Genomic DNA, 57,072 nt, shown 5'->3' on the forward strand with positions numbered 1-57,072 from the left:
GGGAAACTAAATGCAGGGAATGTAGGAGCATTCTGAATCAGCATTATACATGACACAGGGCAAGCAGTTTGCTTCAGGACCTACCAGCATCGATGGCTAAACTTGTGGGTGCCACTGAGTATTTTTCAGCTCCATCCCATTCGCATTTCAGCTCATGATGTCTAGGTAGTAAAGGCAAGGGATGCTGGAATTTGAGTTTGATTTGTTCTCTAAATACATCACTATGGACAGATAGTTTACTGAACAAAAGAAGAGTTTTCCTCATAAAATGGAGGAATAGATGTGCAGCTTGGTTTTGCTTGGAAGTGACTTAATTTGAGACTAGAATGGGAAGTGTGAGTAAGCAAAGGAAGGAAACACGGCTTTTGGATGGGCATCTCTTTTAACCCTAGTAAATTACGTTGTAGGTGGACAATCCTTGAAATTGTCAAATAGATTTAAGCATGGTAGTTTTCATTATCAGGTTCTTAGCATAATTAATGTAATTTTGCTACTTAGTTTGCTGACTGAACAACTTTATTATTACATGATTTTTAGGCATTCAAGAGAAACAAGCTGAAGACAGATTTGGACGTGTTTCCTGTGAATCTTTAGAAAGCTAGCTCACCTTTGACATATTTTGCTTTTTTTACTTGTTTTTGTTTGCTTGTGGTCTGTTCCTACATAGGATTGTGTGTATTAGCTATTGTTTTATCATCCCATTTATTTTCTCTTGGCTTTAGCGTGTTTGATTTTTGTATTCCTTTTATCAATAGCCTTTCTTCCTGCTGGTTAACATCTGCAGCACCCATGCAGATGTCATTCATGATGTTGCCACAATTTGACTGTTATTTCCTTAGTGTATTTCAATTTTAAGTGTAGCATCCAGAATCTGCAAAGTGGAAGTAGTACGTGTCATCATCCAGATTGGTCTGTTTCAATGCAATCAGTATGACCCTATTTTTCTGCTAGAAATATCACATACTGTGTAATTATTGAAAACACTGAAACAGTGTTGCAGTGTTTTAATTTTTAAAAAGCTTTTGCTTTGTGTTTTCTATGTTACATTATGTGTTATATGTGTATAATTTATTTGCATGTACATTTAATCAGTTTCCAAAATGTCAATTACCTAGCAACTTCACTGTTCCTCTAGCACTGCTCTTGGAGAGTTCAGCCCATAGTAACCATTTTATTCTATTAAATATCTACACTAATGTGAATGCTTGCAAAAAATACATTTTGGCCCTAACCTTAACATGAATTTACAACTCCTGAAAGAGTTCACAATTTACAGTCCCTGAAAAGAAGGGAAACTATTGCAGCCTGATACAGCATATACAAAAGTACAGTAAAGTTTGTGATCAGTAAGAGTGCTCACTGATACACATGCATCAAACCTGTGATGGCAAAGTTAAACTTCTGGTGTCATGCAGAATGCTCTGTTCTGCCATAAAGCTGATACACTGAAGATAAACAATACACAAAGTTTACTGCTGTGTATTTGTTTCAAGAATTATAGAATCACTTGTAACTGTGTATCTCTAAACCTTTTTATTTAAGAAATAATGCATGCAAAAACCACATGAATGTTTCACTTAACGTTTATTTCAGCATGCAAAATATTCCAAAGATGTACCTCTTTTGAAAAGATCTCTTAAAAAGATTTCATTCATGGAATGTTATCTGTTACAGTAGAAGGCATGTTCTTTTTCCACCACCATGTCCTACTGCTCACATTAGGCAACCATCACTAGGAAGAAATGTGGACAAACCAGGTTTTCATGATACTCTCCATGAACTTGCCACCCACAGTGACTTGTGGCATGTGTCATTTTTTTTCAGTAGTTTCTTGCCTGAAGAATGAGATGAGGATCAGGAATCAAACTCTTGCATCTTCTGTAGGAGTTCACAGGGTTGCTATTAAAATGTCAGATGGCAGAACCTGTGCGCAGGGAACTGAAGAGATGCTTTCTCTATACTTTCTGAGGTTAACAAAGCTTTTGGATAAGCTCTCTGGGCTTGCTCTCTGGCTGCTTTTTGTTGGGTCTTTTTGTGTGTGGATTTTTTTTTTGTTGTTGGCTGTTTGTTTTTCAGATGTTGAAAGCCTTATTTGTGCAAGGACTCATGGCCATGCTCTGATGTATTTGTGAGCCTTTGGAGAATTAGAGCTTGAGTGAGGTTTTTTTTTTTTTTCCTTTCAGCAAACAGCTCTTTCTTTCTCCGTGACTTGGCAATATACAGAGTATTTGTACATTTCTGTACAATATATACCCAATAATATAACAGGGTTGAAAAGATTTACACACTTGGGTTGGAACCATAATTTGTCATAACATCTGCACACCTGCACTTTTTCTAGTCATTGTGGTTTATTTATTTTTTTTTTCTTCTAGAATGGTTGCCTGGGGAAAACAGCACTGCTGTGTTGGCAGAATACAGGACATTTTCTTGAGATTCAGGATTGTTCTAGCAGTCCTTTTATTTCATTTGTTCCTGGCTACAGCAGGCAAAGGTAAGAAAATTTTTTCCTGATTTATCTAGTGTTGGCATTCCAAATAAATAGCATTAGTCTTGATGAATAGGACTTTGGTATATATTCAGAACAGGCAAGTTTCTGCCCTCTTGAAATCAAGAGGAAAATCTCATTAGTAGGAAATGGAACTGTGGGTGCCTAATGCTTTGGATATATAAACCCTATGTTTACAGTATTTGTTTTCATAAAAATCATCTGTGGTAACTTCTGTTCGGCTATGGATGAGGAAAGAAGGTAAACACAATATGTAATAACAAGACAAATTACTTTCCTGCTAATTTTTTGAACTGGAAGTGTTACTATTTTCAGAACATGTTGTTAAACCTTTTACACTGCTCTTACACAAACACCACAAGATCCTCTGGGCTTCACACGGTGCACGTATGAGCATAGAACATCTCCTGCATAGCTCTTGGTTGTGGATGTGAATGTGCCTAAAGAAAAGGTAGTAAGGTCCAAAACATGTAACAGAAATGATGTTTTTGAATTTGACAGTCTATGCTCTTTATGTAACAGTAAATGAAAAATAAATTCATAAGGTTCTTGTACAAATTGGGTAACTGACGTCGTGATGCTTTTGTACAAGGTACAGTAGAATCAGCAATTTGTGTTTTATTCATGGCTGTTCCGTAAGCTAACAGGTACAAGTCTGTTACTACTCTGGACCTCAACTGATAGAAATAACAGTGCTTGTCATTTGTAAAACTTCCTTATATCAATAGTGTGTAATACATTTATCATGTTAGTAATGTGCATAGAATATTAAAAAATTGGAAGTGTTTTTTGCCATGTACTTAATGGCTAGTTTTCGAAAGTGCTTCCTGTGTCATGGCATGTTATTTTACTCCAGAAGGTCAGGGTTTCTTGCAGTTCAAATGTACTTAGTAAATAAGCCTGCTTAATGACCTTGTATCAGCAATGACATTTCATAGGTTTACAGACTAGACTAATTATGATTCTAATTCTCCAAATGTAGTAATTTTCATAAAATGAAGCTTTTATTGAGACAGAATTTGAGATTCAGGTGATAAAACTGTTACTAAGATGGTGAGGTTTTAGCCTCATGTACTTTGAATAGTAAAAAGGACAGGGCTGCTCAGCAGATGGGCAGATGTCATACAAGAATTTTTCCAGGGAAAATTCAACTGCATCTGGAGTTCTGAGGAGACAAGCAAAGAGGGATTTCGTCTTTCACCTATGTATCACTTGCAAGTGTCAGTAATGCTTTAAGGAAAGTTAAACTGACACAAGGGTTTATTTATGGTTCCACCCCATTTTTTTAGTTTTGTTTTTTAGGCTGTTAGCACTGTCAGCAGCATCTCTACTCAGTTCTCTCCTCATCTAAGGTGCCAAAGTACGTTTGTGTTCTTCAGGAAATATGAAGAGAGAACAACTGCCTGTGTTCTTTCCGATGTCTAGGACACTCTGGATAATGTGGTGTAGTTTATCTCCAGATATCCAAATACAACTGTGAATGAAAAGGAGGGATGAAATTAATTTTGAGGAAACAGTTCTTAGCTTCAGATTTCCAAAACATTCAGCAGAATCAAGTGACCCACATGTAGAAAGTTTAGAGTTTTAAACTTTTTATAAAGAACAGTTATTAGCTCTAGGCAGAATACATTAGGAATCAAGATTCTTATGATGTCATTTTAAGGGACTGTAGCAAGCCAAATGTGTTACAGGTGGCAAACACTTGCATAGAAATTAATGACTATTGTTGTTACTGGTGAAAGCCAGATTGTGCAGACACATAAACTTGTGAATATTTTTATTCAAGAGAATACTCAACTGTATTAATGCTCAACTGTATTGATACAGTAGCTATTAGTAATGTAAGGAAAATAACACTGGTGCTTATGTACTGAGAGGATCTGCTCCTGTATGTCTAATTCTTACTACCTATGGTTGGCTATCTCCTAAAGATATCAATTACTACTATGTGAAAATGTTTGAAAAAAGAGAGATTACATTTTTGGTTTATGTTTGCATCACCTTGTCATTCTCAGAAAGTTATTTTAAATATTTGGAATGTGTGCATACGTTACAGGATTTCTTTTAGGACTAAAGAGAACACGCTTATTAAGTGGATGCTCTTAGTTTTCATGAGGGTAAAAACCTCAGTCCTTGTATCTATTAGAGATAAATATATTAAGAAGAAACAATTTACATTTCTGAAAGAGGTTAAGTGCCTGAATACAGCCAATGACACTGAAAAGTCAGCCCACAATTCCTATTGTATGGAGTTTCCTTGACTCCAAATTATGATTTTTACTTACTTTTCTTACTCTGGAGATGTTTTGAGCATTCTTCCTACTATATTTTCCGTGCTGTGGTGATAAAGGTATGTTCATGGCTAGGTTTCTGAATGTGATTTGTATTGTCTGGACCCAAAGGAACTAATTGTAAGCCAGGAATGCCACTGTCAGAGCACAGCCAGTTCCAGCTCCTCGGTTCTACGGTCAAGGGTGGGCCGCAGCCTACGAGTACTATTACTAGAGAAAGTAAGTGATGGTTAACAGAACTTCTAAAAGCTTTAAAATAATGTCATCTCCTTCTTACACTGCATCCACCCACATACCAGACTTAGCCAAGATGATGTTGATAATTATTTTCTAACTAATATGACACTGTACTGTGTGTGTTCCACTTCAGTGAAGTGCATTTTCTGAGTATGGTTATGATTTCCTTTGTGCTTTTACAGCATTCTTTGGGTCGGCAAACGATATACAATTTTCCAAGCCTTTCTTGTAACAATTCAGAGAGTATTGGTATCTATGCTCTTAACTCTGGCACCCATTTGGCACCTTTTTTTTTTTTTTTTTTTGAACTGTTTAGAGCAAAGTGGGTCAGACTTTCCAGTTTCCAGAAAGGTAGAACTCTCTAAATTCCTTTCTTAGTTTACATTAATTCATCAGGCCTTGTATACTGATCAACAGAAGTCTTTTTGAATGATACAAAGCAGACTAGGAGAATCATCAGCAGGATTAATCTCATTTTGCATCATTTCTGTTGGTTACCAGCCTTAAGAGTGTTTTCAGCTGCAAGTTTATGTCCGCTCTGTCTCCCTTGACAACTTTGTAGTGTCAACTCCCCTAAAGAATGTAATAGGATTTTGCAGCCATTTAATTAATTCACTGTTGGCACATAAACACTGATTTAGTGCTTAACATGAAATCAAACATCTCTCAGAATTTGTTCATTTGCAAGATCAAGTTTGCTGATGGTACCTCAAGTTTTGATTAACATTGTTGTTCAGGAATGGACTTTCAGTCTTCCAATCTGGATAGTTAACAGTGACTTCAAGTTTTGAAGCTATGTCAGGAAACTTCCTTAACTTTGGCCATCTCTGCATGCTCAAGATTGCTTCCAGGAATATTTGAGGGTGTATGAGTCGTGCAAGTATACTTCTGACATATACTCTCATATTACTGTCATATACTCTCGTATTACCATGCCTTTCAGAATCCACCATCTGCTAGTTAGGATTTTCACCCAATTCAGCCTGTAGCCTGAGAGTTTTTTGTTTGGTCTGTAGCTTTGTATGGCACTTTCATGATGTATGTTGAGCTTCAGGAATGATTCAGGGTTGTGAAAGATGCCTACAGGTTTCTGATAATTAACATCACAAAGGGAGTCTCAAAGCTATAGTGTGCAACAAGATCAGTTATCAATGATTTTCCATGAAACTGGATTGTATATTTTGTGTTATGAACTTCTCCTGGTAGCTTTTACCGATCAAGCTGCACTTGGAAGTCAGGAACTTCCTCCTGTTTTTCATTTGTTGCTATTGAAAAGGAAATTTGAGAGCCCTGTGGTTAAGAGACAGAAAAGTTGAACACATTCCTGATTCAAAATTGGCCTGATGAAAGCTGGTGCTCTGATTGGTTGAGAAGATCAAGGAAGAGCTGGTTGTGATCCTCACACATGGACAGGACTATGAATGTAACCTACCTTGGAAAAAAAACCTGATCCGAGTTGCCTGGAAATTTGTCTTTTCACAGAGGAGCTAATGGAGAAGCTTTCTTCCATTAGAAGATTGGCTGATCTTTTCCTGCTATCCAACCCTGACCAATCATGATTAATCACATGCCTTCTCTGAAGGGTACATGAAAGCTCTGCATATATGGATACATAAATGCCTCCTTAAAGGTGTCAGGAATGGGTTCTCTTGCACTGGCTGAGCATCTACCAGGCTGTTTTATGTTTTCTGTAGCTCCATTTCATGCCCCACAGGTGTTTTTCTTAGTTTGGATTTATTGTGTTGCTGATGGGTGTACTATAAAACGAGCAATCATGATAATGACTGTGCAGTTGGAATGTGCATTTTTCCACAAAGTAAAGAGTCAGCTCCAAAGAGCTTACATCTACAGCCACAAAAACCTGTACTTTCCTGTAGTGGGACAACGGAGGAAATGAGGCACTTACAAGAACTTACCAGTTATGATCAAGTCCCAGTGTTTGGGGCATTCCCTGGCACTACTAGTTTTACCAGCATTGACAGAGTCTGACACCTTGTTTTCACCTGTAAATTTACTGTTAGCACCTAAAATTCTGTTTACTGTCACAGTTGAACTCTGGGTTGCCACTATCTCAATGCCTTGGTAGATTTGAGATACATGGACCAGATGTTTCTGCAAGTAAATGTCCTGATAGAGAACAGAGAATAGGGAATGGATGGGATTAAATTTAAAATAAACCAGTGTCTCCAAAACATATTTCCTGAAAGTTAAGTAAACTAATTGTCTTTTAGAATACAGCTATTTTTTACCTTTCTTGCCGAAACTCTGCCAGTATGCAGCAGAGGATTTAAGAATCTCAGGGTTGGAAAAAATGTCATGGAGATGCATGATCTTGTTCAGAGAAGGAGGATGCAAGGCTGGGACATGAGAAGGCAGCAAGGGCTATAGCCCCTTCTTCTAGCTCTGTTTCTGTATTTTGTCCAGTATCTATTAAATGCAAAATACCTGTGCAGTCCTGGGAGTAGGAACCAGGATCTGTGATTCTCTTTTTGCCTCCCACTTGTGGTTTGAGTGCTGCCTTAGAGAGCTACATGGTCATCCTTCATTTTGTGCATGAGTTTTACTTCAAAGCTTTCATGAGCAGCTAGGATTTGTTGACTGCCTCCAAATTTGCTGCTTCCCCACCACAAAAAAAAACCCAACAAAAGAGAAAGATACAAGGTTGTTTCTTAATGTGTTGTTTTGAAAACTCTTAGGTAAATCCCTAGGAACAGTACTATATGGAAGAATAACATTCATATAGAAGATCCTTCTAAAAATGAAATCATTTTACAAATCACCTTTTCTTTATTTAGATCAGGAGGATTTCCTAGGACAATATAAAGCCGTCTTTAAGACTGCATGCGAAGATCCTTGGATTATGTCACCAAGAATTTCTCTGCGTCCCTTGAAAGAATTCATTGTATGTGTGGACCTCAAGTTATATTCCTTGGATAGTCCCTGGACAGCGTATGTGTACAATCAAGAAACACCTCACATCAATCGCTCTGCAAATAAGTATGATCTTGGACTTACAGGAGATCATGGCAAATTGAGGATATGGTTGTTTGGAAATCAAATAAATACAACAGCAAGACTTCATGAAAACACTTGGAACCAAATATGTATCCAGTGGAAAAGTGAAGATGAGGAGATGAAGGTATTCATAAATGGAACAAAAAAAATAAACAAAAAACTAACTGGGAAAGTTAATTTCCCTGGAAAAGGGACATTCTTACTTGGCTGTTCAAAGTTGCCAGGTACAGCTACATCACCTAACCTGGGTATGACTGGGGAACTCTACATGTTCAGAATGTGGGATAAAGCAAATATAATGCAATCTCTGGACTGCAAAGATAGTGGTGTTATACGCTGGAGAAAGGAAGATTGGGACTACAATAAGACAGTAGAAGAGGATAACTCTTTGCCATGCGGTAAGTACCATTGCACACCTGTTTTTAAAATAGCATTCTTGTCAAAAGTTGGTCTGAATGTGTCTAACATTTCTCTTCCAGATTTTACAAAGTCTTTGTCTATTAATCATTTCTAGCTAAATGCTTAATGAGATCATGTGACAATCTGCAACTTTCGCCAGCTTTTATAGAAATGTGAAAAACATAGCAGCAGTTCTTTAAAGACTTTCAACTTGCTTCAACTTTTGTGTCTGTCTACTGTCCATGTAATGATAACAAGAGCAGGAGGCATCCAACCCAAACTCCTTGAAATATTAGCGCTTTCTATCAATGTTATCTTAAAATAATTAATTTATATACCTCTGTTCAGGGAAGGTCTGTCCAACAAACCAGGACTCATGGAGAATGCCTGTGACACTGGGTCACAATGAATGAAATGCCTCTGCTGGCCTGATGCTGTAGTTGGGAGCACATCTTCTCTGTTGGGTTGTGTGATTTGGGAGAGGAGCTGAAGAAAGGATGTCTTTCTTTTGCTCGTGTGTGACTGTGTTTGAAAGAACACCATCCTAGGGCTGAAAGGGAGAACATTCTGGCTACCAGACAGAAGTTCGATTCAAGAAAGTCTGCGAGAGATCTCTCTGGATAGTGGGATAAATCCTGGTCAGAGTGGAGCATCAGATTATCTTTCTCTGAGGCACAGAAAGGACAACCTTTTTGTCTTCAGTTCCAGCGCTTTCTGCCCTGAATACAGAGCATCCTTGAGCATCACAGGGCAGCTTGGTTAGGCAATGCCCAACTCCAGCCCCATCTGATTAATGATTTTAGAATTAGTGATTTAGGATCTTGTGGAATCCTTTGCATAACTCTGTAACTTTGTAACTCTTTGTATAACTTTGTAAGCTTTCTAGTGGGTGTATACGATGCATGGTTCCCAAAGCTCCGTTACTTAGCCAAGTTGCATTTTAATTATTGTGACAGAGGTTTGTTTCACTACAGAGGCCATCTCTACTGCCAAATGTAAGTTATCTCGTCTAGATAACTTGGATGAATAACAGCTTTTCAAAGAAAAGTTCACTGGATTTTTTTTAAGTTTATTTGCCTGTTTTCAGGAATAGATGCATTTTAGCTGATTGCCCTCCCTCTCCAAGTCGGCCTGTGAAAGGCATATAATTAGCAAATGTCAGTCCAACAATTAAACAAAACCAAAGCATTGACAGTAGGAGCATATAACAGTCAGTGTCAGGCAATTTTAATTGATGGTGATCCTAGTCTTACAATCTGATTTCTTTCTATAAGTTCCTCTGTACACCTGTGTAAAAATTATCTGATTTGGGGACTTCTCTGTTAAAACAGAAGGACTTTGAGTAGTAAGTCTTAAGAAATATCTGATTTTGCATCTGCAAAGAACATAATTGGCAAAGGACTAAAGCTTTGGAAAGGGCTATGCCTCCTCTGTAGGCGCAAAAGGTGAAAAGGAAGTGGTTCATTACAGTCATAATTGTGCCGGAGGACAAGTTTCAGAATTTTTTTTATGACCTGGTTGGCATTTTGTGCCTACATAAAACAACAATTTGTAAAATGTTCAGTCAGAGGTTACCATGATTTCTCCTTTGCTTAACCACTCAAAATCTTTGTGCAGTGTAAGCCATTATCTAATTGGTGTCTCAGAGGCAGTGATGCACTCCATTAATAAGTCTGGATTTACTTAACATCACATTATTAGCTTGTTTCCTTCCCTCCTTTTCCTGCCTTTTTGTTGGCTCTTCAGATGCTTTTTCTTTTGCTTTTTTAAAATGTATTTTTATAATAATTTTTCAGATTACCAAAAATGTATTTATTTTTTTCTTAACCGTGTGAGGTCTTATAAGGACCAGAATCCTGATTCTGGTAGGATTTACGCACATGCTTAGCACTTAAAGGCATGCTTAACTTTAACCAATTAGTTCGCTGCCCAGAAATGGATGGGATTACCTCTGCAGTAGCTATGTATTTTATGCATCTGAAGATTTGCAAGAAAGGACATACCTGATTGCTTCCCAGTTTGTGATGAGGGCTAATCACATTTCTTGGACTAATGGAATTTAGCAATAGCAAACTTGTAGATCTGAGTGAAAGATGCAACTCTTGCTTCTTCCAGTCACAGTCTTCTAGTTCTCCTCTGCTTGGTGTAGCCATTGCATGCTGAGCCAGTGCAAATACTGCAGGTACGGCCAAAGAGGGAAGGAGGCCCCACACATTGTGCGTCACTAACCTTCCACTTACATTCCTCAGGTTCCTTTGATAATTCTCCTTTTGCTGAGAATGAGAAGTAGCATAACAGCTGTGATACGGAGAAAGTGCCACAGATTGAATGTATCTCACTTTAAAGATCATCTCCTGGTATTTAAAAATATGTAAGTGAAGAAAGATGTGCTCACTGTTCCGAATGCCAACTCTGGAAAATTTCTTTATCTTATTCCTTGATGAATGGTTCCTATTTAGCTACACACTTTAATGTAGGCAATATGAATGTTACCACTATTGTCTCTTCATAATCCAAGAAAGAAGTGCACTAAGTAATATAAAGCTCTGCATGATTTAAGAGAATACAAAACCACAAGAAAATAGATGAGTTTAAAATGTTAAATGCTTGAAAAGAAATTTTAGTCATCTGTGAGCACCAGCTCTTCACTTGTCATTTTTACATGGGATATTTGCAAGTTGCCTTTAATAATAACTTGACAACTGGAAGAAATGTACTGTTTAAACATTAATCATTTCAGTTACACATTAAGCAGAAGCATTCTTAATCCAAATATAAATATCCAAACTGTTACGCTGTGCATTTATGCAAGGAGCACAGAGATTTATGCAAGGAGCACAGGGATATCTTTTACAAATGTCATTGAATAAATAAAATAGATGATTTATGGCATAACTGTAAATAGTATTACTGACAGTAAAGCACTGTCAACTCATTTGTGGTATCAGTGCCCTAACTTTTATCAGGAGCCCAGTGCCTGTTGCTTTTGGTTGCATTTTTTTGCATAAATACTATTCAGTGTTTACACTGTGGCATTTTAGATTTTTCTAAACTGTCCTGTCCAACCTTCAAGATGAAGATGTTGTCCCCTCTCTTCCATGTATCCTTTTCACTCCCAGTATTGCTGAGCCTGCTACTGGTGTTTTTGGAGGAGGTTTCCAGGCTTGAGGGAAGAAAGCAGTTTAATGCTGACTGGAGAAGTGGGAAGTGACTGGTGCCCTGTGTGACTATTTTGCCTTTGCATGCTCAAGGAAGAGGAAAACTTCAGTTTGGGCTGTTGTTCTAGTTTGCAGGTGTGGGCAATAGGAGGTATGATTTAGGCTCATGTGATCCATTTTAAAGATTCCCCAAGCTGTGTGCACTTCTGATGACAGGATCAGATTTCCTGGAAGGGAGGGTGGAGTCCCAAGGCTTCACCTCCTCAGGCAGAAGGTGGAAGTGTAGCTGCCACTCACCCACTCATCCAGCCTGCATCCCAGACTGTTGGGTACCAAGCTTTGGGCCATATTGTTACATTTACTGAGCAGATCATGAAAGCTGGAGGTGAAAGACTAAACTATTTGCCCCAATACCATTTTCTTTCTAAAACTGTAAGGACAGAATACTACAGAAACCTTTGGAAGCTCTTAAAGGAAGTAAATGTGACAAGTAAAAATACCTAACTTTGGAGTGCCTCTCTGATGAGTCATGTACCACTCTACTTTTTACCTATTAACAGAAGGCATGTTTGACCTTCCCTTTCTTTGCTCTTGTTGCCTCCCTCTTCTGTGATACCAAAGGAAGTCACTTTTTGGAAATCAGCCTGCCAGAGAAGAGGTGATTTGATTCACCTCAGTATCTAATGTAAAAACCTGTGTAACATCAAAGCTGAGTTAAAAATATTGCACCTACGTTTTCTGTTAATGATACTGAAATGAACTGGCTGAAGTGACAGACCCTGTTGTGAACAAGCACTTTCATAATTTTCTTACATTTGCTTCTGTCCAATAGCCAGAGATAATTCATCCTTTCTTCCATGGTGCCATTGCTGAGTCAGAGCAGATACAAGGTGTCATGAGAGCCACCAAAACATAAAATTAAGATTGCACTTAGTTTTATGCTATAAACTTATACAATGTGCCTCAGAATCTAACTTACATAAAAAGCTGATGTGGGCTAAAGCCTAGAGTGGAACAATTGGGGAGTATTTTTACGTGTTACTGTTATTAATGCCTCCTATGACAGGATGATTCATTTTGGCAGAATGTTTATCCAGCTGAAAGGTTTATCAAATGTTAAAGGGACCCAATATCTTAATAGAAATAGTTTTAATTTGAACATGAGAATTGAATGTCATTTTTTTGGTGCCTATTTCTCTAAATAGATGGATTTTAGAACAATACCGTTTTGAAATTTTGCTGTTCAGGCTACTCAGTTTTGTTCATGAGCAAGTCCTGTGAAATGTATTAATGCCAGGCACTTTCCTATAGTTCTATCCTAGTAACACTGAATACAAATGGATGGTAGTTGCTGCACAGTACTGGTGACTGATGTAATACATACTGATAACTGTTGCCTGTGAGAATATTTAGAAGAGAATTTGTATGGACTTAAAAATGCAGTGTGGAATTGACTTCTTGATGTAAAGTGGTTTTAATTAGGTTTTTTTTAAGCCAGAAAATTATATTATGTATTGATTGGGAATGAAAACTTCCACTTCAGCATTTCTGATGAGGTTTTTTAATGCAAATCAATTCCCCTGCCTGAATCAGTTGAGTTTTTGGTGAAAAAACTTCCAGCACTAAGTTTACTATCACATCTTATTTAGAAAATCTAATATTTTTTAAATTTCCTGGTATTTTTGTGTGTATTTTAAAGTTAAAACTGATATTATCAACAATCACAGTCATGTTATCTAATGCCATTCTGCGGTGTCAGCCAAGTACTGCGGCATGGAGAGACCATATTACATAGCCACCAAGGTGTCCCTTGGGATTCTTCCATTCAGATTCTGCTGTTGATCTATTTGTGAGTGCTGACATGGTTGAGGGTACCTTTAGTTTGAAAGAATAGTCCTGGGTGATAATACAAACTTCTCATTTTTGGCATGTTTTTCAATTAATATAAGTAAAATTTTAGGCACATCATTTCATAAACCTGTCATCTAGGCCACAGAACATGTAAGTCCATAAATGTATGTTTTCCTGCCAGTAATGTTGTCTGTGCTTCAACGGATTGCCAGGGCTGTTGCTGATCCTTAAGATGTCTAGTGCCTATTTCATGTCTGGACCTGACTAGAAAGCAACTGCCCCTTGCATTCTTCTACCATGTCTCCCAAGCGACAGAGGCCAGCAGGCACGACCCTTTCTCTGAACCATCCCCTGGCCCTCCACACTGCACAGACTGGGCAGGGTGGGTGTCCATGTGGAGGCTCTAGTTCACTACAGTTCAGATTCTTTTTCTGCTTCTCCTAAGAAAGTACTCTAGTTGCTGTCTCAGGCTTGCTCAAAGGATGCTTTCTGCAAAAGTTTAAAGGCGATCACAAAGTGTTAGGTAAAACAGTATTAGTCAGCAGCAATACTGTTCCCCTGAGATAGGGGAGCAAGAAGCAGCTGCCAGTAACTTAGTTCTTGCACGATGTTGTCTGCAGCCAGGTTTTAGCTGTGTCTCACTCCTCCACCCTGGAAAAACTGAACTGCTTCTGGCAGAGTGGGTTGCCTGAAGACAGGTGAATCAGAAAGGGTGTTGCCTTTCCAAAAATTTTAAGAAAGAGTGTACTGATCATAAGTTAGATTGGAGGTAGGGAGAAAAAGAGGCTATTTTTCAGTCTTCCAGTTGGAGATAGAACATTGTATGCTGTTCATGTTTTAAGGGCTTTTTCTGTATCCCGTGTCTAAGTTACTGAACAGAAGGCATGCTATGGGTGACAGTGCTTTTGGTGCAGGGACCAGAACCATCCACCCCATCTTGACAACTGTGTTACAAAGCCTCCTTCTCCCTTTCTTTCCCTTTGGCTGAACTGATTTGAATTCTGCTTTGCTTGGTGGAACAGCTCCAGCAGGACACGTATAGACCACAAGATTATTTCGTAGACAGGGCCAGGCACTGGTCTGTCTCAGAGCTACATCAGTTTGTGGACCTAGCCTTAAGTACTGTTATTAATGGATTTAGTCTTCTACCAGACTAGAGCTGTTAAAGTTACACTGGTTCCCATTGTCATACAAAGTCATTATGGGAATTGAAGGTTGTCACAATGCAAATACTGGTTCCCAGGTGAGCTTTTTGCAGCTGTGGTATGGAGCAATGGCAAGAGTTGCTAAACAGGTTTCATATCAGTGGAACAGTTTCCTCTGCCTACACTAGATGGGATTCTCAAGTCTTGGCTTAGCTAGCTAATTGTGTCAGAACAGTACAAAGTGGTATGAAGACGGTAAGGGACTTGCTGCTTTTGTTTCTAATGATGCATCTTAGTAACAGAAACTGGTGCTTGTCTCATTTAATGGAGTTGCCTTTTCCTTCAGGAAAAAAACAGTTCTTGTCGGGACCTATTCTGTCTCCCTTGCAGCAAAAGCAACAAATAATACTGAATAATGTTATTTGCCTATTTATTTGCTGTTTGGATCCTCAAGAATGTTCTCTATTAGAGAAAATGTAGAAAAGTATTACTACAATATGTAATGTCTTATTTCAGAATAGGATATTAGTTATGTTGATTTGATGATCCTAAACTAACAGTATTGCAAATAAAAATGCGTGGAGCAAATAAAATGAGGTTTCATATATGTAAGGATTTTTCTTGCTCTTGTCAATAGTGAACAACCTAAGGGAAATAAATTTTCTAGTAGCTTGTAACTAGCATACCTTGAGTTATTTTACTTCCCTTTTTACATGTCAACGTTAGGGATATTTTAGGTTGGACTTTAATCCTCCTCCAAATAAACTCTATTCACTTTCTTTTCTAGTTCTCGAACACAACAAAGGAGGAGGGTTGACAAGTGTAAGTGAAATTAAATAATGTATGAGAGCCTCTCCTTCTTCCCTCTTTCTGTATGCAGAGGTGATTCTGATGAAAGACTTGATTAATGAACTGGATCAGTGACATGTCTCATTCTCACGGATAATGTAGACATGCGAATATTGTGCTGTAATAGAAGTCATGGTTAGATTTGTGTCCAGAAAAAAGTGCCCCTCAGATTATGCATGCTACCATCGCTTCCTGCATTTGCCAGCTCCATATTCATGTGTTTAGCTTATTTTGCTCCCTGTGCTGCTGGATTTGTTATTAAAAACATTTGACATTTTTAGAATTCACTCACTTCTTACTAACCTACAGTGCTAAACATGTAAGTGGACAATTTTCTTGCCTACCTCAGGATACCACTTGTATTCTCAAAAATTCACAAAGCAGATTGAAGGAATATGGAGGATGGGAAATGCAGTTTGTCTACAGTGACTATGTCTAGACTGACTCCTCAAGAGTATGTGAGAAAGACCTTAAGGTCAGATTCCCCAGGCAGATTTTTTTTATTTTTTTAATGGGCAGAAGCAGCAGTGTGGTGGTCTTTTCTGTAAGGTGCTGCATACTTCAAGAGGTGGGTTCCTTTTGAGAATTTAATTTCCTCCAAGGCCTTTTGGTTGGAGAGGAGGGCTTTTGCGCAAGGTGCTAACCACTTTGTAAGACAGGAGAAGTGGCAGGTAAGTTTTTGGAGGTGGAATTCACTTCCTGTGGTAGGAAATCCAATTTGCCCACATGTGGAAGGATATGTTCTCTAACTGAAAAGCCACTTTATGTAGAATTGACCCAATTATTTTTATTCAGCACATTCTACCTTAAAAAAACGATACTGTTTAAACAATACAGAACAGTTTTATCTGACTACTGCTTCGGTTCTGCATTTATTTAAAATTATTTAATAATATTATTTAAAGACAGTATTGTACCTTAAGAGTCTTCCCTAAATCCACACTAGATGTTAAGAAAATAATTTTATAGGTGCCATAATACCTAATCACCGTACAATGTTAAAGTAACAACACTTCTACATAAGAGCTCTAGAACACATACCTTATAGGATCATGTATTTTAACCAGACTTACCAGATAGTGAGAAGTCCTAATTTTCCTGAAAATTGACTGTAAAAATTAAGGTTATAGCCAAATTTTCATGATCTGTGAAGTTCATACAGAGCTAGGTGTTAAAAAGACTAATTGTATTTCTCTGTAGGGAGTATCATAGTTGTCTCAAATGAGATGTTTGCTGTAACTTGGTATTGTCTTTACTGAAATTTTTCACAGAAAGAATGGTCAGACAGTGGAATAGGCTGACCAGGGAGGTGGTGGAGTCACCATCCCTGGATGTGTTTAAGGGTCGTTTAGATGAGATGTTGGGGGATATGGTGTAGGGGAGAACTTGTAGAGTAGGGCTGATGGTTGGACTCAATGATCCCAAGGGTCTTTTCCAACCTGAATGATTCTGTGATTCTGTGAAATAGTTTAAATTCAGTAGGCTAATATGTATGAAGGTGTAATTTTTTACTTACACTTTTTACTTAATGGATGTGTATTATTTTACACAGAATATTGGTTCTCCCTCCCTCCCCCTCTCTCTCTCTCCATGAGAAAATTTCTAACCGGGATACAAATCAACTAAAACTAACAGTTAATTTCAAGGAAAACTCCTAAGAAATTAAACATAGTTAATCTGATTTCCATGTATTCATCCTGCCATATTTCAGAGTTGTTGGTTTTAGCTTCATGCAGTGTATAACATTCAACAAACGTGAACTGAGATTTCTTTACATCTTATCAAGCTCTCATGTACTCTTACTCCTGATCGCTGGCCCCGGTATCCCAGCATTGGAGCAACCAGTCAGCAATCTGCTTCCCTGGCTGGCAGCTATAATCTTTGTGCAGCTCACTCAGGAATAGGGACTGGGTGGTTTCTGTCTCTTTTATGACTTCTGTCACTTCCCCCTCCTGTTCTTGTGGCTGTCCTGCTGCAGAACAGGCTGCCTCTTCTGAGTCTTCTTCCTGCACCCCCTCAAGAGGAGCTTCTCCTTCCTTCACTAACTGGGTCAACCTTCACTTCCATTGTTTCCTCTTGACTGCAGGAGTGACTAATTATGGTTAGGGTTGTGTCTCTGGTTTAGTCACAGCATCCATTTGTATGTCCTTAGATCCAGAGACCCTCTTGCTCCTTTCAGGATGTTGGACACAGGCCTGGTAGGCATAGGCCAGGTCCCAACACAGCACCAGAAGTCTCTGACTTCGGTGTAAGCAAGACATCCTTCCTTCAAGTGGTCTGCCATTTCACCAGGATTCCGTGCCTGTTCAGATGTAAACCCCCAGGCCATCACAGGTGAAAACTGCTCTAGGCACCTGCCCAAATTTTCCCACACACCTTGCTATCCAGGAGTTTGCTGCATCAGAGCACGTTTCTGTGTGTCATCCCCAACTGGTTGGTTACTGGAGGTCCCACAGAGATTTGAACTTGGATCATTGGATTCAGAGTCCAAGGATGGTCTTGTAGACAACTGATGCAAGTGGACCACCATTGATGGAAGAAGGAAGGTGTCCAACATCTGAGTAAATTAGCAGTGGTGGAGGTGGTCTACAGCAACTTAGACAACAACCAGGTCTCCAAAGATCTGGATGATGACCACTGCACATAAGCCATGTGGCAGAGGTTAGTACAGTACGCACCAGTGTAATATGCCAACACCTTGGTGAGGATGGGCTGACTGGATATCAAGTGTGGAGAAACTACCCCACCAGCCCTAGCAATTCAAAGAGAATCTCTCTTCCTCCGTGATTCTGTGGACCTGCATCTTGGCTGTGGCTAGAGTGTCCCACCAGGTTCAGTGACTTGAAGATAATATCTCTCCCTCCTTGCCCCAACAGCCAGGGTCTCAGCTATCAAGGGTGCTGGAGTAGATGACAGTGCCTTAACTGTATATTGTGTTTTGTTGCCACTTGTTTTTCAAGGCCCAGGATGATGTTTTGGATGATGGCATAGGCTGCAGGGTACGCTTCTAGCCACCTGCTAGTTGGCTCCAGCATGGGAAGCACATAGCACTTGCCTTGGTGGCATGTTTGCAGCAGTGGTCAGATGTATTCTATCTGCTAGGCCTCATCATATCGATAGTCCAGTCACCATCTTCTATTCCAGTAAGACTTTAGTCACTTGGCTCACTTGATTACAGCACGTTTCACATTCATGGGTAGCCTGTGTAATAGCTTCAACTGTCAGATCCACACTGTGATCAAGAGCCCATCTGTATGTTGCATCTCTCCCTAGGTGTCCCTAGGGACATGTTTTGTGGAGCCATTGAGGTAGAAATAGCTCCCCTTTTCATTCCCAGTCCAGGTCCACCCAAGCCACTTTGCTTCTGGCAGCCTGATTTATCTGCTCATTGCTTAGATGTTCTTCGGTGGTGCAGCTCTTGGGCATGTGAGCGTCTACATGATGTAGATGCATATCACAATGTAGATGTATTCTCAAAGTACATCTCATGTCACTTATAAATATGTATGGAATAAAGCATCCCTGGTTTACCCAACTCTCCTGCCCCCTGCTTTTCTTTGGTTTAATTTCTCTCTTTTTCTTTGTATTAATAACATCTCACTTCTTGAATAATTCATCAGCATTTCTTTTCCACATTTGTGCAAAAATAGCGGTGTGAAAACACAGTTGTATGTGCCGGCTATATTTTTGTTGCTGCTGTTTAGTCTACTTCATCTTCACTCAAGCAAATGTGCTGAAAGGGTTTCTGAAGACATTAGCAATGGAAGGGCAGTGGGAAAGCTCACAGCCTAATCTTCTGTAAGTATAAAAGTGATAAACTGAGTAAAAAAAATTGAACTCAAAAGAGTTCAACTTCCAGCTTTCAAAAAGACTCAACACACATTTCTCAATGGATGCAAAGTAGTTTTGCAAGCCACCTTGAATTGAGGTGAGTAGCACATCTAAAATGGTTGTATTTTAAAAAATGTGTATGTATGCATGTGTACAAATATATATATAAAAACATCTGCTCCTAAAATACCTTCTTCCTTTGTAGTTGAAACTACTGCTATGTTGCCTGGCAGAAAACAGATAACAGGTGTATGGGCATTCTGTGTAATTTTTCCCCCATTGTTCTCATATTTTAGAAAGCACGTAGGAAGATTGCTGCTGCTGTTACTTTTTAATTAATAGAGATAGTTAAGAATATGTAAATATTTGCAAATTAATTATCTATGTCTTCCTAGTGGCTTATTAACATATGCCATGGTACAAATAGCATCAGTCATTTTCCAGAGAAAATGAAAACAAGGTCACTGAGATGACTCCAAGTCTCCTTTCATTGCAGAAATTATATTTACATTTATTGTTTGGAAAGAAGCTATTACTAGTTTTCAGTAAGGCAAGCAAAATAGTCTGAGCAAGGAATCATGTGAGTGATTAGCATTTCAGAAACTCCTTGTTCACTATGTTTAACCAAAAAAATCTGTGTTTCTACAGAGCCTTTTGGTATCTCTGACTTAATTCATACGACAGTAGGAAAGGCTTTACAGTATGAGTAGTGTTATAGGATGACTTTTGAGTTTTGAGAGAAGATGTTGAAATACCTTAAGTATGTTTTTAAAATAGTGTCTCATATTTGCAGCCAGCTGTTCTTTAGATTATATTTCTGTGATAACTGTGACTTGATTTGTCTGTGGCACTGTCAAAAACCACTCAGTGAATGAAAGGGCTAACTTTGAAATTGCTGTGTGAACCAGATATCAAATTTCCTAATTTCTTTTTGATCAAAATACTGACTGTAACAACATCAAAGATTTAGTGGCTAGTGTTTGCTGTATAAATAGTTGGCTGGCTCCTATCAAGATCAGAGGTTCAACTTGAAATGAATTAGTTTTTTGTAATGCTGCTTTTTGCAGGATAGAAAAGAGAACAGATATGTATGGGATAAACTTTAAATGGCAAGTCTCAATGTTATTATACAAAGTCTGAGAAGAGTTCTCCATACCCAGCTACAGCCATCTTGTTATGTACGCTTGAATCCCATTAGAATTAGCAAGATGCTCAGGGTAGGCATGTGGCTTTTAGGTTAGCGTGACACATAACTTGGGTCAATGATTTTTGGTCAATGATTATATACAATGCAAACTGTCCAGTATTTGTTGAAAATAAATAATCTTCCGTTGAATTTTATTTGAATTCATAAACATTTTGATTTTTTTTAATCAGAGATTGTTACATGCCTCTTTTTTGACAACCTGGAACTGTTCTTCTGATAAGCAGGTGTTGCCCTCTTCTGGTGAATGCAGTAAAGTTTTGATAATATAGGAAAGGCTGCTAAGGATGGTTATGTATGTGTCTGAAACTTCATTATGGTCCTTTTTTTCTCTCTTTTTTTTCTGTGTGAAACAAAAGCTGCAAATTCAGGAGAATCAGCCGGAACAACCATTTCTGGTAAGAAAATCGGGACTTTACTGATTGCTGCAATGTTTGTTGTTTCCTGTTAGGTAAATCTGTTTTTATCTGACATAATTCAGAAAAGTCATAATGTAAATGAGTTCCAACATTAAGTGTTTTCATTGTTTATTTTTTGAAGAGAAAATTAATTTCTTCATTCTACTTTGTAATGAAATCACTTACCTTATAGGATCACTCATGATTTGTGACAGTGATGTTTGGTGGTGAAGCAGGTGCAAGTTGTTTGATCAGGAGCCTTTTGTCCAGTAACCTAAACAGTGAACAGTTTGCAGAGATGGCAAAGGAGGGACACTGTAGTGAGAGAGCTCCCTTACATCTCCTCCCACCTGAGCAGACGTGCACATGTCATTTCATGCAGTGTGGTATACTACACACATGCACACATGCATACACAAACACACACAAGACTAATGACTTCTGGGACCAGAGGTGATGAACGTCATCTGTGAAAACATTTTTTAAGAATTAAGAATGTAGACACACAGAAATAGCTGTGTGAAAGCCAGTTGCTTTCTTGCTTAATGTATACTGAGAGAAGCAATGATACAGACACAAACACACATGCTTTTGTTCTTTTACAAATACAATCTTTCTCTGAGAATGGTTCATCTTTAACAACTGCAGCCAATTCAATAGCTGTTGTAGTTTATACCAAGCCAAATAATACAGATGAAGTCTGCACTTAGTTTTCACTCTGATTCCTCATATTTTGGCTGCTTTTTAGTTGCCTTAGAGAATCAGTTGTCTTCAGGATTGTATTTAACCAAATATGCTTAGCTTTTACTCTGAGTATGGAATTAAGAGTGCACTTTTGAAAAGGCTCAAAATGGCTAGTCTAGTTGAACTACATATATAAGAAAGAAAAGCTCCCTTGGCCTTTCCAAGTAATGAAGTAGATTGCTTTTTTTCCCTTGATATGCAACTGTCTATGCAAAGCCACCAACTTTTCTTTATTATACTTAAGATATTGCTTCTGCTAATGACAGTGATGATTTTAGTAGTTTGGAAAGCATAACGTTATTCTGTTATGAAGCTACCCTGGCCCATTTTTAAAAAGTCACTAAGTTTTCATATTGGAGCAATATAAAGTGATCCTCTTTGTATTCCTGCACTGACATCTAAGATACACTTACTAAGCACATCCTTCCTGAGCAATCTTTTAAATTTTCTTCTGGTGTCTTAATGTAATTTTTTTTTTCTTTTGATGTAGCTGAAAAAAAATTTGCATCCTCACTCTATTTATATATGGTTACTGGCAAAAATAACTTTATTGGAGAGACAGTTTGCCAAACCCAGTGTGTCATCTCTGCTCATGAGTGTTGTGAGTTGGTGCAGGAAAAGGTCCTTCGGGCTAAGCAGTTATTGCTATTGGATATGCCAAATTCATCTGCATCTTCTAAAAGAATGAAATCAATAAAAGGAACGTATCTGAAGGAACTCGATTACCAGATGTTTGTATTCAGATACTCAGATTTTTGAAATAATGTGAACATTATTTCAAATATTTATATTGAAATAATGTGAACATTCTTAACAAGTGCTGCAGTTGTTCTTACAATGGAACTTAGATAAATAATATTCAGTTCCTGTTTGAAGGTTTGCATGCTTGATCTTTCTTTCTTCTCCAAAATTCATAGAAATAAAATGTTGTATTAATACCATTTTTACTTCTTTTCTTTTTATTTTTCCCTCAGAATCCTCTATTGTTACTTTTATCACCTATCCTATTAATCCTTCAGGCAAGATTTTATTAATGTTTCTCTTATTTAGATTTAGGTAGATTTAGATTTTTTTTATTTTTTAGATTTTTATTTTAGTTTTAATGTTTTTCTGCTATTAATTTTTCTTCTTCAGATATGACTTCAGAGGAGACTACACAAACTGCAGGTGAGAATTAGCATGAAGAGAGTAAGGTCTGAAGGGAGATATTTGTTGCCTTTTTTTTATTTTAATAACTGGGATTTGTTTAGTCCAAATTCTTTTTTTACATGATCTTAAAATTTGTATTTATCTCCAATCTGTTTTTAAGTCTGCATGGGTAGGGTTTTGAAGCACATTTAACTGACACCAAGCTGTTAACCTTTCTTTTTTATTCAAGATATTACATTGTTTACCAAAGACCAAACTGAGCATATTTATTTTTAGCAAGTATGTAGTTTGTTGCTATATCTATAGATAGAATGTTTTCTATACTTTCTGATACTGTATAAAGTATTTTACAGAACTAAAATGTAACCTCATTCTTTAAAGACACTTACATGATACTTGTTCTTGCAATGAATTGCCAAATCAGATCAGAAGAGACTCAATCAGAACTTGCTACCCCTTTTTTCCCTGATTGCATTTGAAAACAAGGATTAGGATCATCCCTTATCAGTACAGATTCCTACATGTCTGTATAGGAGCTAGACATCCTGCTATTCTTTGTAGTTGATGGAGAGAAAGACACATTTTTAGAACTGAGGTGCCCATGTAGAATAGGTTAAATGGGCATCACATCTTAAAAGCACCACTTTCTCCACTGAATAATAGGGAGCCTAGAGTGACTGGCTCATATGGGAACTCATTGGATGGATCTCATTCAGAATGCTGCTTTTTCATTTCCCACTCTGAAAGTAACTTAATTCCCTTATGTGTTTACACTTCTCCTGGGAAGACAGAGTCTGAAGCAGAAATTAGGAAACTTATTTTGTGACATGTATTTCACAGGCTTTTTAAGTTAAAATGTGAAAACTTAATTTTAAAACTTTGGGTTTTTTTAACAGAGGCTCTTGACATCACTGATTATTACTCCACTCTAACACCAGGTAGGATTCATATGTCACCCCTGTTCTTTTATGCTCTTCAAAATTTAAGTGTGTGAGTTCAGGAAGTCTGCTCCCAAATATCTTTAATAGTATCTTTTTTTCTTGGTATTATGGTGTGTCATATTAGCAGTTTGCATTGCTCTCCAATCTGGTAGAAGGTCTAATTCTGCAGTGCTTGCTTAGATGGCCGCATATAGAAGAGTTTGGTTATTTTGTAAGTCAGAGCAGCAGATTACCACAAAGATGTAAGAAACACAATCTCAGGGACCATGCTTACTTAAAAAAAAAAAAATCCTCATACTTTTTAGTAGGTTGAAGCAGGTTGAATCCCGTCATGATGTTCTCAGGGCAGATTCAGTTTATTGGAGTAGTCGAAATTTAATTTTTTTATTATCCATGTAGCAGCCTGGTAGACCAATTAGAATGTGTTCACACTGAATTAGTAGAAGTGGTAGAAGACCTGGCTTGGAGCCACACTGGCTAGTATAATCTAACTGTGTGAATGTGACCTGCAGGAAGTTTGCAGCTGTATTATCTGATGATCTTTGGGGGCTGGAAACACTAGTGATTTTTGATCAGTCTTTTATCCTCCACACTGTTTATCTCTTTTGTGCATTTTGGTGGCATGCAGAGATCCTAAGCAAGACTAGGTGGCACACAAAAGTTAAAAAAAGAGACTTAGTTTTGTGTCATTCCTGGATTTTGTGTTGGGTTTTTATAAGTGTTGTTCATTTTGTAGTTAATAATTTTGACAAATTCAGTTATTTATGAACATTTTATTTTTTTAAGGATTGTTTAAAAAAAATAGTGCTGATACAATTTTCATAACTATTTCACTGACAACTGCCAACACAAAAGGGAAGGCAAATTTATTTGAATCTAAATTGCTGTCTGAATTTTTTTTTTCTAATAATTTGAATATTGCCACCAACTCACAATCTGTACCCTCTGATGGCTGTTTGTTGAGGTGATAAAATTGATGAAACATCACGCTATAACAGGCAGATGGTTGTACCACTGAAAAAGTAAAAAAATTTTAAAAATCCAATCTCATTTGGTACTGGCTAACGATAACAGCAGAGAAAATAGCATTTGTTTTTCTGTTAATGAAGGCCAATCTATCTGCTTAAGTGAGGAAAGTTGTGCTGCCACGTTATTTTTATGAACAAGTGTAGGAGTTTTGTCTTGGATGCAAATATATTTCCGGTCCTTTATTTTGATTTTGTACAACAGAGCGATCAGTTTACACTACCATTAATTTGGGATTAGTGTTATTTCTTCGCAGTGTAGGTAGTATTAAAAATATGGGAGCAGCCAAAAGCTTGCTGTAACTAACTAAAGACATGTTCTACTAGATGAGAGTATACATGTTTGCTATTATCATAGTTTGAATTCTACCAGGTAGAACAGTTTTAGTTTCATGCTATCATAAGTAGCTGTAGTAGGATACTCAGAAGTAGATAATATGCTACCTAATGATTGAATACTGTGATATTTGAAGATCTTAGTTATGGTGTGCTGATTTCTGTTTTATTTGGATTTAAAAAAAAAAAAAACAACACCAAAACTAGAGACCACTTGCATGTAGGTCTTCTGTGGAAACTGTTACAGAAAATTATTCAAAATTAATTAATCAAAACCAGCATGTTTCACTCTGAATACTGTGTCTTGGAAAATGTCATGGTAAGTGCCCTAGAGAAGTGAAGCCTAGACAGTATGTGAAATATTTCTAAAAGGTAAAGACCTCTACATTTGAAACATCGAAATGATTGTAAATATGTATGTTTGTCAGTACTGGGTTTAAGTTCAACTTTTTTACTCACTAGATTATTTTTTTTTCCCCCCAAAAAATATATCAGGAGAAACCATTTTGTGCAATGTAACACGTGTCTGCAATTTTTCAGGTTAGTGGTTTTCTTTCTCCTTTTTTTCTTATAAAAAACCATGTCCAACTATTTTCTATTCTGAGTAATGAGGCAACTTTTAGTTGCTATGTAAAAGGTAACTCTGTAATAAATTTTCTTGCTAATTTAGACAGATTTTGTATAACCTCTACAAAATTAATATGTAATGTGGGGTTTTTATTTAAAAGTAATGTTTAGTCTATTGTATATTTGATCTTTGGTTTCTTATTAAAGAATGCACAGTTGCAGGTAAGAATTACAAACCCAAGACAACGAGAAACTAGTATGCTATGGTACATGCTAATGTCTGCCATATTGAGCCTAACTCTATCAGGAATAGAAGCTGAAATAATGTTTAGGAGAATTATTGTAAAAGCCTGCATATTTTAAAAGTGCAATGTGACAGAATAGACAAACAAAGGGAAATGGGAGGGGCAGTGATGTTCCCTTTATGTGTCTAACACAAACATAATGAAAGAAGATTTTGTTAATACATGTTACTGCCTTCCAAAACACTTTGATAAATGGCTTCTGTGAGAAATGCTTAAGAAAATGAAGTCCCTTCTACCAAGTACCTATATGCTGAATTGTCTGTAGATTAGAAAGAGGCGAAGTAAGTATGTGTCCCCCCTCTATAGATTTTCCCTACTGATTGACACAGTAGACTGCTAAGATGATTTGGGTGATGTCATGTATGCATTCCTGTACTAATCTGTATAGCCTGCACTGAATGTGTGGCTGCAGGAAGAGAAGTGTTGTAGAAGTTCCTTTTTGTCTCCAAAATGGGCCTACCAGCTTTCAAGGACTTTTGAACGATGCTCTGAATTATGGTATCCTGAAAGTTCTTTAATACTCAAGGGAATAATTTTCAGAGTATCACTTTGCTTTTACTCACACATTTTACTCTTGTTGTGGGAGTTGGAGTTGCATTAATAGTAATACGCAGTGCAGTTTTTCTGTTTTGGCAAAAAAAACCCCCAAACTAGAAAGAATTTAGAGACAGCCAGCAAAAATAAATATACAGAAAATAATGAAGGTATTGGACTAGTTCATTTGTGGAAATAGTAAGTAAAGAGATGGAAGAACAATTACAAAAATAGTGAATGATCAGAAAAGCTAGTTTAAGTGTTCTTATTTCCCTTCTATTTAACACAAGACTGAATTTTTAAATTCTCAAATAATTTCTCCTTATGTGGTTTAGCATTGATTTTCTTAACTTTTTTGCCTTTTGGTTTTAGTGTTCTATGTGGGCAAGGTAGAACTTGAGGCAACTGAAGAAAGTAACACGTCACTAAACGTAGAAATAGTAAGTGTTCTCTCTTTTAAAACTTTATTGTAAGTAAGGCTGAAATTAGTTTCTTTGTCTACACTTAAAATCTGATACCCTAACATTCTTATTATGTTTTTTATAGTTTTATTTTATTTCAAATACAGTTTGCAGTACAAATTAATATTTGTAGTGGATGGATCTACTCTTTCTCTTAAACACCTGCTTTGCAGCTAAATTTTAGAATTCCAGCTAAGTAAACTTCCTACAGTAAGGGCCTCTATTCTCAATATAACCACCAAAAAGAAGGGGAAGCCCTGGGAAGTCTGGAGAGAAGAACTGCCTATTTAAGAATCTACATTTGGGCAGATCTTCCTTTGGAGATTAATTTAGGTACTTTACTTTAGAAGGTGAGCATCATTAGATGGCAACAGTGTGGGCATAAATTAAGTTGGATTGCATCCTGGGAATAATGTATGTTGAGACTCTCATAAATAGGGTATCATTCTATGCTTTTTGGCATGTGGTTAATCAGTTATTAATTTTGCAGTAGGCCTGTGTGACACGACTGTGTCCACTTATATGACACAACAGAGGTTTAAGAGAATGGTGTCATGCCAAGCAAGGATCATATAGATTATTCAGTATTGAGGTAATACTAAGAGAATGAGAATGTTTAGTCATTATAGATGGAAAACTGAAGGGAGGAGAAAAAAAAAGGACATTAGCTTGTAAAGGACATTGTACCTTTCTCCTACACATCCCTGTCTGCACTCAGTCTGAGATTTCACATGCCAATCTCTGCAAGCATGAAAGTAGTCAGCAAAATCACCACAGAGAACTACTACACAGGCGCACATGGAACATTGAGTTTTCACAGGGGTAGGCCCCTGGTGAAAGCCACCTCTGCATTGTGTTGCGTTTCAATGGTGATAATGCCTGCTGAAGCCGTCCTAGTGTATTAATGTTAGGTCTACAGCTATTAGAAAAATAAGCTTCCTTTCTCCTGAACCTCTTTTTAGCACAGTATTTCTTAGGTAATGTCAATACCATATATGTTAGATGATGTTTTCATCATGGTGCTTGCTGCTTGCATGAAATGTAAAAATAACCAGTAATGATGGCAACCAGAAGAACAGAAGAATGCAGATCTATAAAGGGCCTTTAGATAAACCTTACTGTATACCCTGGCCCTAGAGCTATATCATATATATTTAGATCATTTCTACCATGCCTTTTACCTCAGTTCTTGACTCCTTACTTTCAGGATTCTATGTTGTCTGTTACTTGTCTATTATGGAGCTTGTCCCATTGCTGCACTTACAGTTAGAAAGTTTGTTCAATGTCTGGTCTAAGCTGTCCTTGTTGCAAACTAAGCCAAATTCCTCTTTTTCCAACATGAGATATGGTGAGGGCACTATCCTCTTGCCCGTATCTTTCACAGATCAGATCCTGTTATTTGGTCTATACTAGATGAGCCAATTCCTTCCATAAGTTGTGACAACAGCGTCATGGTAAATATTTGTTGAAGTGTATTCATGAGGAAATGTGCTTCTTATCTTTGGAATTTCAGACTGTTAAAATGTGTGAAATGAACATGTTTCTTTTAAGGCTAAAAATTACTGGTTTTACTTAGCCGTGGAATATTTGTTTCTAACAGATTAATAACATAACCATCAACAATCAAGTTACAAAATTAATTGCAATTCCGGCACCTACCTCACAAGAATTGAGGTAAGTAATTTTGAATAAGGATTAAAATCTTTGTTATATTTGAAAAAAGGTAAAGTGAGGCCTTCCATGTGGTTAGCAGACTCTTCATTTTGCATTATTGCTGCACTTTAAAAAATTTCAGTTATAAGTTAGTGTTCTTTAACATAAAGTTCATATTGGTTAGAATAATCTTAAATGTACCACTAGAGTTTGTTTTAAGAAATGGTACACTTGCTGATTTCCTTTTAGGTACTTCACTTTCCTTGGGGCTCAACAAGGCCCAAAGGCCTTGTTGTTTATATGCTGATGATCTTAACAATAGTAATAATAGTGATGATGATAGTAATAGTAACAATAATAATAATAATAATACCTGAGGACATGAGCTGTGGATTGTTGAGAATGCCAGTCTGGCTGCTGCTCTTGACAAAAAATGGTTTTTATAATTTCAGGGATTTGGTCTGCCTCTTAGGAAATTACTAAGAGAACTTTCATAGCTGCATGTTTTTTAATATGTATTCTTGCAGTCATATCTGTATTTTTATTTTGGTGTACTTTCTTCTTTCACAGTCTTTATAAGGAGAGGTTTGAATGAGTGAATATTTACTGCTATTCCCAAAACTTACCCTGGAAATCAAAAAGATGTAACTGGCCAACAGGTCTTGTTTGTAGAAGAAATACATATTTATTACTTATTCTATTTCTGTGCCTTTGAGTATAAATTTAGAATTCTGTTCCAAATGCTTGCTTGCCAAAAGGCAGCATTAAGATTTATCTTTTGCTCTTTGAAATAACTTTTAAAGACGTGGATTGATGTTAAAATACAGGATGACAGAGGTGCCTAATAAAAGGCAGATGATGATAGATTGCCTAATAAAAGGCAACTTTTAAAATGTTTAATCCTTTGAAAAGTGGTTTTACAATATCAGAACGGGCATGATTTTAAAAAATCACTGATCAACTGGAAAATTTTTTTTCTCAGTAATTGTTCTTTTCATTATATTATTGTAATTATCTTTAGAAACATAACTAGAAATCTTCCATAATGGTAATTTTTTATTTTAAAGAATTTCAGAGTTCAACAAAACCTTGCAAGCAGTAAGTGAGGTAAGATTACTAATTGTTGTTACTATTTGGAAAACTTTTTTCCAACTTCTGATAATGTCGTTATCTAAATATGAGTCCTGTTTCCTCCTGACAAAACAATTTTTTTCTATCTTCACTTGTCATTACAGTCCTCTGTTATGGAATGCAGTGCAGAAAACCAGAGGTTTGTTGTTAATTTTTTAAATGCTTATATATTTAAAAGCTCATATATTATCTTGTGATATATCAAGTATGAATGGCTATGTAACAGAAGAAAAGTTCTAAGAAGTTAAGTTTGAGAAACAGGCTGGAGAAATATACGCAGGCTGACAAAGCAATTCTGATCCCATTATTCTCCTAGTATTAGTGATTTTTTTTTTTTTTAAGCAAACTGTATTGCTTTTCATTAATTTTCTGGTGAAGCACAGGCTTGCCTGCCATATTGTTCTGCATCTTTATATTAATTGAGTCACGTAACAATTTAACCACTATGGCTATGGGATTTGGGACCACCAAACTTCCAGAGCTTATGAATACAATGCAATCTTTATGAGGGAATTGCTTCAGACATCCCAAGTTGCTGTTCTTTGGCTTGGGAAACCAGCCATCCTCATGGTAGGGGAAGCCTGAGAAAGTAACCAGTTCAGAGTTTGGAAGCCATGGGGTATCAGAATGGCAAGGCTGCTCCACAGAGGTGATCCTGGAAACTCTGAAATGTAGATAATGTCTGTCAATTTAATTGCTGCTCACCACTAAATTGCTGGTCCTTTAAAATGATCAGCTTGGAAACATTGTATTCTAAAACAAAAAGTGAAACTTCCTTTCCCCAGATACTTGAATTTGGGGTTTAACTTCCTGGGTTAGGATAAAAGAAAAGTCCAAAATGCTCAAATAGTAATAGACAAAGTCAGATCACAGCTTCATGTCATATACTGGCAGTAGTTAGGGTACTCTTTTCATTTTCGTTAGCTGGAAAGAAGCTTCACTTCATCTTTGATGTGTTGCCTTTTCATTCACCTGTGTGTTTGAGTTTGCTGAATGTGAAGAATTCTTACTGTAGGTTTGCTAGTTTAGGCAGGGTTTCAAGTCATGGAACCGTAATTGTAAATGTGTAGTTACATGCTTATGTGGGTCATTTAAGTTCTCTCTGGAGTCAACAGAGAGAACACTAGATTTCCCCAGGTGATGGAGATTTCATAAACACTGACATAGCCACTTAGGACACTTACTAGTTCCTTTTTGGAGTTTCTTTACAGTAACAGTGGAGATTGTGTTATTATCTTTACAAAATTATTATCAACTCTTTAATAGCTAACATTAATTAGGGAAGACTCCATTTAAGAATCAGCAGTGTCTGTAGAGAGAAGAGGAAATAAGCTGCCATAAACTGATGTATTACTCTTCTATTTAGCCTGGCTTTAATGTTTTATGTGCATTAAAAATATCCCCAAATCTGAAAGACCCTAGGAAAAATGTGCTTTCACTTAGTATTTGATGTCAATTTCATGCATTGTAAAGATGAGGCAGATCTGTTTCTTGAGTCTAAAGCTTTTTCTTCTCATTATAGTATACACTGCAATTTCATAGTGAAGCTGGCTGAGAGAGAGAATATAAGCAGTTTAACAGACAAAGCAAAAATAAGCCAACTTGGTAAGTTATGCTTTATACACAGTCTCATCACAGTTACCCTTTCAGATTAAATTTCATAACTTTACATGTGACCTCCAAGTAGCTAAAAGAAAAGACTGTTACTTATTTTTAGATACAAATATTTTTCTGTTGAACAATATAAATACATCAAAAATGCAGCCTTATGATTTTTGGGTGGGGAGGGGGAAGATAGAAATATGTTTAAAAAAACTTTGGTATAGAATTGCTGACTACATTAATAAAGCAGACCTTGAAAGGATTAGGTGTAAAATTACTTGAGAACATAAATGTGTTACTGAAAGGGCGATCTGAATTGAAAGGCTTATAAAGTAGACAAGCTTTCTTAGTGATATTGTGATAGTATGGAGTGGTGACTCATACCATTTGTCTCTTTGTTTCAAAAGGTGTAGCTTTGCATTTTGGTTTGTTTACAATAACAAAAAGAGAAATCTGTACTTGTTAGGTGTTGAGCAAAAATCTAGGGGTATTGCAGTATTCTGAGTGGTCAAGATCTGTTTTGCAAATGTCATTTCAGAAAAAAACTCCATTATGCAATAAACACTATTGTTTAAAAAACATAAAACATGCCTATTTGAATATCCTACCTAACGGTATTAGCAATTTTTGTGCTTCAGGATAAAATAGGTTAATGCTTCTTTGTCATCTCAGACAGGTGCTGCTGTTCATCACTGAAGTATTGTTTCTTGACTGCTGAAGAATTACAAATGTAGTAAGTATAAATACTAAATTTCCTAATGCATTAATAGAGTCAACTTCCATATTGCAGTGTAATAGCCAGGAAGGACTTCACAAGAACAACCTGACAGTCATTTTCCTATACAGCTTCCTCCCCATTCCTCCCTCTTCCCCTACCCTCCCTTCTCTTCTCTTTCCTTTATTTTTTTTTTTTCCCCTGAGGCAGATAGCTTTTGTGTTCAGCATCAGGTCACCTCCAGAATAGGCAGCAAAAGCAGTAGTAGTATCTATGGACTTGCTAGTTAACAACTACAGCAAAATAGAATGTAAGAACCCTCAAAATGTTATGGAATTCATATTTGTTACTGGAGCGTGAAACATCCAATCTGATTGATTTTAAAATACACATTATTAGTAGTATGTCCATATCATTCATATATATTCCAATGCTGTAACTTGTTTTCTTTAAAAATATAAACAATGTTAAATTTAACATGCATTTCTATGCCTTTTTTTTTTTTTTGCAGTAATATACAAGTGCCACCTCATTCTGTATGGGTTCCTTTCCCTCGTTCTCCTCTCCCTAAAAAGACTTTCCCCCAGTCTAATACTTTTATTTCCCCCACTAAGCTTTCTACCAAACAAAGCCCCACAATTAGACCACTGATCCCACCATTCACAGAAATTACTTTTTCTGAAACTCTCTCCACATCTCCCACTACAAATCCTCTCTCTGAAACTTTCACCACATCTACTACTGAAACTTCTTCTGAAACTTCTGAAACTTCTGAAACTTCCACCAGTGTTACCACTACATTTTCCTCTTCTGAGTCTCTTGCTCAACCTACCATGCCAACTTTTCCTTCCATAGCTTCTAATAAATCTGTCACTATTTCCATGCCTGCAACAAAATCTGTCACTAATGCTTTTTTCTCAGTTAAAGCTGATGCTGCATATCTTAGCAAGCCCGTTAGAATAATTTCTTCTTCTGTAGGTTTCACTAAACATTCTGCAGTTTCCTCTTCTAAGCTTCCCCCCAAACCTGCAACAGCAATTCCCCGCTTTGAGACTACCACCAAATCTGTTGCACAAATTCATCCTGCTACAGATTCAACCCAACCTGTTTCTGGTATCAAAAATGTTACTACAGCACCTATTCTTCCCCTTACTCCTTTCACAATAACTTTGACCCCTACTGTTACTCCTGTCAACCATTCTGTCTCAGCTTCTCATCCTCATTCTACTACTGATGGCCATGGTAGCCTGCCTAAGGGGAGCACAGGTAAATATGACAAATAAAATGATGATTTTTTTTAATGGAATATACTGAATTTGCTTTTAAACTTTATTAAACAACATTATATATCTAGATGTGACCTTCCAGTTACTGTGAAAAACCTGAGACAACTCTCATGAGGTGTATACTTATTTTAAAATATGTTCTCATGCCTTTGGCCATGATGAGTGATACCTCACCCTACAAACTGGTTGGTAACTGTGATAGATAGGTACTCTGCCAAGTTCCCAACAGGTACCTTTGGCAGAAAAAAATAAGTCACAGAGCCAGGTAGCTATTTTTTTTTACTATGTTAGTATTTAAAATATTGCAAATCAATGTTAGATCTTCTTTAAAATATTGTTATTGATTGGGAATAGTTTTAGTGGCTGTGTATTTTCCTATGAAGATTATACACATCTTTACAAGCTTCTTTTCAAATTGCTTATCTTATCTTGATTTTATTCTACTTTCAGGCATCCAGTGGCTAAAAATCCAAAGTAATAGATTATTTAACATCACTAATAGTTTGATGTGAGGAACTCTGTAATCAATAAAAAGTGGAATTAATGCTGGCAGCTTGAAACCTTGCTTTATGTTCTCATGTGATTTAAAGAATTGCTATCTGCAAAGCAGCCGATAGGGAGAAAAAGAGATTCTGTCTCACATAACATGTTGAGAGACCTTACAAATTATGATAAGGTTTGTTGGTTATGAGAACTGCTTAATTTTTCTGCTTCTCAAAGCTTACTTCATTTCTTGAACATGATGTTTAAATAACTGCACAACTTTTTTTTTGTCACAGGAAAGATACTATCAGCTACCACATACACAACTTCTGTATATACCACCATTAGTATCACCACAGCTGAGCAAATTGTGTCCAAAATAGAAAATGATTTAGCGGCTGGAAAAGTAGAGCCAAACGATGTAGAAAGGATGATCAGTGAGGTTAGCAAAGTCCTGAGTGCTTCTCAACCATTACCACCCCGAATTTCTAACAGGTAGGTCATTGTAGCAGTAGATTAAACGTGTGTTCTTTTGACTGCCTTGATGAATTGGCTTCAGCAAGTTTCAGTTTTTCACAATCATAATCCAAAAGAATCTTTCTTGTTCTTTAATGTACTTACACAAAATGGAAGAAGTATCATTCTAGTGTTACCAGCTCTACTATAATATAATGCCATGGAAAACGGTGTATATTTTGTGTTGACAGCACAGTAAGTGAGCAGAGTCAGCTGTATTTTACACTATGCTTGTATTGCTGCTCCATAACCACAACTTGCCTGAGAATTTGGGGTGTATGTGTTTGGTAATACTAAGTATCTCTTTTTCTTAACAGAATTATAAAACTGGTGGATTATATTGGCTTAAAACTGAACTTTTCAGCAACAACGGCTGATTTTGCCTCCCCTTCTTTGGCTCTGGCAGTTGTCAAAACCAATAGCATCCGCTCCAACCAAATGTCTTTTGCTGTCCAGGACTCAGCTGATCTCCAGGTTAAACACTGATAATTCTAAATACTTGCAAATTCTCAAACATTTATTTTTAAGTATTTATGTTTTTATATTTATATGTAACATGAGTTTGTTGTGTTTGTCACAATTTCAGGATCTTTTGTTCATGTTAGTCTCAGAGAAAAAAAAATGTGTTTTTGAAGCCCTCCATAGTTTTTCCTTTCATTTCCTGTTGTTCAAATAAGCGGCAGACTTAGCAGAAACTGGCATTTGACTAATAAGCCGTTAGAGAGGGTACAGCCAGAACACTGGAATGAACAGAGTGCTTGGCAGAATAACTTTGCCTCAAAACCCCTGAATCATGAGTCACTTAATCACCCACTCTGACAGTGCTGAAATTTGTCAATGAGTGTTGCCAGATGGCTTAATCTGTTAGAAGGAGATTAATTGCAGAGGGTTCCAGGAAAGAACTATTATGTTGCTTGGATAATGACATTCATACATTTGTCACTCATGACTATTTGGTCTCGCCAAGAAAGAAGTGCTTAAAAAGTTTGGATCCTCTTTGTCTCACTCAAAACCTCCCTCCTCATTGAGGAAACAATAATTTGGACATTACCAGCCTTGGAGGCTTAAACAAGGAGAGATGGAAAGTTCTGGATAAATTTTGGCACATTGTCTCCTCTCAGAGAAGGAAATAGGTTAATGTAGTGTGAGCTGTAAGTAGTACTGGAACTGTTCTGCAATACTGAAAATTATATGAAATGTTAACATTTGAGTTCTTTTCTATTTTCTCAGCAATATGTGGTGCACGAATGTGAGGTGACTAGGAGGTGGTAGTGCTGAAAAACAGATCTTTGTTAAGTAATGATTTTCTGGAAATCTCATGGCACTGGCAATGAAATACAGAGAATTTTAAACAAGTATCACCTAGTTCAAACCAGAGCAACAGGAATGCTTTTGTGGAATTGATTCGGGATTTCTTTGCTGGCTGTCTAAACCAGTGATCTTCAAAGTGGGGTGTGAGTACCCCAGCATGTGCACATGACAGTCCATTGGGGTGCGGGAAGAAAATATTTTTTATATGACTAATAAATAAAAAATATATTTTTTGAAAAATAATGTTTAATCTTTATCTTATCCTTTTTAAATTTCTATTTATGTCTACGTTTTATAACATGCATAATATATTAGTAGAGTAGTACATGCATGTACCTTATAAACATATATTTTGGGGTGCATGGTCAAAAACTTCTGGGGGGTGTATGATCAAAAAAGTTTGGAGACCACTGGTCTAAACAGAAGTGTTAAGCCATATTGTTAGGGCACTGTGGGGAGCTCACACTATTATTCCTATCACAGCCATTCTTTGAATACACAGATAATTTCTTTCTTCAGTTCTTCTGATGTTTCACATCTCTCAGGAACTCTGAAATTATGATATTTGTATGTAAAGTGACTAATGTGCAACAAGAAAATGTTGGAGATTTTGTACTAAACAAAGCTCTCTGTTCTGTACGCGTAGCACAGAAAACTGAGTGAAAGTTCAGATCTTTTTATTCATAATGTTAGATCACTAAGCTCTTGAGATATCTGAACTGTAGCCTACACAGTTTATGTTTGTCATTTTTGCCAGATGATCATAAAGTTTGGGTTTATGTTCTTAGATTCTGCTTAACTACTCTACTTAAAAACTGATTGACAAATAATGGCTATTTACAGTTTTTCTGAATTCTGACATACTTCATATGGGTATAAAAATTCTTTGCTTTTGCAGGCTTCCGTGCTGTGAAATGTTAATCTCCCTACAGTTACATAGACCTACGTAGGTTGTTGCTCTTCAACTTTTTCAAATCAATATTATCCACCACAGTGATGTGTTCTGTCCCTGTAAGCAAATGGGTAAAGCCAGAGTATTTTCAATGGCAGGCAGACCTGAAATGAGTTGTATCCTTTTCAGGCCTGCAGATGCTATTTATTCATTGAGCAGGAGAGGAATGAGAGAGCAGCAGTGAGTTCCTGACAGTGATTAGAGAGAGATGTATTTTGAAGTTCTAAACTGAAAATAAGTCGTAATTTCATTTTTTTGTAACTGAAATGAAGCATAATCCTTGCATTTATTTTTCAGATCTCTCTAGGCATTAATGCAATTAATGATTTAAATAATCTTGGATCAATTACACTTCCTTCATCATTGCTGACAAATTTACCCCCTGAAGAGTTGGACTTGGCTTCTAGAATTATATTCAACTTCTTTAAAAAGACCACTGTGTTCCAGGTATCTTTTTGATCCTCTGTTCATAAGGGTTTTAAACCTAGAGCAAAATAAAATATAAATGGACTTTTTTCCCAGAAAACACATTTCAAAACTTCCTGGTTTAAAAAGTAATTTTTTTTTTTGTCCAGTGCTCACTCTGCATAATAACTGAGCTTGTGGGTGCTGTACTCTACTATTGTTTCCTTTAAGATTTTAAAATCTGATTCTTTTTTGTCATTCCAGGATCTGTCCTTGAAGAATGCATCTTTAGTCAGCAATGTTATATCATCAAGTGTTGCTAACCTCACAATTCGCAACTTAAAGGCAAATGTTACTGTCACTTTACAGAATATCAAACCTAATCAGGTATGATTTACCTTTTGGCAGACTTAAAGTACAGAGTTGCCGTGGAAGAAATACTGTACTAAGAATACAGATCAGTTGGTTCCGCTTTACTAGTGTGGACGTTTCATCTCCATCTGGACTTTCAAAATCAATCATCTTTGCTTATTTATCACTGGTATCAATTTTTGTTCTCAGATGGTTGCAGGTAATTTTGCTCTATCACTTATCCATCCAGTTTTTATCTTTCCTACCTACCCTTCCATTTTATACTTCAAAGTATAAAAACTCTTAGATGAAAGCATGATAGTGGGGGTTGCTACGGAGATGCTGCAATCATGACATTTGTAGATGCTGCATGGCAGAAAGCAATATTTATTTATTTTTTTTAGGGGGAATGTTGTTCCTTTAACTGGAATGCGGGATTGTCTCATCTGGAAGTATTAGGGCTCATATACAGCATCTCTTTCCTAAATGAGAATCAAGGATTAAAATCTTCTGTCCCATCTCTTAAAAGAGTTTAAAATACTAAAATATTATAAACTGAAAAATGTAGGCATTCCACTAATGTACCTGAAGCTTTTTTCAAGAGCTGGCTTAGTGTTGTCTTTACTTGAATTGATATAATACTGAGTTTTGAGATACAACTGTAGAAGTATTAGTATTCATGGCAGTATAGTGTATTGCTGCTACTATTTTTAGGATTTTCATGTGTGTGGGAGAAATCTATATGTAAACGTTTAACATCATGGTAATATAAAGTGATCAAATGTTTGCAAATGAAAAAGTTTTTCCTTTTCTGTGTGGTCATGTTCTTGATACAAAATCAGGAAGGATGAGGAATCCCAAGAATTTGTATAGTGTAGGAAGACAATGAAAGAGCATTCATAGTGTTCTACCAGGAACAGAATCTTACCATAAGCATGAGAGCTAGCTCCTGTATGGTGACTTCAAATTTTTTCATCGTATTTTCACTTGCATATTGCAATATTAATCCATTCTATGCACCTAAATTCATTTTGCATTCATGTAAAACAGGTATATTTGCTGTATACAGTATTTATTCTTGCCTGCATTTTGTAGATAATTCATAAATTGCTTGATCATAAACTCATAGTTTAGTAAAATGTTTTTTTTTTTACCTCCTAAACAGGATAATTCAACAGTTAGATGTGTTTTTTGGGACTTCAGTAAAAATGGTAAGTACAAGATATCATGCTGTTTTAGCTATATTAACTCATGTTAATACAAATAAATGCTTTTATGAGTAACAAAGCTGTTCTCTTTAACAGGTGGACATGGAGGCTGGTCATATGAAGGTTGCATAGTTAAAGAAAGTAGAGTAAATGAAACAGTCTGTTCATGCAACCATCTCACAAGCTTTGCAGTTTTGATGGTAATTATTAAAAAAATTATGCAATCTTACCCTGATTCAAGAACACATTTAAGCATGTGTTATCTTAAGCAAATGAGTATTCAGTACCACCTATGAAATACTACTCAGGTTCTATTCACTTCAGTGTTAGTACACATAGCTATACAATTAGTCACATGCTTAAGCTGCTTGTTGAATGGGGGGCCATGAGTTCCATTGGAGTAAAAAATTCCTTAAGTGCTTATTAACTGCAGCTTTTACATTTAGGCAGTTATTTATATTGTAGGAAATAAAAATTAGGATAAATCAAATTTAAAATGGGTTTTTAATCAAATGGGATTTCAATTAGAATCATAGAATCAGAATATCTCAAGTTGGAAGGGACCCAGTAAGGGTCATTGAGTCCAACTCCCTGCTCCTCACAGGACTAGACTGGCTTTTCTGTTCTTCAGATAACCTTTTATAAGATCCATGATGAAAAGACCTGTTATTTTTTTTTTTTTTTTTTTTAATTGCAGAGGGGAAGGTGCGTTTTGAGGTTTTTTGATCTTTTTCCATTTAATAAACATGCCTCTCAAATTAACTTCTGTTTCCATTTTAGAACTTGTATGGAAATACTCCTTTGAATCCCACACAAGAATTGGTACTGACTTTTATATCCTATATAGGCTGTGGCCTGTCTGCAATTTTTCTTTCTATTACTCTTGTGACCTACATAGCCTTTGGGTAAGTACCTGTTCAACTAAGCTCCCATTATTGTTCAGTTATGACTGCTTGTAGTCTTCACTGCAAAGTCCTATCCAATAGTTATGCATTCTGTCTCCATTAATAATTCACAAATTTGTCCAGTTTACCAGGAAGTGTTGATTCAGTCTTCAGGAATGTTAATCTTGTGGACAAGTGAATTAATCATAAGACTGTATGCAGTAAGAAATGAAGAAGTAGCACTCTTAAATATTTTGTAATGGAGTATCATATAGAAGTGTGAAGGAATGTGTTGAAGATACAACATATATAGAACAGTGCAGAATGATAGCATTTTTAACTGCATTTGTATTCTTTGTTGTTTGTCGGAATGTTTTCTTACGTTTGAGCCTTAACTATTGAATCCTCCATACTGTGTTTTGGAAATCCTCCTTGAAGTTATTCAACACATGTTTATTCTCTCGTTACCCTGTCAAGGACTTAACTTGCCTCTGTTGAGGCTTTAGATGCCCAGTCAAAAGCCTAATCTAGCTTATCAATAAAGAACAAGTCACATTTTGGTTTTGGAAGTACTGTAACAAGGAGAAGTCCAACATACAATGTTAAAAAAAGTAATCGTGGTACTAAACGCTAAGAATCCGAGTTATTGTTTGTATTTATGTAAGCTTATTACAACAAACTTTATTCATACAGACTGTTAATTTGGAAATCTTTTGTAAATTACTCTTTCCATGTATAAATGCAATATATGAATTGTTATATAGGAATAAAAACATAAATATTTTTTTTCTTGGCATTTGTGCACTAAGGACTACAAGAGAGGAAGTAAGCCAGGGATCCATGGACAATTGATGTCATCTCACTAATTTGCTTTTTTTAGGAAAATCCGGAGAGACTACCCCTCCAAAATTCTTATTCAGCTGTGTGCTGCATTACTTCTACTCAACTTAGTTTTCCTCCTTGATTCATGGATTGCACTGTATGATACACGAGGCCTGTGCATTGCAGTTGCAGTATTTCTTCACTATTTCCTCTTGGTTTCCTTCACCTGGATGGGCCTAGAAGCTTTCCACATGTATCTGGCTCTTGTGAAAGTCTTTAATACCTATGTACGGAAATACATTCTTAAATTTTGCATTGTTGGATGGGGTATGTATTTTTTATTGGTTTTTTTTTCCTTTTGGATGCTAAATAGATAAATCCATAAATCCTTTTATCAGGTATTTCAGTGAATGTTACACAGTTCAGAAATGAAATTGAAGCAGCATTAAATGTTATGACCTTGAAGTGATGAGGTATTTATTATCAGTAAACCTGATCCTATATATTCCACCTTTCTGAGGTAGGGAACTCCCTGCTAACTGCAGAACTGAGGTTGCTGCAATGCAAATTGATAATGAATTTTCCTCATGCAAGTACAATAGAACCAATTTTGAATGTGCATACTTCCATTTCCATTTACCAGATGGATGGTGTCAGTTGTGTTTTGAAAATAAATGCCAATCAGTATATATATTCCATATATAGCACTGTTGCTAACAAAAGCAGCAAAACAGATCTAACTGAATAAAGGATGAAGAAATTCTGGACCTGGTTACTCTCTCTGGCCACTTGAGTAAACATGAGTGAAGGCACTAAAATCAATAGAATTGTTTTCTTAAAACAGATGTAAGAAAGAAAATCAGGTATCCAGTATTTGATGTTTTAAATCAGTTTCATGAGTGATGGTATTTGTTGCCTTATTCAGAAAGATTTGGAGCTAGTGGTGGAGAAGAACTCTTGTTTCTTTGCAAGTTACACTCCTGAGCAGTTTGCATGCTCCAGTTTTTGGATTCTTTCAACTAGTAGTCAACAGAATTCAACAGACAAATTTCAGAAACAAGTTGTAGATTTCACAGAAAAATATAATTTCAAGTCCTCATAATACTGTCTTTGTCATGATTTTCACTTATGTGTTTGCTCATAATCTTTTAGGGTTACCAGCAGTAATTGTGTCCATTGTGTTGGCAGTATCACCAGATAATTATGGACTTATAACCACTGGAAAGGTTTCAGTGAACAGACCCGATGAATTGTGAGTTAAACGGAGGTGCTTTTTTGGGGGGATGGGTGGGAGGGAGGTCCTACAAAATTACTTTCTTTAAAAGTAGAGGTGGGGAAGGAGACAATGGGAGAGCTTTGAAATGGTATAGCTCTACAGTATGTAATGTGTTTTGTGGTTATTGCCTATATGAAACCTCTTACCCTTTGGCCAAAAAAATACTTCTTACTAAAGAGGCAAAATGGTTTGCATGTGCAACAAACTACACCTTTATCTCATGTTTATTTTACTTAATTTCTGTTTCTGATAATGGTTGACAGACTGTTCTTGCATTCTAGCTGCTGGATTAAAAATAGAATTGTCTTCTATATTACTGCTGTGGGATACTTTTGCCTGATATTCTTGATCAATATCAGCATGTTCATTGTTGTGCTGATCCAGCTCTGTCGTATCAAAAAGAAGAAACAACTTGGTGCTCAAAGAAAAACCAGTATTCAAGACCTTAGGAGTGTTGCTGGCCTCACATTCTTGTTGGGAATTACTTGGGGCTTTGCTTTCTTCACAGTAAACGAGGTATTTACTTACCTCTTTACCATTTTCAACACTTTGCAAGGTAAGTTTATCCTTCATGTGACAGCCCATTATGGCATGCAACATAATGAACAAAACATTTGGAAATGGCATTTTCTTGATTCAGCAATAAAGATGTAATTTTGATACGTGCTTTAACATGTTAATTAAATTAGAGGTGATACTGCTTTACTGTAATCTCAAGTTACAGTTATGTTAAAGTAAGGTACAGGAAAGCTAGCTACCATTTATAGCTATAGTATATTTGTATCTATAAATATTATAATTTTTAAAATGTCTGCAAACCAGACACCACTGGAAGTGACTGTATTTCTCTAGTCCACAGATCAATTGTAAATACTCAGTTACTGTAAATGTTCACATAATAATGCAATTAATGTAGTGAAAACTGTGTCATTTCTCCACTTACTCCTAAGGCTTAGGGTTGAGGCGTGACATTCAACAAAGGTGCATTGAGACAGGCAGGCCTGCAACATCTAAAAGTTAGTGGTCTAAGTCTTAAGTATGGCCATTAGTACTTAAGGCCATATAGGAGGTAGGTATGAAGGCATGCAGCTTTGCAAAGGCCAGGATGCTACTGGACATATACAAAAGCAGAGTTTCAGAGGCTGCAACAGCTTTCATATAAATAGGAGGTACTGTAGGTGCCTACAGTTATCTAAGTATACCTAAATTGTCCTACTGAAGTTTGGAACCAAACTTCTGATTAAATGGCACTTTAGATGACTGGCTGGCTGATTTCCCAGAGAGACTAAAGCAATGAAAACTGCTGGTCAATGTATGTACCCCCTCCCCTATTTGCTATGTTGATTTTTGAGTACCTTACTCTTTGGTAACTTGAGGGGTTGAACCCAATCTTCCCAGGTCTTGCATGGGATTGTGTTGAGCTAAGACAAGACTAGATTCTGTGTGGTCAGAGTAATCTGTTACATGAGGTTAAGTTCCCCTTTTACCCAGTTTTAAGTTAGGTGCTGGGCAGATTTTGATATTAGAAGTAATAAAGGTGCATAAATGGCATTGACTTTAATTAAGCTTATGCCAGTGTCTCAAAACTGTAATTGAAAATGGTATAGAACCATCTGTGTAGAGCAACACTTAGTTACATTCAAAAATTCATCCTAAAAGGCAAGTTAAGAAAGATTCTTAAGCAAAGAAAGATGTGAGTGATCTCTTCTAGTGGGATTTTACATGTTTAAGAGGCCTTAAAAGCAGTGTAAACATAACATACATGTGCGTCTGCACCGATCTGATCATTTAGTTTTCCTTCATGTTATTTTCTGTTCACTGTAAACCTAACACTGTCTGTTCTCAGGGACACATTGCAGCTGGAAAATTGTGCAAAGGCTGAGTGTCGCTTTTCCTTAAAGGGGGATGATAACGATGGACTTTTAAGCAGGGAAAGTTAGGTCCCACCCTGTGTCAGTCAAAAGTGAATGAGAAACAGACAGTAAGTCTGTAACGTGGCACTGGCAAGAGACAGGGATGAGCCCCATCCCTTCTAGAAAATATTTGGCTTTGAATTTATGGTAAAGGGGCTACCATTTACTATTATTTTAGATACAAGTTATTTTCTTTGTATGAATGCTCAAAACTTTGTAGCGTTACTGGGTCTGTTACAGTTGGTAGTAACAGGTTAGCTGCTAATAAAAGATGGGACACTGTCACATCATGTGCTAACAGCTGCATAGCCTGACAGTGACAGTGACATTGCTGTGAATTCTTTTCCAAAAGTGCTAAGTAAATTTCAGGATCCACAGAATTTCTCCCTCTTATTTGATAGAAGGAAACTTTATGTACTTTGTGGATTTGGTTATATTTGTTGCTCTAGCATTTGTGTGTCTGATTCCTGTCATCACTGTAAGGCAAAAGTACTCTTCAGTGTTCAGAGTTTTAAACTTTTTCACCAAAGAAAGATGTCATTATCTTTGATTATAAATTTAAAAGAAATTAAAGAAAACCAAAACATTGTTCATTAAGAAGTGGTAAAAGTCAATTTTGAAACATTTTCTAACATTATTGCTTTGCAGGGTTCTTTATTTTTATCTTCTATTGTGTAACAAAGGAGAATGTCCGTAAACAGTGGAGAAGATATCTCTGTTGTGGGAAATTCAGGCTGGCTGAAAACTCTGGTAAATATGAATATTTCTTTTTTTTTACTTCTGAATACTTATACTCAGTGTTAAGTTCCTCATACTTTTTAATACTTTAAAAAAAAAATTCAGTAAATCATGAAGCTGCAGTTGCAGTTCTAATTTATTATCCAAGGTGTAATAAACCTCCAATATTATACTCTTTAAAGGTGGTAGTTGATGCAGTTCTTACATGCTGTTGCGTTAAGCTGTTAACTGCAGTTGATCTCTTCCACTGCAGTATAAAAGACATGTTTGCAGAAGACTTTTGATCAGTTAGAAACTGTAAGATTTGTTCCAGCTTCTGCATCAACTGTAGTTTTACCAGTGACTTCCACAAAACCAAGATGAAGCATAGTTTAAATAAAAAAAAACTATAAATGATTTTATGTTATTATTCATTAGTTGACTTCTCATCAAGCTATATACTTTCTATACACTTTAGAGGATCAACTGTACTTTAGTTACTTTTCTGATCTGGTCTGCAGTTGTAAAACTATGACAGTTGGCTGCTTGTATTAAAAAGGGGACAAGAGAAAAAGGGAACTAGATTTTTAAAATTTTAAACATCAAGAATCATGAAATTCTTAGGAGAATATAATTCTGTCTAGAAGGCTGTGAGGAAAGTGGGCAAAGCCCTGTTTTTATTTTAATTCAGTTGCATTATTAACAATATATATATTGCTTGTATGAGTTGTGCTATTTTCTGTAACGTATCTATTGTAGACTGGAGTAGAACTGCTACAAATGGTTTAAAGAAGCAGACTGTAAATCAAGGAGTATCCAGTTCTTCCAATTCCTTACAATCAAACAGTAACTCCACTAACTCTGCAACATTGCTAATGAATAATGATTATTCAGTGCACACGAATGGAAATGGTATGTATAATGGAAAACAGTATTTCTCAAGCTATTTTTTTTCTTGTCTTAAAACAGAAGTGCCATGCTCTTTCATGCTAATGTAAAGTGAAGTGCTGACAAAATATTATTCATAAGTACAGGGTCAGAGTATTTCAGGATGTCCTCACAAATACCATACATCTGTTTCAGGGAACTATAAAGTTTTAAAATACCCATTTCTCCTACTCGGTGGGAACTCTTGATTTATATATCAAATAGTAGGTAATACTCATTATTAGAGCAATTACCAGAAGCTGCTGTTAACACTTTTGTCACCTGAATATATGACAATAAACTTCAAGTGTATTTTAAAACAGTTCACATTTTAAACCTTATTAAAGCAAACATTTCCTGAAGAAGAACGAAATATAGGATAATAATATAGCTTGAAATTATGAAGGAAATAATGTAGGAGATAATATGAGGAAGAACATTAATGCAATGCTAACATGGAGGTTGCTTATGAGAGAAGTAAGAGAAAATGGAGACTGTAATTTATAAAATCACCCCAGTGAAGAGAGCACTGCTGAGAGGGCTGCCTCACCGTTGGCTACAGAGTAAGTATTAAACCTACTTTCTCTATAGCTCTTTATTTCCCCTGAGGGGTTTTTAAGGATGTTTCTGCCAAACAGAAATCTATCTTTGTTGCAGGAAACAATTCTTCAGAAGTAAAATTTCTGTCCTTCCTGTTCTAACAGAGTACTGTCCTCTGAGCTGCTACTCTCTGCGCTGTTCCTAGGAAGTTGAAATGCAGGTGTATATAGTGTAGTGGCCAAAATAATGAGTCAGAGTGTTCTCTTTTTTTTTCTGAAGGGCAGGGACCGTTTATTCTTACAATAGTACATACATATGCTCTCGTTAAAGCTCTTACTTCATAATTAGCAAATCAGCAATTAGACAGCTATCCACCTTTTCTCCTATCAGCATAAGACCGCTCTAACACGCGCTGTGCAGACCAATCAACTTCTTGTTCACGCGCTGTTCACGCAGCGGTAACTTCTCACAGTTCAGTGTTGCAGCTGTCCCTTGTTTTTCCCTGCCACCTTGGCACAACTCAGCAGTTTCTTATCTTTCTTCCAAGGCCTGTTTTTCATCAAAGGCCTGTTTCTCATCAGAGCCCTGCTGCTTCTCAGGCTGCGCAGAGCTGACAGGCCGATGTCTCTCCCACATATCGCACTCCAGTCAGTCTCACCTGGAAAACTTCAGTTGCTTATTTGTCTATTGAGAAGTGTAGATATGAATCTCCACTGAATGTACTTATTAAAAAATGATCTTTTTTCAGTGGATATAATCTAGTTTTTCACACTTGCTGGATACACATGCTGCTTGTTTGAGCTCTCAGTAAAGACAATTTTTCAAAGAGAAATTTTTCAAAGTTATAAATCTGTAATGTATAAAAGCCTAAGTTGAGTAAAACTTATAGGACATTACTCCTGTGTGTCTGAGATATTTTTCCCAATTGATCAAGAGTTGAGGCTAAGAAGTCAAGCCATCAGGTAGATTGTTTAGCATGAAGTTGTAGAACATGTTCACAGAGGCTGTGGTGTTCTCGTTTCCTGGCATATGCCATCAGAAAACAGCAGATAATCAATGGGATAATCTCAGCAGATAATCTCTTAGATGTACAGAGTAAAAGCTATGGAATTCATATGTGCTGCCCCCTTAATAAGTTCCTGTCCATTTGGATGTACTAACTGCATATTGTAAAGAAATCACAAAACTTCAGGAAATGGCATTTGGACATGCCCTGAGCAGCTTTCCAAACTGAGCTTTTAAAATCTGTCATTCCTTTATAAAACCTCACTGTTTGTATACCACACACCGCAATAATTAACATACTTTGTATCTAATGGGTCAGTTGAGAACCAGAATCCAGTAACTGTCACTGTTATTAAACAGCAAGGCAATGTTTTTAGGTAGAAGTAATACCTTTCAAAGAGAGAGAAATTTTCAGACACAAAAGCCTGCATGTCTTGTAGGGTTTTTTTTCCAGCTATGTTAGTTACTCTGATGAAAGATGCCATCTCTCCCTGCAACATTTGACATGCTTGTACACAGCTACAAAAGCATTTTGGCTACTTTTCTCAACAGAAAGAAAGATAGTAGAAATGTTTTATTGAACTTGTTTGTTGTAGCAACTGAGTGAATGGTCCTGTTGTGACTTTCTGGAACACGTTTTTGTTGATTTGGGTAGTATTTTAGAATGAGATGCAAAATTGATGGTCTAAACCATTGAGCAATGCCAATTCTGTGGGAAGTGTTCCAGTTCTGTCCTAGTTTATTCACATAATTAGGTCTTTCCAGTGTGAGAGTCTGTATGTCCTGTGCCAACAGCTTCTCAGACAAAGCAGCTGAAAGAACTTTGATAGAACTTTGTTCCTATACACTCACAAACACAGATGTCTCAGATGACCCATCTCATCTCCTCTTGTCTTTTATTGTATGTTTTCAATGCTGTGAACTCTGCACCGCATCCTCCATTCATATCAAAAGCATTGTATGATACCTTGTCTGCATAGTTTGATTGACTAAGTAATTCTTCTGGGTCTTTAAGACTTCCACAAGAAGAGGCTAAACTTATGCCTGGATAAAGTTGGTCCTCCCAGCAAAGCACTTTGAGACAATTCATTACACTTAATCTTCCAAACACGGGGCAGTTGTATCTCAGAAAAGCTGGGCAAATGCCTCTGAAAGGTAGTTGGCTGGTGTTAGATAGGAACATGGAACCTTCTAATTTGCTGTACCTGATTTCCCTGATCTCACAGCTAGAACTTTGAAATAACATTGCAGTGCTTCATTTTAAAAAGTGAGCTTCAAAAAAGAAAACATTCTGGAAATTAAGACCTATGTCATAAATGTACTGGGCTGTAAACACTTAATGGGTTTGGCCTCACTAATTCCACTGAAATGCTATTCCAGTTGCGGGATTGAATGACTTGCCATGGTAAGTTTGCGGTGTCCATATGGCCGTGGCTTTCCTTGCCTACTGGACTGTGTAACTTCATCTTTTCACGGCATACTAGTATTTCTTTGTTTTCAGTTTTGCTCTGTACAGGTTTGCATGTTTGGGAAACTACCATTAGATATCACATGGCTGAACCTGAAGATTTCCTTACTGAGGAACAGAAACCACCTTTCTGAATTTCTTCACAGAATAGTCTATATTTTTCCCAGATTCTGCCCTAATGTTAGGGCACAGCTATTTTGAACACTCCTTCTAAGTGAGACAGGGGATTAAACAACTGCATAGGCACAGTTACAGTGTCAGCAAGTATGGTTATTTTGTGTCATTTCAGTCTTTATCTGATCTGAATTGATTAACAGAGCTCTTCTGCTCATCTTACCCTTTTTACATTTGTGCCTGTTTTTAAGTATTTGACGGCCTTTTCAATTAATAATTAAATATTAGGCTTTATATTTAGGAGGTTTTGATGAATCTGTTGGGCCACTGCTTCCGTTTTGTGGCTCCAGTGGCAGCTCAGTAGTTTGGCATGGAATTTGTAATCTTTGTTTGACAGCCATCACCACAAACACACTCCCTTAAACTCCCATCCTGAGATGTTTAAGTTATATGCATTACATTCTCAAACTGGTAGTAAGCTTTATAAAATAGAAATACATGTTCACGTTTTATTTTAAAAATGCCGTCTCTCATTCCAAAGAGAAGTTTGCCAATGAGACTTTGATGCAATTGATATGCTGACATCTGCTTGAAACAGTAGGGTAACTGCTGAAAGATATGTGGTCCACCTAAAGTGAAGGATGTTTCTAGAGGAGGTGTTTGGGTAGACTGATACTAAACCTGTGTGCTTGGGGGCCCTGGCCAAGGCGTTATAGAGAAGAGCAGTCCAGCCCAGTCACTCAAGCAGCAGAATCCTTTCTGGGGGAGGAATTAAGTGCAGGGGAGGGATGTCGCCGAATACTTCTCCCTCTGGTGACCCCAACAAGAAGTATCTGAAGAGCATCCTGTAATGTGGCCCTGCCCCTTCTGAACGGGTTTAGAAGCTTGTGGTAGTGAGAGAGTAAGAAGGGAGGACAGAGCCAAAGCAGAATTCTGCTCCAGGATATTTGAGGTATTTGATGGACTGAATCCAGGCATACTAGAGAGGATCAGATTTTGATCACTGGAATAGAAGTCATCTTTCACTGCCTAGAGGTTTCTCAGCAGTGTTTTTCCTCCTCCTAAAACCATAAACCTCAAGCAGTTTCTACCTTCACTGTTCTGTCTTTTTCAGTAGATTTACTGAAATCTACTGAATCATGGTGATGTTTGTATATGAAGTGTTGTGAATATTAACACAAATAGCAAATCTGGATGTTTTATGGTTTTTATTAATTCTGTTTCTGGTATAAATGACAGCTCTGCATCTGTGTTTGTGAACTCATTTCTCCGTGTTTGACAGAATGATCCCCTCCCCAAAGAAATACTAGTTCTGGTTTTGGTTTCCCCATTGTGGTATTCCTTATAATTTACTCCTACTGATATCAGGATCCTGACAGATCTTTTAAACTTGCCTGCTTTGCCATAGGGGAAAAAAAAAAAATCCAACCTGAAGCACTTGCACAAATACGTACCATAAAAAAAATTGTAATCCTCATCAAAATTATCTAGAACGTGATGCATAGAGGTAGGAGATTCTGTCCAGTGAACTGAGCATTTGTGGAGCATTTCATTAACAGGTTTCAACCAGCAGTGGTATTATACATGTTAATTGTAGATTCACCTAAATGTGTAACATTCTCAGACTAAATATGGCTTAGACCCATGACTGGACCTGGGCCATATTCTGATTGTCCTCCAGAAATAAATGTTGCAAGTTGAGTGCCTTTCAAAAGAAAAATATGTCCTTGTTTTCTCAAACACTTTCTTGTTTCAGATGCATGGCAAACCTGAGAAACCTTTTAAACTTAACTTGTTAAAGCAAAACTAGAATGAGAAGTATTTTGCATCTTATCTAGTGTTATTTATTTCAAGTCAAAGTCTACATTGAGAACTGTGACCTTCACTGCTTAAAATACGGAGTCCTGTTGTGCATAAATATATTAACATCTCTCAAACCTCTTACTGATTTCACACAGGAAAAAAAATATATACAGAATATGTACAGAAAAACCCACATTTGAAATTGTTGCAGGGATAAAACGAGAGTGCATGAACTCCCTGCAGTGACTGAAAAAGTATGGGAGGCTTGATTCTGAACCTTTCTGAGAGGACATGCACTTTTTTGTTTCAACAGGTCATCATTCCAGTGAGAAAAATGGTGTTTCTTTCAGTGTACAGAATGGTGATGTGTGTCTCCACGACTTTTCGGGCAAACAACTTGTATTTCAAGAAAAGGAAGATACAAGCAGCCAAAAAAGCCATATCTCTCTCAGAAGGACTTCAAAGAGGGGAAGCCTAACTTTTATTGAGAAAATGTGATATCTTTTTAAACAGCACATTGTTTTACAGTGTGAAGTAGAGATTTACTTTAACAGTTTTACATAATGTGAGCAGACCAAGAACTGATTTTATTTAATATATGGTACTGGAACTTCAAGGCAGCCATGCAGTGGATTGACAAGAACAATTATTAAAAAGAAAAAAAAAAAGGAAGCTACTGTTTTGACAAGGTATCTTGGATGTCAAATTATAGCTGGCACATTTCCATTTTGATTCTTCATTAGAGGTTTTTTGAGGTTGTTTTTTACATTTAAAGGAAAGTTTTGTTTAGAGTTTTTTCGTTACAACAAAGTTTATCTGTATGTAATGCATGGTAGTATTGTATAAATGTAGGAAGTTACAGCTTGTGCATACAAACGATGTTATCTTTAAGAATGTTAGCTACACTGTCCTCAACTTTTTGTATGTTGTAGTAGCAAACTCTATAGTGATGTACATAAACAGAAAAATACCAACCTTTAAGCATCTTAATGATACTTTTATATTTATTTCTTGTAATATAAATTTAAATATTCCTATGTATAGAAAAAATAATTGGTATTTTGTTTTAACTTTTGTTGTAAGTTGCATTTTTCTTTGAGATAATTAACTAACATAGAATGATACAAAAAGTCAATTTGTTCAGTAAATGAAATCACTTACAGTGGTTTAAATACATTCACTAGGTACAGAACTGTAAATACCAACACTATTGGTCTTGAACCTTTAGCAATCTTTTAGTACACCACAGAGGGATAGAAACTGGGTATCATCAGAGTAGAGTGCCATGAATGAAGGAGCGATAGATAAAGTAGTCAGTAGGTTATTAAATACAACTAAGTTATGTTAGTGGCTTCAGTAAGTCAGTGGGAGCTTTTGCCATTGATTTCAGCAGGGTGTGGCAGGTGCATCCGCCCAATGAAAACAGAGCTTCTTGGCTGCTGAAGTGCAGCAGCTCCTGGCTGCCTTTGTTCTCAGGGCTTCGCGGTAATTGGGGCCTTTGGCCAATGGGAGCCGCTATTGACTACAGGTCAGATTCGGCCTGGGTATAAATGGAGTCCCCTAGGGGAGCCATTTGGAGATTGTCCCCTGGAGCAGCACGCTGTGGTTGAGGACTCTTCCCTTGGGTCAGGACGCTGCCCAAGGAAACTCCTTGAGGGGCCTTGGGTTGGGACGCTGCCCTGAGCAGGTCCTCGAGGTTGAGAGTCCTCACTTGTCAGGTTGTTTTGGGTTGCCGTTAAACCCTAGAAAGTTGTTCTGTTCTCCTCTCACAGACATTCGAACTTGTCATTTATGGAGAGTTAGTTAATTGTGTTAATAACATTTTTTTAATTTTTGGTGGCTGGTTGTTTGTTTGAGAGCCTCTGTAACAAATTGGTGTAGTCAGTAGGATGTTGATAGAGGAGTTATTACAGAATTATAGTTGTGTCCCTTCTCCCCCAGATGTACAGTGGCCGAAGGAGAAGTTCTGGTGGAAGTTGCGAGAAAGTTCGTACAAAGCCGGGGAAGTTGGTGGAATAGTGGAAGTGAAGGAAAAATGTGTGCCATTTTAGGTGCCTGCTTGATTCAGGCACAGGATTATTTTGTGATAGTGGAGAAAGATAATTTAGAGGAACGGTTGGAAATGGATTGTTTGAAGACAGAACTGTTATGAGAAAGAGAGAGAAGGCCGTTATTAGGAAAAAAAATTGAAATTATGCTGGCATAAGCAAAAAAGCCTCCTAGTGTTGCTCAGATTTGTAAGTTAATTACAAGTGTAGATCTTGAGGAGTGGGATGGAGATATTTGGGGAGAGTCTGATGAAAGTGGCTTGGAGGAAGTAGAGGAATTGGAGGAAAAACACGTGCGACCTCTCATTAAAACAGAAAGGCATACAGGTCCACAAGGTGGGAACCCCCGAACCACCATCCGTACAACCCCCTGGACAGGACCCGAGCTTAGTGACCTTCAGGTTAAATATTTGCGTGAGCCACGTGAAACTGAAACCGAGTATTTGTGGAGAGTTTCTTTAACGGGGGGGATCGAATTCTGTTGAGTGATGATGAGGCGGAAGGTTTCTGGGGTCCCTGAGTGTTTTTAAGTGATGGACCAGTGGGTAACCAGTCAATAACATCTCGAGTGGCTTACTGGGCTGGGGGTGTGGACCCGAAGGAGAGGGGGGAACCTGTTACCATTAAGGTGAAGGGACTGTCGGAGCTGGCAGAAAGAGTACAAAAGGCGACTGGCATTCAGGCGATGTATGAGAGGGGGCGGTGCGGAATACTGCTTGCCTCGCTGGTGGATCCCAGTTGCCCCTTGCGTGCACGTGTTAACGTGGGCAGAAGTGTTACATGATCTGGTTACTTATGGGCGAGAAATGGGCTGGACTGACCTGGGTGGGGGCGAAGATGGAAGCCGGAGGGTTCGGCAAGTCAGTCGGAAACTTCCCCCCGAGCAGCCTCCTCATAGAGAGTTTAAACCGCCCCAGGATAAGTCTGGTCAATTTTATGATTCAGGAAGGAATCGTCTTTGGCGGAAGCATTGGTACTGGGGGTACCCTGAGCAATATTACATGGGCAATCTACTGGTAACATCTCGAAGTTGTTGCAGTTGCTGGAGGGCAGAACTCGAGAACAAAGGAAAAATATTAGGATTTGATGTTTTGGCAGGTAAACAGTGGTGTTTACCAGATGGCAGAGTGTGGAGTTTTGGAGTTTGGGGGACAGAAGTTACCTGTGTCTCTCAATATCCATTGCCAACTGCTGCCAAACAGAGTATTTTTGAGGTGATTAATGATACTGAAAAAAGATTATAAAGCGTACACATTCCCCTTATAATTCTCTGGTGTGGCCAGTCGGCAAACCAAACAACTCACCAGCTCCGAGACGGGGTCTTTGTGGTGCTTTTGTCAGAAGCAGAGATGGCTTTGCTCCCACGTGGGACGGCAGGCAATTTACATTTGCATGTCCTGTCTGGGGATATCGGCACTTGCCGACAATTGCTTGCTATGCACTGACTCAAAAGCTCGCTAAAACCACGCCTGGAGAAGGGGTTAGAAACCCCCCCCGCCTCCTGTGGGAGTCAGGCAGTGAGAAACTGCGAGGAAGCGCTATGTGCAGTTAGATCATTATTGCCACACATGGCAGATAGAGAAGGAAACACCCAAATCAATTTAATCAGGTAACAGGAGCCACTTTACTGCCGGGGTGGTCCAGGAGTGGGCACACAAGGAGTACAGTGGGTTTGCACACCCCATACTATCCTCAGGCTAACGGGCATTGTTGACATGCTTGGGAAGCCTTAGATAAAGGTGGAAAAACTCACCGAATCAGTGCCCAATGGATAATCCCTGATTTCTAACTTGATGCCCGGGTTCTGATCCGAGGCCTAGTTCTGGTTTTTTGTTAGGATCTTGGAGGAACAGATGACTTCGACATCCTGCTTGGTGACGGGGATCCCTATGGACAATCAACACTTAGACGACAACACGGCGGCGAATGAATCCTGTGAAATTAGCAGCATTCAGAAGAATGTGGTTGAACTTGGTGCTATTGTGTTGATGTCACTTTAGGTCAACAAATGAAGAAAGTGGCAAGAGACTTGAGGCAATTGTTGCTATATTAAGTATTAATTAGTTAATTGGATATGTTTGAATCTTCCTTGTTAGAATGGTTAATCAGATTCCTTCAATTTTGATTGTAATACATTGTATGGTTGGAGGTTTTCTTTAAGATTTGATTGTATAATCATCTAAGAATGACAATCCACAACAAGTATAGAGACTCACCAGGACCGCACTCCCTTTTAACCTTGGAGGCAAGAGGTGACTGCACCACCACTTCAAGGAAACCAGCCGAATCATGACTGCAGTCACGGGGTGGATTGTGGCAGGTGCATCTGCCCAATGAAAACAGCTTCTTGGCTGCTGAAGTGCAGCAGCTCCTGACCGCCTTTGTTCTCAGGGCTTCGCAGTAATTGGGGCCTTTGGCCAATGGGAGCCGCTATTGACTACAGGTCAGATTCGGCCTGGGTATAAATGGAGTCCTCTGGGGGAGCCGTTTGGAGCTCGTCCCCTGGAGCAGCACGCTGTGGTTGAGGACTCTTCCCTTGGGTCAGGACGCTGCCCAAGGAAACTCCTCGAGGTGCGTTGGATCGGGATGCTGCCCTGAGCAGGTCCTCGAGGTTGAGAGTCCTCACTTGTCAGGTGAGTGATAAAGCGTTTTGGGTTGCTGATAAATCCTAGGGAGTGGGGCTTTGTTCAGCATTTGGGGTTGCCAGTTAAACCCTGTAGAGTTCTTTGTTATGTGTTTAGGGTTGTCGTTAAACCCTAGAAAGTTGTTCTGTTCTCCTCTCACAGACATTCGAACTTGTCATTTACGGAGAGTTAGTTAATTGTGTTAATATTCATTTTTAAATTTTTGGTGGCTGGTTTTGGTGGCTATTTGAGAGCCTCTGTAACACAGGGTCAATATTTTATCTTGACTGGTGGTTCTAGAGATTAAACACACTGCCGTTTCTCATTTGCAATGATAAAGAAAAGTAGAGAAGTGTTATTTTTTGAAGAAAAAATGCAGAGAATAAATGTTAGCTGCTATATTTAGTAGCCAAGAAATTTTGTGTGGCTGTTTTTTAAGGGGCAGCTCTTGAGCTATTCTGATGGGTATTTCTGCTTGTACTTTGGCCCTTGGTTGGCAAGCCAAATCCTGAGGCCCTAGCTCAGTAATTCCTGAAGCAAAATTTCATTCCCTTTGTGATATTTGTCTGAAAAAGCTGGATTTTGGCTCTTCATGCACAACAGCCAGAAGCCCATACAACTTTATGAAGATTCTTCGTGAACAGAAATTAGCCTGAGCCCTGGTTGTGCATCTTCTTCCTCACACAGGTGTGCAGCTGTGGCCATTACTTGTTTCTCCTGTGTTCTTGGACAAAGGTTGGATGCTCCTGGAGCAAGAGCTAGAACCAACTGGTGCCACACTGCAGAGTGCCAGACCCTGTAAAGAGGATTTTTTGAGGCAGATGCACGCTGGAGCGGGGCCAGGGCTTTGCTTTCCCAGAGGACTTGGTAGGGAGCCCTGGAAACACTCTTCTCAACAAAAAGCATCAGTTAAATGCCTCCTATCTGGGGCTCTGTTGTAGTTCAGCAATTGAACCTCTTCAGTACTCAAACCCTCTTGTGGTTCTGTATGCAATGTGTGGGTTCTTTTGGTCACCTGTGTCCAAGACTACTCTGAATATGCTTTTAAAGTGAGAATTTAAAGTATTGTTGTGTTTATCCACAAGGTTTTAACTGCATGTTAATAAAAGACCATACTGGAATGCTAGTAGCTGGAATGTATTTCTGTGAATGCTTTAATTATTTGGCTAATTGCCTTTGCACTGTTTCTTGTGAATTTATTTAATGTTCTTGTATTTATGTTTTCAACTGTAAAAAGCCCTATTAAATTTACAGCAAGTACAACAATATATAAACTTTGTCTTTTAGATATATGTGTTATACCAGGCTGTGTTACAACTCTTCAGATTTCGAGCTGCAGTACATAACCCCTTGGGAGAAAATGCTAGGGAGACCTTTTCTATTGTCTTCCACATATTTTACCTTTCATAGTTCTAGCAGATCTGGTTTTTAGCAGAGAAAACCCTGAAATAAGTCTGTCCAGCCAATGCTTGCCCAGAAGTCTGCTGAAGCTCTTCCACAAGAATGCTATGAGCAAAAGCACATAGCTGAGTGGCTTCAGTAATTAAGTTCTCTATGAAAATGCATATTCCACTGTCACCGACCTGTTTGTAGTCTTCCTTTGTTTTTATTTTTGCACACTAACATATGTTAGGGTTCTTTTAATCTTTTATTTGATATATTCCTGGGGTGGGGAGTCTTCCCCAAATTTGCCACTTAAAAGCACATACATACTGGAGTAAAATTTTGCATCTCAGCAGCATATTATTTTAGCTCAGTGAATAACTGTCATCATTAAACTAGCTGAAAAAATGTTTGCACATTGGGTGTCGTAGTATCCTTTTGGTACTTGGTCTCTTGTGCACTGCTAGCAAGTTTAGCCATGGCAGCCCAGAGCTTGATGAAAGCTGCAACCCCTTCCCAGAGCACAAAGTAAAATTCTGTGCATCAGCTTGTGGCTGCAAAGCTAACTCAGGGACATCCAAAAGGAGGTTTTAAACAGCAACATGTTGCGTACAGCTGGCACCAGCTCGCTCAGCAAACCTGTTCCCTAAGTGTATGCAAGCTTCTCTGTCCAAAGTAGTGCCCTGAAGCAGGAAGCTTGTGCAGAGTTCAGGGGAGAGTGAACTGCGCCATGTTCTGGGGCTGTGCAGCCTTCGCTCAACTGCAGCTGCAGGGCTCTGGCTGATGGACCCCGTGCCCTGTCCCTTCAGCTGTGCGGTACCTACAGAAACGCTGCCTGGCAGCCACCGCTGAGCCAACAGGTCACCTTTTAAGACACTTTTCTCAAACATGGCTGTCAGTTACACAGTGAAGTAAAGCACTGCAAAAAGCTACAAAATTAACTCTATTTATGCTGTAATTTCACAAGGGGGAAAAAAAAAAAAAAG

At 37.6% G+C, this 57,072-nt stretch overlaps 1 protein-coding gene across 2 annotated transcripts; it reads left to right on the forward strand.

The window, feature by feature from the left end:
• Positions 1–1,854: 1,854 nt before the first annotated feature.
• ADGRG2 (adhesion G protein-coupled receptor G2) lies at positions 1,855–51,101 on the forward strand. Of its 2 annotated transcripts, XM_074814701.1 has the most exons (26): positions 1,855–2,494; positions 7,833–8,450; positions 20,849–20,887; positions 22,766–22,798; positions 23,677–23,718; positions 25,578–25,622; positions 26,861–26,928; positions 28,550–28,623; positions 29,670–29,709; positions 29,838–29,872; positions 31,256–31,338; positions 32,008–32,068; positions 32,562–33,316; positions 34,116–34,314; positions 34,653–34,809; positions 36,896–37,045; positions 37,268–37,390; positions 38,520–38,565; positions 38,659–38,762; positions 39,343–39,467; positions 40,327–40,595; positions 41,421–41,520; positions 41,826–42,100; positions 44,106–44,207; positions 44,934–45,086; positions 50,345–51,101. In XM_074814701.1, the coding sequence occupies exons 1-26, from the start codon at positions 2,377–2,379 to the stop codon at positions 50,527–50,529; spliced, it is 3,999 nt and encodes a 1,332-aa protein (XP_074670802.1). In that variant the 5' UTR covers positions 1,855–2,376; the 3' UTR covers positions 50,530–51,101. The 2 variants fall into 2 exon arrangements, with proteins under 2 accessions (XP_074670802.1, XP_074670804.1); XM_074814703.1 differs by lacking the exon at positions 7,833–8,450.
• The last annotated feature ends 5,971 nt before the right edge of the window (positions 51,102–57,072 follow it).

Source organism: Strix aluco, chromosome 2, assembly GCF_031877795.1.
Source record: "Strix aluco isolate bStrAlu1 chromosome 2, bStrAlu1.hap1, whole genome shotgun sequence".
In the NCBI taxonomy this organism is placed as follows: Eukaryota; Metazoa; Chordata; class Aves; order Strigiformes; family Strigidae; genus Strix; species Strix aluco.

What these genes read in the sequence shown, in the direction of transcription:
- ADGRG2 (XM_074814701.1), top strand. Translation starts at nt 2,377, where the DNA reads ATGGTTGCCTGGGGAAAACAGCACTGCTGTGTTGGCAGAATACAGGAC. An exon ending in CGTCACTAAACGTAGAAATA is followed by an intron (nt 26,929 to 28,549) that starts GTAAGTGTTCTC and finishes TGTTTCTAACAG; the next exon opens with ATTAATAACATAACCATCAA. An exon ending in CCTTGCAAGCAGTAAGTGAG is followed by an intron (nt 29,710 to 29,837) that starts GTAAGATTACTA and finishes TTGTCATTACAG; the next exon opens with TCCTCTGTTATGGAATGCAG.